The sequence below is a fragment of the Juglans microcarpa x Juglans regia genome, chromosome 2S (assembly GCF_004785595.1).
Source record: "Juglans microcarpa x Juglans regia isolate MS1-56 chromosome 2S, Jm3101_v1.0, whole genome shotgun sequence".
In the NCBI taxonomy this organism is placed as follows: domain Eukaryota; kingdom Viridiplantae; phylum Streptophyta; class Magnoliopsida; order Fagales; family Juglandaceae; genus Juglans; species Juglans microcarpa x Juglans regia.
In genome coordinates, this window is record NC_054597.1 from 12744240 (window position 1) to 12816328 (window position 72089).

General features: G+C 34.6%; 4 protein-coding genes, 1 long non-coding RNA gene and 1 pseudogene across 20 annotated transcripts; 2 read left to right on the top strand and 4 right to left on the bottom strand.

Annotated features, from left to right (window-relative positions):
* Positions 1-2266: 2266 nt before the first annotated feature.
* LOC121253283 (SPX and EXS domain-containing protein 1-like) lies at positions 2267-23264 on the bottom strand. Of its 13 annotated transcripts, none has more exons than XM_041153295.1 (14): positions 23050-23264; positions 18483-18552; positions 18309-18385; positions 17753-17791; positions 17559-17651; positions 17339-17455; positions 16404-16499; positions 15250-15363; positions 10593-10646; positions 10120-10167; positions 9260-9410; positions 8881-9046; positions 3135-3204; positions 2267-2789 (listed from the first exon to the last, which is right to left on the bottom strand). In XM_041153295.1, the coding sequence occupies exons 1-14, from the start codon at positions 23080-23082 to the stop codon at positions 2532-2534; spliced, it is 1386 nt and encodes a 461-aa protein (XP_041009229.1). In that variant the 5' UTR covers positions 23083-23264; the 3' UTR covers positions 2267-2531. The 13 variants fall into 13 exon arrangements, with proteins under 13 accessions (XP_041009229.1, XP_041009224.1, XP_041009233.1 ...); XM_041153290.1 differs by having other exon boundaries at positions 18258-18385; XM_041153299.1 differs by having other exon boundaries at positions 18493-18628; positions 23050-23263.
* LOC121253284 lies at positions 13979-26276 on the top strand. The gene is made up of 3 exons (XR_005938390.1): positions 13979-13993; positions 26103-26115; positions 26149-26276. It is a non-coding gene; the product is annotated as an uncharacterized LOC121253284 (long non-coding RNA).
* A 1722-nt stretch (positions 26277-27998) lies between these two features.
* On the bottom strand, positions 27999-29629 carry LOC121253369 (annotated as a pseudogene).
* A 172-nt stretch (positions 29630-29801) lies between these two features.
* LOC121253370 (protein FAR1-RELATED SEQUENCE 6-like) lies at positions 29802-33019 on the bottom strand. The gene is made up of 5 exons (XM_041153393.1): positions 32918-33019; positions 32668-32827; positions 30489-32590; positions 30281-30406; positions 29802-29819 (listed from the first exon to the last, which is right to left on the bottom strand). Exons 1-5 carry the CDS (start codon positions 33017-33019, stop codon positions 29802-29804), a joined length of 2508 nt encoding a protein of 835 aa, XP_041009327.1.
* Positions 33020-41239: 8220 nt separating this feature from the next.
* On the top strand, positions 41240-47749 carry LOC121252902 (putative zinc finger protein CONSTANS-LIKE 11). Of its 4 annotated transcripts, none has more exons than XM_041152736.1 (7): positions 41241-41518; positions 41591-42431; positions 42914-43135; positions 45427-45752; positions 46470-46552; positions 47217-47318; positions 47511-47749. In XM_041152736.1, the coding sequence occupies exons 2-7, from the start codon at positions 41841-41843 to the stop codon at positions 47597-47599; spliced, it is 1413 nt and encodes a 470-aa protein (XP_041008670.1). In that variant the 5' UTR covers positions 41241-41518; positions 41591-41840; the 3' UTR covers positions 47600-47749. The 4 variants fall into 4 exon arrangements, 3 of the variants coding, with proteins under 3 accessions (XP_041008671.1, XP_041008670.1, XP_041008673.1); XR_005938299.1 differs by adding an exon at positions 47026-47066 and having other exon boundaries at positions 41247-42431; positions 47215-47318; positions 47511-47540; XM_041152737.1 differs by having other exon boundaries at positions 41240-42431; positions 47518-47749.
* Positions 47750-48708: 959 nt separating this feature from the next.
* LOC121253371 (B-box domain protein 30-like) lies at positions 48709-49095 on the bottom strand. The gene has a single exon (XM_041153394.1). It carries the CDS (start codon positions 49093-49095, stop codon positions 48709-48711), a length of 387 nt encoding a protein of 128 aa, XP_041009328.1.
* Positions 49096-72089: the final 22994 nt, after the last annotated feature.

Below are 72089 nucleotides of genomic sequence, written 5' to 3' on the forward strand. Positions count from 1 at the left end.
CCCCACACTCCTATACCCACACACCACACACATCATACACACTCCCACATCCACCCATACACACCCATAGTTCCACACCCATCCAGGCACATGGTCTCAAACCCAATCCCTTTCACATACAAACAACACATACCACACCCACGAGTTACACCCATACACACCCACACACACTGACACACACACACACGCATACCCACATCTCTACACTCACATTCAAACTTATATTTCTTTGAAAGAGTTAATGCTAGTTATAAACTGGTGTAGATGACACACCATCCATGCTGATGACATATCATGATTTAATTTTAAGAGAATTTAATTATGAACTTCTCTTACAAACAAATTATGTCATATTAATGGTGTTGACAACTTGTATATTTAGTTTTTCTCTATGAAATTATTATCTCATTTATAATTTTCCTCTTTAAAATGAAAATTATATTTACAAGTTTTATTTTTTACACAACTAATAGATTGCTTATATGAAATGAAACTAGTTAAAAAAATATAAATAAATAACTTCAAGGAAAATCTGCTAACAACTTGTGACTATACTATAGGGAAGTGAAGTGATTCATTGGTACGAGGCACGAACACTCTCACAGTTATGAGCACATGAAAAAGAGTAAACAATCCTAAAGCACTTTACTTTCAATCATTGGCTTTGTAATATTGGCAGTTAGTTCCTTTGTGCATACTATCTTGGTATCGCTGGAAAGTCTTATGCTCATTTCAGAGTATTTTCTTATATTAACCATGTTAAAAGATAATTGGTGTTTTGACTTTTTAAAAGTTGTAGTGAGTCCCACAACAAGTGATATGTCAACACATCGACTTTTATTTAACAAAACTCCTTTAAAATTAAAAAAATTCTATTTGTAAGCCGTGGTGTAAAACACACCCTCCATGCCGTTGACATGGCAAAACTTGATTTGCCAAAGAAATATAAAATTCAAATCTCTTACAAATTAAATCATGTCATGTCAATGGTCTAAAGAGTATTTTTTACACCAGCTTATAAGTACTCTTAAAATTACCATCTCATTTCTTCCTCCCACCGGTAGAGTGCACCATAATTAGTAGAAACCATGGTGAAACTCAAAATGGCCACCTTGTAAGTGCTCAGCAAAAGTTGGAGAGAGAGAGAGAGAGAGAGAGAGAGAGAGAGAGAGAGAGAGATTTCTTGTGCGTAGTCAATGCACCAAGGAATTTTGGCCCTTTCAAATACATCAGTTTTTTTTTCATCTTTATCATCACCAGAGTCCACATCTTTCAACCTCTCAAATAGACAAAAACTTTGGTATTTTTTGCTTTTTTTTTTTTTTATTAGAAACTTAAATCCACATAGCTTAGGAAAAGAATTTCTAAGCTATCAGATCGAATTAAGGAGAATAATTTTTCCAGACAAAGTCCTTTAATAGCGAAAATTCAAACTCTACCCAACCGTTTTGAAGACTACATCCATGTTGGACGAGAAGAAAATGAAGCAGCGCTCTGCTAGCCAGACATGCTTGGATGTTAGAAGATACAATGCAATGGTGGCATGAAATCCCACAAGTTATTATATCTATAGTGATATTGCTAGATTATAAGAGAATCAAGAAATAGAGAAATCCTAAAATTACTTGTATAATCACGCAATGCAAGACCATAGATATGTATATATATAAAGCATCCTCTTCTATAGTTTCATCCAGCTGCAGGCTGAGGCAGTCCATGAGCCCGTCATTTCAGCTGCCTGGCATTGGTTTGTATACCCCACCACCAAAACAGTTGATAACAGCTAGGCCATTGTTGTGGTTTCTCACAGAAGAGTGAGAGAATTTTGAGGCATGGGAAGAAATCGAAGACGGATTTTACTTTGACAGCAACAATTAACGAAATTTGCGGTGTAATGCATCTAGGCTGTCTAATCCCATTGAATGAAAGATAAGTGTTCTTCCTATCATGTTGAGATATTTATGTTACATTAAACGGGTTCAATTTCAGCGAAAACTGAACCCCAAGTCTTTCCCATCCGAGACATGCGAAATCGCAAACCATCTGGCACCATTGTCTGGGAGAAAGTGGCATTTTTGGTAATGCGCTAATAGCAGTGTTGGCTACTAGAGGTTTTATTGTTTGATGTGATTTAGAGCCATTTCACCTGCCTTGTTTTGGTAAATTGCAGTCGACAGTTACAAAATTTGATCAACAGTGATATTTAGGAACCATGTTGAGCTTAATCATAAATTATCATCTGAGAAAACTGCAAAAGGCGGCACTCTGGTATGAATGAGTGGAACTCTGATTAGGCACTTAAATTCAAATTTGCACCAACAAATCCAACTATCGAAGACATTGAATCAAAATGAATTAATAAATAGCCAATAATAAGTCTAATTATTAGACAGCCTATGAAAAGAGGGAAAAAATTTTATATCTTCCTATAAAATGGAATCCCCAATTGAATGCTAAAGCACCCTTGTCACTAAAATGTTTTACTATACCCAAGGATGATGGGGCTTGCAAGAGGTTGACTACCTGGTTCACTATACATTATGCTCAGTAGAAGAAAGTAATTTCTCCTCCTCATTTGTGATGTCATTCGTAGTGAGCTGAATATTTGACTTGGCGTTCATCTTAATCCACTCATTTTCCACACGGAAGAAGATCCACTGGAAGCGACGGAAAATCTCCAAAGCAGCGATAGTGAACACCGTTATGTAATTATGGCGAAGATGCGCAGACAGCTTGTATGTCCATGTGCAACGCAATACCAGATTGCTCCCTATCACCCAAAAATAAACCTGGAATCCAAACACACATACATATACACAATGATTTCAGACACTATAATTGTTAGAGCCTAGATCCATCACAAAACCAGTCAGACGAGGTCAAACAATGATTGGTGAAGGAACTTTTACATCAGCTTTATTATGTTTGAGAAGGATTCTAAAGCTGGGAGTGTAGACACATTCCCCACAATTTCCAGATTGGGTAATTTGGGTCACATTGGAATACCATTCCATGCCAGTTCACACTCTTTCATCGGGTAACAATCTTCTTCTAGTATCAGTTGAGCAGGTCATTTAAGGTCATAAAAACAATTTTGTAATTCAATTACTCCAACAAAATAGGAGTAGGCTTACCCATTTTCGTCCGTATAACATGTGTGAGAAGAAATGTGGTTTGCTGAACTTGAATATCCGAGTGAAGCCACTGGCAAAGAGAAAAAGACATTTACTGACCAATCAGAAAATAATGATCAACATGTAATAATTTCTAGAAACGTACGGTCACTTTCCTTAACATGGCCTGTAAGTACATTAAGTGCACAAACTCCAAACAAGATTATCAAACACAGTAGTAAAACTTTACTGAAAAATCATGGTCACTGAATAAGTAACCTAGATTTTCATAAGTAAAAATATATTGGGCAACTAATTTTGGTGTAACCCTAATATACAGGAAATACACAAAAGATACACCTAAGTAGTGAAAGAAAAAAGAGAGAAAATTTTGATAACTATAAATAGAAAATATTGTCCAATGATAGAGTATGAAACAAAAGCTCCCTGAGATCCTTAACCATCTTTTCACAATCAACAAAATTCCTACAATTCTTTCCCTCCACAAACACTGTGGTAAACGCATGGGATAATTTTTCATAATGACACTTTGAGGACAACCGAACTAGGCTTTCCAGCACGCCAAGAGGCAAGAGGTCCACTACGGTTTGAGGGCTAACCCTATCAATTCCAAACAAACTAATATCAAATACCATAAAGCTGTAGCAACCTCACAGTGAAGCAAATACATCTCATCACTCTTCTAATACCATACAACGCCAACCAACCACAATAACATGTCATTTTGTTATGTTGTTCATTGTAAGGATCTTTCCCAAACCATCCAAGCAAACAAAAAAAGACACTGATCCCCAAAGCATTCGCGCAAACAAAAAAGAACCTAGCCATTTTTTAATTTGACTCCAGAACTTCTTGTATCAATATAATTACAATTTAGCTCCAACAACCAGATAATAACATTTGGGGCAAATAAATTTGAAACCACATTTTGATATGAGGACATGGTTGTATTTAGTGTAACTTGTGAGGGTATAATTGTCAATTGTATGTAGTATATATATATATATATATATATATATATATATATTGATAAGTTGTATGCAGTATATATATTGTTGAACATCAATGAATAACAGCAAGTATTCTCTCTATGTTCAACTACATGGTATCAGAGAGTTGAGCAGTCAGTTGGTGGTAGTTGTGCGACGGCATTAGTGGTGGTTAGTGTCAAATTGGTCTGAATGCCCTTTCCATAGGGTTTCCTTTCATTATATAGAAGAGATTTACATAATTAATGTCAGATTTCCAGCACCTAAATGCTATACAAGGTAAGTATTTCCAACTTATTTACAGCCTAATTATCTATTATATACAATCTAGATATCAATGAAAACATCCCTAAAATATTACAAATCAAATCCCTAAATTATCTCCATAACATCCCCCCTCAAATTGATATTGGTAGATCAAGAAGTATCAATTTGTCAACCAAGAACTGATGCCAGTGCCGAAAAAGAGCTTTAGTGAATATGTCTGCAGTTTGATGTTCGGTAGAAATGTGAGGAAGAGTAACCACATGTCTGTCAAATGATTCACGTATGGAATGACAATTGACTTCGATATGTTTCGTACGCTCATGGAAGACAGGATTAGCGGTGATCTGAATAGCACTAGTATTATCAGCATGAAGAGGAGTGGAATGAAGCTGAGGAAAACCAAGTTCACCCAATAACCCACGAAGCCATATGATCTCAGAGCAGGCGGAAGACATAACTCAATACTCAAACTCAATGGAGGACTTGGAAACTCTGTCTTACTTCTTACTCTTCTAAGAAATGAGTGCATTGCCTAAAAACATGCACCAGCCAGTAACAGAGCGACAAGTATCCGCACATCCGGCCCAATCAGTGTCACTATACCCCACCAACTGTAAGGAAGATTCCTTAAGAAAGAACAACCCGCGTGTAGAGGTGTCCTTCAGATATCGGATAATGCGGCGGACAGCGGCCAAGTAAAGGTGTCAAGGGGCCTGCATAAATACCTGTTGCACAACAAAAGAAATGTAAGGACGAGTAATCGTCAAGTAATTCAAACTCCCAACGAGTTGCCGATATAAGGATGGATTTGAAAGAAGCTCGTCTTCCTCCTGACAAAGGTTAAGATTTACCTCCAAGGGAGAAAGAACATAATTACCCGATTGAAGACCAGCCAATGAAATCACTTCCTACATGTATTTGTGCCGGTATAACAATGTACCAGTCAGAGTAATCTGCACCTCAAGGCCAAGAAAGTACTGCAGGGGACTGAGATCTTTCATGTGAAAAGAGGTCTTGAGATGCTATTGTAATTGCTTAATTAACTCAGTATCAGAGCCAGTAATCACAATGTCGTCAACATATACTATAAGCAATACAATTCCTGCAGAAGTCTTGTGAAGAAACAAAGAGGAATCAAACTGATTCTGAGTAAACTGAAAAGCAAGCAGAGTAGAGCGAAATTCATCAAAGATGCACGTGGAGCCTGTTTTAGTCCATACAAGGATCGGCGTAGCTGACAAACCTCTGAGGAAGGTGTAGCAAACGTGCCGGGAGGTGGAGACATATAGATTTCTTCCTTCAAATCCCCATGTAGAAAAAGCATTCTTCACGTCCATCCGTCGGAGAGACCACCCCTGCGACGCAGCAAATGCCAAAATAGTCCGTACAGTAGTCATTTTGACAACAGGTGCAAATGTCTCTTCATAATCAATACCATACTCCTGCCGGTTCCCAAGAGCCACGAGACGGGCCTTATATCTGTCCACCAATGAACCATCAAACCGAAACTTGACTGAGTACACCTATTTGCAACTAATAGGTTTGACATCAGAGAGACAAGTCACAAGATCCCAAGTGTGATTGTCTTGAAGAGCTTGGATTTCTTCTTGCATGGCCTACTGCCAACATGCTTGGGTGGCTGCCTAAGTATAAGAGTGAGGAACAGAAACAGTGTCAAGAGTGGCAGTAAGCAAGGTATGAGAAAAACCATACATATCTGGTGGATGTGTAACCCAGGTGGAGCGCCGAGTTATAGGAACCGCAGAATCAGATGACGGATCAGTGTCTAAAAGAGGCGTTGAAGGAGGATGTCTATGATACACTACACCTGGTTTAAATCGCTCAATAGAAGAAGGCACATTATCAAAAGCGGGTAGAAGAGTAATAGGAGGATCAGAAATAACCTGAGACTGAAAGAAATATTGATTTAAGAAAATCACATTCCGGGAGATCCGGAATTTGTTTGCTTGAGCATCATAACAAACAATTCCTTTCTAAGTAGGGCTATATCCCATAAAAGCACACGTGACAGATTGGGCAGCAAGCTTGTGACGATCAATAGGTGGCAGATGAACAAAACAAACACACCCAAAAGTATGAAAGGATTTATACTCAGGAGATACGTCAAATAATCAAAAATCGAGAGAATCATAATTTAGAGTGGCAGTAGGCAAACGATTGATCAAATAAAAAATGAAATGGATGCTCTTCACCATAATGGGATATGGGAACTTGTTACCCTACCACCTGGTAAACAGCATGTTGGCTGTAAATGAGTATATACAATCAAATTCCATCCAGATGGTTCTATGGAACGTCTGAAAGCCCACTTGGTTGCTAAGGGTTACACTCAAACTTATGGCATTGATTACGATGATAATTTTTCCCCGGTTGCCAAAATTTCTACTGTTCGAGTATTGATCTCTCTTGCTACCAATTTGGATTGGCCCTTATTTTAGTTGGATGTTAAAAATGCATTCCTACATGGCAACTTAAATGAGGAAGTTTATATGAAGCAACCACCTGGGTTTGTTGCTCGGGGGGAGTATCGAGGTACAGTATATGGTTTGAAACAATCTCTTCGAGCATGTTTTGGGAGGTTTTCTGGTGCTGTTTTGGCATTTGGTCTTCATAGATGCCAAACAGACCATTCGGTATTTCACCTACATAGCAATGCAGGCCATATTTTGTTGATTGTATACGTGGATAACATTGTAATTACTGGGAGTGACTCAGCTGGAATTGCTAGGCAGAAACAATTTTTACATGATCAGTTTCAGACAAAAGACTTGGGCAAGCTTAGATATTTTCTTGGAATTGAAGCCGGTAGATCTAAAAAAGGTATTAACCTATCTCATAAAAAATATATACTTGACCTAGAAGAAACTAGCATGTTGGGTGCACAACCTATTGACACTCGTCACACTCCTATGGATCCAAATCGTAAATTCTTGAAAGAGGAAGTGGAGTTATTTGGAGATCTAGGTAGGTATCAAAGATTTGTTAGGAAATTGAACTATCTTACTATCACTAGACCTGACATCTCTTATGCAGTGAGTGTAGTGAGTCAATTTCTACAAACACCCAAAGTCTCACATTGGGATGCTATAATCCATATTCTTCGTTATCTTAAACGAACTCCTGCCATTGGATTGTTGTATAGACCAAATGGCCATCTTAGAGTTAAAGCATTTTCAGATGCTGATTGGGCCGAGACTCTTTCAGTAGAAGATCTACTATTAGATATTGTACCTTTGTGGGAGGTAAATTGGTTACATGGAAGATTAAGGGCTGGTTTTGTTACAAAAAACCAAACTATCTCATCTCATCTCATATAATTATTACAACTTTCCCAAATACACAAAATATAATAAAAATTCAATTTTTTCAAATCTCAAAACAAAAATAATATTAAAAAATAATATTCTAACAATATTTTATTCAACTTTCCACAAAACATCTCATCTAAACTGCATAACCAATCGAGGCCTAAGAAACAAACAGTAGTAGCTCGATCTAGTGCAAAAGCTAAATACAGGGCAATGGCTAACACTACTAGTGAGCTGACACGGTTGCAACACTTCCTTCAAGAGATTGGATTTCAAGCTCCTATCTCTCTTCAGTTATTTTGTGATAATCAAGCTGCAGTGCATATTGTCTTTAATCATGTGTTCCATGAGAGGACTAAACACATTAAAATTGATTGTCACTTCATTCGAGATAAGATAATAAGTGGTGACATTTGTACACCCTTTGTGAAGTCTGCTGATCAACTTGCAGATATATTTACTAAGTCGTGTTATAGTCAATTAAAGCTTATTTGTTCAAGTTGGGTTTATATGATATATATGCCCCAGATTGAGGGGGAGTGTTAGAGGACATGGTTGTAATTAGTGTAACTTGTGAAAGTATAATTGTCAACTATATGTAGTATATATATTGTTGAACATCAATGAATAACAGCAATTATTCTCTCTATGTTCAACTACAACATGTTATAGAGTGGCACAAAACCCCTGAGGGTTGCTCAAGTGGTAAGGCCCTTGCTCTTGGGGATATACTCCTACCAAGTTTAAGGTTCAAATCCTTGACTGCAAACAACTTCTAAGGGCCACATCCCATCAGTGAAAAGCCGATGGTCTACCTAATTCGTGTAACGTGAATCTGTTACACAGGTCTGAGATTTAACTGGGTAAAAGACATGTTGTGTTTGCACAGTATCTGGGGTTCCTCGTCATCAAAAAAATGAAGCGGCACAATATGACTATCAAAGTTTATTTAGCCTTTCTAGAATAACAAAGTGAGAAACATGCCCACTTGTGCACATAAAATCCAAAGGTGTTAGATTTTACATAAATGATTCTACAAGAAAACAGTAGGAAAAGGATTTATGATTTCCATGTAATTATAGTTACTTCAAAAAAAAAGTTAGTTAAAGGGATAAGTTTGATTATAACATTATATTGTGAAGTTATTAACAGTTGACATACCTCAAGTCCCAGTCCCGGGTCACATCCCAATAGAATGAGTATAAAGAGTTCAAAACACCAGAGAGAAGCCAGAGAGGCCGATAAAAATTTGTCCACCTATCAGGGAAGACATGATATTTAAGGGCTGAAAGAAAAATCACTGGTACTGCAGTCGAATATTTTAACGCTGAAACCACAAGAAAATAAAGTCACTACAAAATTGAGACAATGAAAGCATAACAGATCAATCTAAACAATTTTTTTTATTAGTAATAAAAAATTTTATTGATGAAAACAATAGGCACAGCCCATATACACAGGATGCACACAAGAGAGACAACGGATGATAAACAACATATGGATAAGATACTGCATATGTAACATTACCATGAGATCTTACCATTCAGAAGGGTTGTCTTCTCCCGGGTATCCTTGTATTGTCGAAGACATTGAAAGAAACGAAAAAGGTAAGGCAAGACAAGAACTAAAGGAATTGCGATGGAGTGACTGCCGCAAACAGAATCGGCTTCGAACCATGCAATAGTGGCAACCTGCTTGATTAAATAGATAAAATAAAATCTCTTAACATGATAGATATGAAGCATCAAATTCATATCAAACACTTCCAATAAAAAGACAAGTGAAAATTTTCACAAGCCTAATTTAAAATAATAGGAAAATCTACAGGCTCCATTAGGAATTTAAGCAGTAAGAAAGGCTGATGACTAAGGGTCATAGAAATACTGTCAGAGGATTTTCAACATCACACAGTCTTCTCACTTGCTTTCACATGTCACCAACCTCTATCAATTTTCACAACAATATACTATCAGCAGTAATTGGACTGAATTCTCACAGGTTATTAATTGAGTTTCAAAATTATCTGAATGCATCTTTCAACTCAACAGTAATTTCAAGGAAAATTGATAAAAAGAAAATTTTAGTCGTTTTGTTGATCTACTTTCTCTCCTAGAAGACCACATCTCCCACTCGATTCCATCAATTAGAAATTTGTTGCAGTTTTTAGTAATGTGAAGAAGGATTCATTTGGTTACACATACAATATATAATGAGAAAATCTGACATGGAACAGTTAAAGTGAAAGAACCAAATATAGAAAGAAAGAAAAACTTGGCTTTCAATCAGGGCCAAAAAGATAAGATGGAACCTGATGAAATTTTCTTTTAAAACAGAAAAACAAGCCGAGTAGAGTTATTCTGCGAATATGCATAAACCCAAGCTAAACAACAGAACACTGACCTGTCGATGGAGCATTCTACATACTGAACGCTCCAGATCTGAAAAAACCTGCACAAAAGCGACAAGTATATGCACTGACAAAGGTATTGTTGCAAGTATATATCCAAAAATAGATATTAAAACCATTTCCCGACTCTAGAACCACAAGAGAAGGCTAAACGTGGGTTGTGATTGTAGTTATGCTTATCCCATACTTTCTCCACAAAAAAATAAATAACTAAATAAATTGAGAAAAATATGCATGCCTGTCTATGTACGTGTCTATGCACGTGTATCGTAATTAAATTTTTTTTAAGTAAAATATAGTTATTACATATATAAAAAATCTATTTTTTATTATTATTATAGAAGAAACAACCATATAACAACCATATAATAATGTTTGATACAATAATTAGATACCCAAATGTTAAACAACTGATAAAAATGGGAATTGACATAGACAACAGTTAAATTAGAATGATGATACATACTTTCGCCATGGAGGTCAAGATATCGGCCAAGAAAAAATCAGAAAATGATATTGCCTGTATTCATTAAAAAAAAAAAAATCTCATTTTAGAACAGCATACAAAAGCCTAAACAAAGAAGAAAGCATTTACCCCACCAAAATAGGGCAGAATATACCATCCACTCCTAGGTATAACGAACAAGGCCTTACAGCATAATCACTATATCTCTTCTTTTTATTTATCTCTCCTCTATAGAAAGCGAGGTTGATATATGGTGGATATTCTTAGGGATAGAGTGGTACCACACTGCTGTGTACAATTAATTGGAAAAAACTCTGTTAACAAATTTGCTTTTGATTTTTCAAATGCCTGTATGAATACTGTTTCAATGATGTATTTCTCCCAGAAATAGCTCCTTAGCTTCGCTTGTTTGTTGCTGCAGATGTCACATTCTGGCATTCACCTATTACACAGATTGTGCAATTTCATAATACGTCTTTTAAAAGATTATGCAGTACGATTTGATCAAATAAGCCCACAGTAAATAAATAGTCAGCCGATTGTGAGCCCTCAGGTAATGATTTTTCAACTCTTTTACCCGCAAAGACGAATACCCCATCAATTCAATGCTAGGCATAACGAGTATCAGGACCTAAAAAAAGTTCTCTTTTTGTCCTATCTTATGAACTTGGGTGTAATTTTTCAACTCTTTTACCCGCAAAGACGAATACCCCATCAATTCAATGCTAGGCATAACGAGAATCAGGACCTAAAAAAAGTTCTCTTTTTGTCCTATCTTATGAACTTGGGTGTAATGAGATATTGGACAGGAAGTGGTGGACCCCTATACGCCATTGAAAGTTGGTTAGTGTGACTCCTAAAACCCTTGCCCTCCCATTGAAAGTTGATACCATCTTTGTTGTGTGTAACAATGACCACAAACCAAAGTATCCGTGCAGGCATCATTACAGTTGTGGGAACAAAGTCCTGCCAGAATTTTTCATCTCAATCGATAGGTGATTAATGATTATGCTGTTTACAGTGAATTCACTCGTTTCAAGTTTTTATAAAGTATCATGCATTGAAAAATGCTAAATAATTATAGTTCTATTCACTGGAACGCAGTTTAATTACAGTAAATTTTGTTTATCATCCCATAAAAGTAAAATGCCCCAACTCTCCATAGCTTTATGGGTAATGATTGGTTAAGTTAGGATTTTTATTAATGGAAATTATCCAAGTAGGGACTTTCCTGTTCTAAAAAGTTATATGTACATATCAAGAACAAGGTTTTGATACGAGCACTTTTGTTGTGCTTTGAGGCCGTGACGGGACGCAAGGTAAACTTGGGCAAGTCTGAGATGGTGGCAGTGGGTGAGGTGCCTCATATCAATCTACTAGCAAATATGTTGGGGTGTGAAGTGTCTTCTTTGCCTATGAAATATATGGGCCTTCCTTTAGGGGCCACTTTCAAAGCTAGAGGTATCTGGGAAGGGGTTATTGAGAGAGTGGAGAAACGGTTGGTTGGGTGGAAACGGCTGTATCTATCGAAGGGAAGGCAACTTACACTGATCGCTAGCACTTTATCTAACCTCCCAACCTATTTCCTATCTCTCTTCCCGTTGCCTGCGGGGGTGGCGCATCGGATCGAGAAGTTATTCCGGGCTTTCTTGTGGGGTGGTCTGGGGGAGGAAACTAAATTCCATCTTGTTAATTGGAATAAATTTTGCTCTCCAGTTTCGAGTGGAGGATTGGGTGTGCCAATCTGAGGACCTTCAATAAAGCGCTACTAGGGAAATGGTTATGGAGGTATCACGTGAAAGGAGAGGCTCTGTAGAAGGAAGGAAGTAAATTCTAGACATGGTGGTGCTTGGGGGGGTTGGTGCACTAATAAAGTGAGGAGGGGGGGTATGGTGTGGGTTTGTGGAGATATATAAGGGGAGGATGGCAATGCTTTGAAAACAATATTAGATTTGTGGTTGGACAGGGTACTTGCATCAGGTTTTGGCATGATGTCTAGTGTGGTGAGCGTTCTCTGGAGAGGGCCTTCCCAACTCTCTATAACATTGCGGCTAATAGGGAGGCTTTGGTGGCGGATCTGCTTGTGTTTGCCCAAGGCTCTTATCAGTGGAATATTTTATTCACTCGGGATAACCATGATTGGGAATTGTCTACCGTTTCAGAATTTTTTAGTTTGATATACTCATCAGGAAGACTAACAGCACAGGGTGATAGGTTACAATGGAGGTGCAGGGGCAGCAAGAAGTTCGCAGTCAAGACATTATAAAATTCTGGCATCACAAGGTAATGTACATTTCCCATGGAAAAGCATATGGAGGTCTCACGTACCTTCCAAAGTGGCTTTTTTTTGTGTGGATTGCGGCACTTGGAAAAATTCTAACCATGGATAATTTAAGGAAGAGGGGCCTCATTGTGATGGATTGGTGTTGTTTGTGCAAAAAACATGGAGAATCAGTGGACCATCTATTATTGCATTGTGAGGTGAATAGAGAGCTGTGGAACGGGATATTTAGTAGAGTGGATGTTGCATGGGTTATGCCAGCAAAGGTGGCTGACCTGCTTGCTTGTTGGAAGGGTCTACAAGGTTGTTCCCAGGTAGCAACAGCTTGGAAGATGATCCCGTTGTGCATTATGTGGTGTACTTGGATGGAAAGGAATGCACGGTGCTTTGAAGACAGGGAGCTCACAATGGTGGAGCTTCAGAATTTTTTCATACACACTTTACTCCTATGGTTTTCAGCCATTGTTTTTAATGGAAATAGTGACATGAGTTCTTGTCTCTAATTTAGCGTTTTGAGAATGTATTTAGGTGTCTTCTATTGTATACTCCCTGTGTACATGGGCTATACCTATTCCCATTCATATTAATGAAACTTACTTTTTACTGATCAAAAAAAAGAACAAGGTTTTGAAACCAAAAAATGGTCTAGAGAGATGTTAGACATTGAGAATTACAGTAAATTACAGGATGGATTCAAAGGTTAAAAAATTATCACTATAACTTAGTTTTTGGGGTACATGTGATCAAGTTCAGATTTTATGGTGCTCAGACTTCAATCTTCATGAAAGGAGTCCTCAAGCCTCCATTGTGATAAGAAATAGGATATTTCAGAAGAAAAAAAATTAAATTTCTTGGAGAACTAAAAGGTCAAACATTGATTTCCTATCCAAACTAGGATTAGGATTTCAAAAAGTCAACTGAAAGAAAAAACACTTGGTTGAGGATCAATCAACAGGATTTTTAAGTGAAACTTGAAACCGTTTGACAAGTGTTGAAGAAAGGGACATTTAGAATAAAAAAAAAAATCTTATATTTCAATTAGTGGAATCCAAGTTCTATTAGGTAAGAAACTAGAAAAAAACTGAAACTTCAAGGCACTTATCCCAAAAATAAAAAACTTGTCAAAAAATTGACACTTCAAGGCATGGCTAGTAAATAGGGGCCAACTAGAGCATGGATTTTTCTCAATTTCAAGTAGGTTTTACTCTTATATAAAGGGATTTAAACCCCTTAAAAAGGCACATAACAGCTTCCACATAAAACCCTACACATTTAGAGGAATTTGGTTAAGAATTTTACAACCATTAAAGATCGGTTGGCGAAATTCTACCGAAAGTTCCAGATTGCAAAATTTTAACGTGTGACGGATACTTGGATATATGATAGCCCTTACTCCATGAGCAATTCAGATTTCTTGTAAATCTAATAATAATAAAAGGGTGAAAACCAAATAGGTGAATCTGGTCATTAAACGTAGTGCAGTATAAGGTTGTTATTTCTCAAAAGTAAACATTTGTTACCTTTACGTTAAATGAAAGAAAGCATCATGATGGATGAATACATGTTATTCTTTATCAATGTTTTCCTTTGGCCATATGATGAGGATGCGGTGGTACCAAAGCAAATGGGTGGATATCCAACCCACACTAAAGGGCATTAAGAAAGTGTGGTCCACCAGAAGATGCAGTTCCCCTTGTCAGCCAGAAATAGTGGAATCGGTGCACAAACTAAGCACATAAGGGCTAATGTGTGTGGGCCACTATAAGTTTAAAGCTAAGTGTTTCTGACGGTATGCCTATGATGTTAAATGTGTTGTAAAGATGTTTTCATAGAAATTTAACTTGATAACATTCAATTCATTTTTGTTTTTATATTTTAAAATGCCAGATAACAATGAGGACAGGTTTGCAAGCCAGAGTCATTAGAGGAGATGTTGACCTAGTGAAGATTTGAATTTTGTTTGGACTTGTATATCATAATATGATTTTTCCTTAGTTATGCCAGATTGTTATATTTTTCATTTTTTAGGCTTAATAAAGTGCATGGTAGTATTTAAAGTTTATAGTGTTTCTAGAACTCTTATTACCCAGTGCTATGGAAAGTGTGAAGTACTATTCCTTTTTTTATATATATAAGTGTGAAGTACTATTCCTAACCTAATCAAGAATGGGGTATTATAGAAAGGCAACAGTACATGCCTTTTTTCAAGTCACTAACCTTCTTAAAAGGAAGAAGCAAGTAAAAAAGTGCAAGCAAGATTTGTGAAAACCTAGAAAACATGCATGGAGCTTTTGTACTTATTGGCCTTTGTCATCAGCAAGAAGAAAAAAACATGCAAGTTTTCTAGAAAGAAGAAGATAAAAAAAACACACTTGCCTGTAGTGGAAGAAGTATTCGCCAAAGAGTCCTTAACAAGTAATAGCGTGATGACATATAAAAAATATCAAATGGGAATACTAAAATCATTGCAACAGCACAATATAGGAGCACCTGCAGAAGAGTCCCATTTGTAGTTAATCAGTTGAAATGGTTTCAACATGCCAGTAAAAGTATGGCAAAACACAGATCAATTATATGTCAATGGGATATCTGATGATGAGCAATTTAGTATCTTATGGTAAGATTAAAATAGACTTGATATACACAATTCAGGAGCATTAAACTGAAATACATAGAGGACAAATGTTAAACAAATATATCATTTATGCTTGACAGATTATATGGTTATAGTATTTTACTTATCAAAAAAATTTATGCTTGACAGATCAAGTCATCTGAATAAGCAGACGTTTTCTGTTGTAGACATTCATGTTCAAGAATCTGGCCAACTCCCCATCTAGAATAATATTAAAACTAGTCTGAAATCCAGTAAATGCATCAAACTCAATTTAAATATCAAAGCACAAATAAGAGTTTTCTACATAAATATCCTCACTATCCGTATACAATCACACCAAGGTTCTAAATAAAGAATTCTAGGAAAAATGTATCTCGAAAAAATGTCCTTAAATTCTTTCATGACATGGAACCTCATCAAGGCAGGACCCTTTGGACCCACCCTGGGAATTAAACTCTGGATACCTGACTCCACCCACCAGAACTATGTATCAGGTAATCTAGTGGAACTTCTAAAGCAGAATCAAACCTAGAATGTTTGAATGAACAGCTCATTCCAAGTTCACCCTTTTTGAGCACAAGGCTATGACCTGACAGGTATAAATGCACTTACAGTCGACCAAAGAATAGAAACGTGAATAAACAACTAACAAAACTACAATAGAAATTAAATAGCTAATGTTGTCACTTCATTATAAGGATTAAAATGATCCAAGTTTTAGACCTTTTCAGGTAAGCAGGAATCTAGCTATCGCATGCCAGATTTTGTGTGTGAAGACACATCACAAACAGTTCATAAAGTATAAACAAAAATTTTCAAGTAGCTTTTTACAGTGAAAAAGAAATTACTGGAATCAAATAATTAGATAAAAGAATTTTTCAATAAATGCATGAGTGGGATGCATCTATTACACTGGTTGTGAAGCAGCCAATGATACTTCTCCATTGGAATAAAGATAAAGATATGCTGTCATGCTAGTTGGGACGATGATAGTCATCCATGTGGCACACTGCACATAAAAAATTGATGGTCAGACTTACTATGGAGACATATCCACAATAGTATGTACATGAAGAAACATTGTTTTCTTTTATAAGTATAAAGTAATAAATTAATAATTTGAAATAGGTAGAAGAATGTTCTAACAATTTACAGGATTCAACATTAAATATCTTGCATATAAATGTGTAAACCCACACGACAATATGATGACTAACAAAAAATATCATCTCCAGACAAAGGGCAGGATCCCTCAGCTACTCAGACAAAGATTTTTCTTTCTTTACAAATTAATTATATCTAAAGTCTTAGTCATAATTGGACCCCAGTTACATGAGAATTTTTAATACTTCTTACTGTTACTACAGCCTTGACAAAAGTGAATAAATATGATAAGGAAACAAGTAGCTAATTCTTTGCCAACTAAACGACATATTTTGTAAAAATGAGACAAATTTAAGTCAAGTCTATCTCCAACTTCCATTGATGATGTAATGGAAAACTAGAACATAGGTTAAACACTACACCTTAATTTGGACATCTTCAACAGAAAAGATAGTTTCAAACACAAACTACATTTATAAAATCCAAGAATCAATTTAGATGAGGAAGAGAGTTTAGCTCAGGACACATTTTGCATGGTAATATAGTTAAACCCCCCCCCCCCCCCCCCCCCCCCCCCCCCCCCCCCCCCCCCCCCCCCCCCCCCCCAAAAAAAAAAAAAAAAGAAAAAAAACGAAATTGTGGTAAGCTGCTATTGCATGGCATAATAACACAAAGACAAAAACATCAGTCGACATTATTAGAAGTGAAATAACAGAGTCAACATCTTGAAATGTGATATAGCACCTTCCAAATTTCTCTGTGAGTTAAATGGTTTTGATCGAGATCAAAAAATTTTGCATAATTGACACTGGCTTGGGAAAAAAACCATAAATTAATTCCCCAAAGCCAAACTGTCATAGTCTGCAATACCGAAGAAAATGTGTCACTTTACTGATAAAAAATGCAAAAAAATATAAAAATATTGAGAAGATAGTCTATTGTCAATAAGAAAACAATAACTAACCATAAGAAGTAGAGGATTATAATACAAAAATGCCTCGTATAGAAATAAATCACGCAAGTCCACACTCATTCTCATAACAGAATCCCATCCAATCTGCAAGATTCACATATAGAAAACGAGAAAATCCTGACAACCTCAAATCCAATGTAATGCTACTGCTCCTATCAGTACTAAAAATACAAAATGGAACTAACCTTGCAACAACTGAAACCCCAGACAAAGAATAGCAGTACCTGAACATAGTCTAAATTACGAACTTGGTAACAAAGATGAAAAGAACCGGGGAAAAAACAAGAGCATAATAAAGCATACCTTTGACTTAAATGAAAAGAAAACTCATCAGAAGGAACCATGATATCTATTTCTAAATTCCTATATATTGAATATCTAAACTCAAAGTTAAACTAAAAATAATAATTTTTTTTTTATTGGCACCGGTTGTCCGAGTACAAAGTCCCGACTAATCCCGGGAGTGCACAGGCCCTCAGTAATGAGTTTCCCGCAAGTGCACCTTAGGTAATTCAAGGGGAAGTTCCCTAAGTCCGATGGCCCCTAGAAATTGTTTGCACCCAGAGGATTCAAACCTTAGACTTGGAGGGAGCATACCACCAAGACCAAGGCCTTTACCACTTGAGCCAACCCCTAGGGGTTAAAAAATAATAATTATAAAATATTTATATCATATCAAACTAGTAAAACCTTGAATCTCCATAGTAAAATTGGTGACGGCATGATTACAGCAGTGCCCACTGGAGTATTCACACCCTTCATATCATTTGCATCTATTGAATTCAAGAAACCTTCCTCAACACCATTTTCCAGCTCACCTGTACGTGAAAGACATTCAATGTTTTAGATCTAATGGAAACAAAAATCACAAAGAAAAAGGGAACTTTAAATGCTCAAGACTTATATGATTGTAACTTGATTGTACCAAGATCAGAGAAAACAGGTCTGCTTCCAGACTTCCGTAAGTGCGGACTATTGGAAGGGGCTATCACAAGACCTCCAAACATAGATGAAGATAAGCAGATAGAAATGCATTCCACAACTTAACCTAGACTAAGAACCTGCAATATGTGAAATTACATGAAAAATCAAAATTCATAAAACCACATCCATGGTAGAACTTTTTTTTTATGATCGGTAAATATGAATTTTATTAAAGAAAGGCGAAGCCAAGTACACGGGACACATACAAGAGCAACACCTAGGCATGGGTGTCTAAAGATACAAGGAAATCATGTACGTTCATGCCTTTAAAGTCTATTACAATCGACCAATGGAATAAAGTTTGAAGAAAAAAAAAGTTCTAAGCTCGTCCATTGTCCGTTCACGATCCTCAAAGCTGCAACCATTCCTCTCCATCCAGATGCACCACCACATGGTATGTAACACTTCCTTCCCGTAGGGTAAGAGTATCACGTGTTTTTCATAAAATAAACCCAACAAGAGATCTCATATTTAATAAATGAAATTAGAATTTATTTTGTAGAAAAAATGACTAATAAAATGTCTTCCAAAAATATTAAATGAATAAACTGAATAAAATTTATGTCATAAAAGCAATTTTATTCTAGATAGTTTGAAACTAAATTAACCGCTCCTTCTAATCATGTCATGTCTGCTCGTGTTCATCATCCTCACCTGGGGTGATTTAAAAACATGAAATAAACTAAAATAAGTCGAAAACTCAACAAGAAATCCATCACAACGTAAACATAATAAACATAAGATTTTCATAAAAGTTTTCATGCTGAGAGCTTAAAATCATGATTGTTCATACTAATTCTTATGTTATGCATGATTGATTTATCTGAATTAACTGACTGATCTGACTTAATTGACTGATCTGACTGGCTAACACACTTAACCCTGTGTGTGAGGTTGTGCACCGGCACCACGTCCCTCGGCCGCAAGGGGAGCCGCTAATAGTATTTTGGCATACTATGGTGGATCACGCTTGAGTCCGTGGCTTGTACATCCACCCTGAAATTGAACTGCATTGGTACCATACATCTGAATGGCCATCTGATTAACTGAGCTGATCTTATCTTGCACTTGAACTTAAGATAGCTTACGTGTCTTATACACATGAGATGCATGACATAATACATACATAATTATAATTTCTGAATTTGAACATGATGCGGAATGACATGATCGTATGCTATGCTGGATGACATGTTTGCATATAACATGAGTGGTGCATAAATAATGGTTGTCAATGAATTGGCTTGAATACTTGTATATAAGCTGAACTGTGATGATCCTAATTTGTAATCAAATTACTTACCTCGTTGTGCTTCTTCTTGAATCTCATTTCGTAACTCGTCACCTATACGCAGTATTAACTATCACTAAATCTATCTAGGAACTACATGTATTAATATCCTACTTAATTAAATTCATAATCTAGAAGATAGTCAAACAAATCTTTGTTTAACACCATAATCAATAAATCTTGATATTTTAAATTACTTAAATACTAATAACATATTAGAATTTAGTAGAATACTTGAGCTATTTTAAATAAGTCATAAAAATCCCAATTCTTAAAATAGGTTTCCTTTCTTAACATAATTATTCAATCTTATAAGAAATCTCATAAATATCATTTAAAAATTCTTAACATATTTCTTAATTTTTCTACTTAAAATATAACATAATAATTTTATTAAAATCCGACTAAATAGACAAAGAAGGATATTAACTAAAATAATAGGCTCAATAATATACTTTAAAATACATTTCAAATTCCTTAAACATTTCCTTATAAAAATGAGCCTTTGACTAATATATTTATTTAAGTAAAAACTCGCATTTAAAATATTAAGCCCAATAAAATTACTAAAACAGTTGTTGAAATAATATAAGATCAAGCCCAATTTAAAATACAAATCCATTTAAAGATCACTAGAAATCTATAAAAGTTGCAATCTGGCCCATAATAATATTACTACATGAGTCCATCTAAATAAGCCCAGCATACTTAGGGCCCAAGGGCCCGTTGTGAATCAAGGTTCTTTAGGAAGCCAAAACACATGGGACAAAACATGGCCGTGCGCGAGAGAAACAGAGGGCAATGGGAGAGGCGTGCAAGGCAAGGGACTCACCAAGAGGAGGAGGAGCACGTGGCTGAGACAACGGTGGCTCTGGGTGGCTGGGAGTACCGGCGACGAGACTGGGTTCCTCTGGGCGGTGGTGCGACGCTGAGAGAGGGGGAAAGGGAGGGAGCTAGCGGCAGGGCTTACCAAGAGGGAGGCACTCGACAGGGATGGGCTAGATGGCACTGAGCTGGTCGGCGATTTCTGTGCCCGTGGAGAGGTTGTCCGTCGAGGTGGCTACTGGTTGCTGGGAGGGAGGCTGCGATGGTGCTGGTCGTGGCTGGGCAAGAACACAGGGGCAGTTTTACGAGGTTTTTTTTTGGTTTTGTGAGACTATGTATGATGTTTTTCCTCCAAGTATTTTTGTGTGTTTAAAACAGAGGGTTCGTGAGGTTCTTATAGGTGATAGGGCAGATATATGGTAGGATTTTCTTATATGAGTTGGTCTCCCATTAGGATTTGGATCTATCAATTAAGGGATAAGGACGAGGCTTACAAGATAGGAAGAAATAAGACTTAATATTAGAACCAAACTCTAGTGGCTATTGCAAAATCGGGTCATACATAAAATACCAATACCAATATAATAATAATCCTATTAAAATTAATAACTGTAAAATCTAATAAAATTAGAAATAATAATAATAATAATAGGATATTTATAGTTATATGAAAAATACATAAAACTTATCTTATGGCCTAATCTTAGGATCGGGTTGTTATATGGTAGAACTTTTAATAGACCATTTTCTTTAGAACACAAAAGGCCATCAATTAAGGCAGTCGTCCAAAGGGTAATTAATCACACTTAGATAATTTAAAAGGGATCGATAAGGTCATAATTCTTTTAGGGGTGATAACAGGGCATACATGTAAAATATAGTACATACCCCTAGGGGTTGGCTCAAGTGGTAAAGGCCTTGGGCTTGGGGGTATGCTCCCCCTAGGTCTAAGGTTCAAATTCCCTTGGGTGCAAACAATCTTTAGGGGTCATCGGACTAGGGATTTTTCCCTTGAATTACTCGAGGTGCACTTGCAGGAAACTCCTTGTCGAGCGCCTGTGCACCCCCGGGATTAGTCGGAACGCTGTTCTTGGACACCCGATGCCAATAAAAAAAAAAACATGAAAAATATAGCACATTTCTATTTATTTATCTATTTTAATAAGTAAATATGGCACACTTTTATCTAATAGTTCCTAACGCTTCCTGTTCGTATATTCGCATACAGTAAAATAAACCAGGGCCAGTTACCTAATGTTTCCAAAGGGCAGCAAGACTCCTAGCAGAAGATCTAACCACAACATGAAGAACATGAGATTGGAACCTACGATCCCAACAGAAATATTTCTTTTTATAAGTAAACAATTGTATTAATAAGAATAGGTATAGCCCAAGTACACAAGATGGTATACAAGAGGTAATACCTATTTAGGAAAACTGGTAGAAATTGACGATCCCAACAGCAATATTGAAGGCATAATTAAACAAAATTTCTTGATGAGAAACAATAACCTAATTCACATTAATTAGAGCATAAATTACTTGCAATCCCCAGCATAAAGTGTGTATAGTTGAGGAACTGGGACAACTTATATATGTTAGTTTTTATTTCAACAACACAATATGGATTCGATTGTTGACTACCCAAGCTGCTTCACAAGAGGAAAGCCACCATTTGCATTGCACAAATTGAGTCCAATTGCAACTGAGTACATTGGAAAAATAAAATCCACACAAGCAAGCCCAATTGTTCTTGATAAAGATCCATTCAACTCAAATGAGAGCCACAACATATAAAAGGCAGATATAACTGACGAGTTCCCGCACATCAACAAGCAAAATGCACAGCATCCACATAAGCGACTAACTCATGGGCTTCCTAATTCTTTCCAACATACTATGTACCTCTACTTGCACCAACCAACCCCGTCAACAATTACTGTATTGTACATCAAGAAACATGTTAAGTTGCTACAAACAAAGAAATGCCAAAAGATCACTTTCTCCTGGACGTTAAAAGTTAAAACTCTAGTACTGAAAACTCCGAGAATATGAAACAAAATTTATCATGGAAATTGCCAACGTATTTCATCACTATCCAAACAAAAATCAGACCAAAATATAGTACTGAAAATTCCGAGTATGTGAAACAAAATTTATCAGAAATGGAAATTTCCAACGTATTTCACCACTATCCAAACAAAAATCAGACCAAAATATCTTATCTAAACCCCAGAATTACTCATCAAACCCCACGTCCCCAAAACCAGGAAAATCCACACAAAATAAAAAGAAGAAGAAGAAGACAACCAGTATACAATAAGAACAGAGACGAGCAAAAACAGGGAGATCATAAACTGAGTCAGATCCGAAGAGACCTACAGAGGAAAATTGGTGAATGCGATTGAATTGCATGTTGGCGCAATGCTGAGCTCCCTCTTGTTCAGCTGGATCTCTCTGCCTGAGCGCATGCAATTTTTCCCCGGCTGAGTTTCGTGCAAGAGGAGTGCCGAGTGAGGGGGAATTTGAGTACCACGCTATCTAAAGAATTAGGCGCTATTGGCCAAGCAAATGGAACACGAATATTACAATAGTATGGGGATCGATTTGCAAACTAAAGAGTTTGTGTCGACTGTTGAGGCTGGGCTTGTTTTTTTTTTTTTTTTTTTTTTTTTGAAAGGAAAGATTTCATTCATAAGGATGATTACACCGAATCAATTACATCTTTCAGAACCATACTTTTGACCTCTGGAGGGCCATCATTTAACCAAAAACACTCAATAACATTAGATATAGCTAGTTGAGCTGCAGTATGAGCAACTTTGTTTGCTTGTCTATGAACGAAATTCAGTTGCCAGGATGGGTTGGACACCAAAAACTGCTGCAGGTCCTCAGTCAATTGTCTCATCCACGTATTGTCTTCTTTTTTGGAAATTACCGCATCAATAACCATTTTGGCATCTCCTTCAAAAATAACGTGGTGAAATCCTAGCTCGAAACATAAATCCATAGCCCTGTAAAGAGTTACTCCTTCGGCTTGAAAGACTGAGATAGTATTATTTCTCGAGGCTGTCAAAGAAGCTTGTAAGTTACCTGCATCGTCTCTAATTACTATCCCCATCCCCATTCTGCCATTGGTCTTGTTAAAAGCTACGTCAAAGTTGATTTTTACAAAAGGCTGGTCCGGAGGGTTCCAAATTACAGTAGACCCTTTCCTAATACTGTCTTCAGCTCTGATCTTGTTGACTGTATTGCACTCACGGAACGAAGAGAGCTCAGCCCGAGCCTTTGCTGAAACTGAACCTGGTTGGGAGAAAAGATTTTGGAATATGAATGCGTTCCTCCCGGCCCATAAATGATACATAAGGACTAAAGCCAGTTCGAGGTTCTCCTTTGTAAGTAAATTGACCAAATCTGACCATAAAATCTGAAAATCCGGGTAATGTCTCGAGGCTGGGCTTGTTTGGTTTCGCGAATCCCTCGTGAAAAAAGAGAGTAATTTTAACAACTATTGATTCATCGGACTTTGCTCATTGAAATTCATAATTCATGTCATGTGTTTTTAATTTTTTTTTCTTTTTTTTCTTTTGTTGAACTGAAACTTGTAAAATTATTCGTATCGTTGCGTAGAATGTCAAATCAATTAAACCTCAATTACAAATCTTTAAAGACAACAAAGATGAATAAAAATCATTCACCGGTTCAAAATTATACACACGTGTGTGTGTGGAGAGAGAGAGACTATGAGAATAGTGATACTACAGTTTAGGAACTCCTAGGAGGAAGTTAAGTTATATATAATAAGTGGGGATGGTCATGAACAGTAGTTTTGTCGCCTTCCATGTGTGATCCGTTTTCTTGTGTATTTTGTCTTTTCTATCCTTTTGTTTTGATGTTTTGTATCTGTTTAAGTGATGGTAGATTGGCCTTTAGGTACAGCTGTGTCAAAAGATGGGTAGCTTTAGGTTTTTTTTCCTCGAGTCTTTTTATTTCCTTTTCATCTTCTCTCTTTGCCTTTTATCTTCTCCTTCTCGTCTTCTTTGCATCTTCTCTCTCCGAAAGCAAAGTGTTTTCTCTTTTCATCCTTTCTCTTTGTCTTCTCTCTTCTCTTTGTGTTTTATATTTTCTAGATCGGAAACTCTATTATACATCCACTGTTTGCTGCACTCATTTACACACATGACGTGTCCGAGACCCCCCCTCCCCCCAAACGCACGTTTTCGTTTCATTTTGAATTTACCCCCAACATTCGTTCGTCTTCAACATTCGTTCCTCTCCCCCAACCCTACCGCGTCGTTTCCCCGAGCCCCCCAGACGCGAGATTGCCCTTTCGTCTTCAAGATTCACTCTCCCCCAACCCTACCGCGTTTCCTCCCTCCCTGTTTTGTCTCCCATCCCTTCTCTTTCCTTATTCTCCCCCCCACCCCGAGACTCCTCTGCCCTAAGGGAGGCCCTGTCCCGCGATTTTGAGTTCCTCCCCCGAAGGCCGAGCTCCTCGCAGGTTATATCTTCTTCTTCGTCTTCTCCTCCTCTAAGATTTACACTTATTCGCTAAGGTTCATGTATTACGTTTTTTTCCTATCTGATTCTAGGGTTTAGTCATACGATTATTTTTTTTTCTCTGTGTTTACAGCATTTTTTTTCCTCTAGGGTTTAGTTATATGAGCTGTAGGTTTACACGATTATTTTTTTTTCTCTGTGTTTACAGCATTTTTTTTCCTCTAGGGTTTAGTTATATGAGCTGTAGGTTTACTGGTCAAATATATGAACAAGCAGAGAAATCCTCAATAGCAGTAATGTGTCAAACTGGGCAAACAATATGAAACTTAAAGAAGAAACTGTCTCTTTAACCAATTATAAACACATTCCAGTCTGAGATTTATCTAGGCAAGCATATTAGCACAGGTTTTAAGAATTCGTGATGAAGCTTGAAAGAGATTATTAGAAAGGGTTTGTACAATAGTGGACTTCCATGTGTTAATGTCTTATATCAGGTTAAACAAATTTGAGAAACAATTTTTCCATCGGCTATCCATCTTAACAAACCTGAATATAGAACTGACCAGACAATAATGGTATTTCTTATTCATATCTTGAAAGAGATTGCACCTTTCTGACTTTTCTTCTTTTATCTCGATGTATAAGTGAAAGCATTATCACTATAAAATTGAATTTCTTAAATTCGGTCAATGGTCCTCCAAACTTTAGAAAACCCCCAACTGCTACAGATCAGCCATCTTACCAAAAAAGACCATAATTTATGTATGTATGATATATGTAAATTCCAGTTCATTTTTCCAGCCTCTCCCCCCCCCCCCCCTTTCCTTGGAGCCAAACTCGCTCATCCAATATAACTTACCCTTATTATTTTTTCCTCTTTAGTAAAAAAAATGTCAAGGCATAATCTACTTGACATTTTCCAGAGATGATCTGAGAATATGTGTGTGTGTATATATATATATATATATATATATTTGCAAGCATAGGGAAACAAACTAGCTGAGAGCTTTGCAAGGGTTCGAGAGTCATCAAAACAAGACAAGCTTCTTGAGTATCTTCAGCAAGAGAGATGTTTTTGCCTATTATATTAGCTCTCTGGTTCCGACTAGCTTTGGGGGAGACTATTGTCTTCCAATATGTCCAACTCTCATTAGAATAAAATGCATATTCTCTTCACTTACCTAGGTTGGGTTTGATTACTTTGAAATAGACCATGCATGTGGTTGTACTTTATTGACACTAGTTAATAGAAAATTAGACTATGGCTTTCTATTAGTGTAGTTAAACCCCCTTACCGAAGAAAAAAAATTATTGCACTCTCCAAGGTTTGAGTAGCAATGCCATCACAATAAGGCTATTGCAGTGAAAGTAACCTAGAAATGAGATATGAGTAAAACTCATCTTCTTAAATTTTGTCTCTTTAACCAAATCTATTAAGTGGCACATTTTAAATGCATGTCTATTTAGACTCACCTTTCTTTGCTTGTGTTGTGATTTTTCTTTTCCTGAAACTTTATTTTTTCTCCATGACTCAAAATTAATCTTCTCTACTTGTACTTGTATATAGAACCATACAAATAAATAATAATAAACGGCCAATCATGTTGCAATTAACTGGACTTTCCTAGCTGAAAACTGAACCCTGCAACTTGAATATCCAAATCTGTATTCTTTTTGGCATCTTTATCCATTTGGGAACACTAATGTGTACTTAGATATACATTTACCATGACTAACTACATCATTAATTATTTTAACTTTATAAATATTGTATCCTTGAATGGAAGTTTGTGGTTATTGTCATAAACATGATAATGAGCTGCTAGTGTTGGGTTACTTGAAATCAAGTTATGTTTAAATTTGATGATGGTCTTAGTTAATCAGACATTCACTAGGCAATATTACTATGTATTCAATTTTGTTCATATGAGACAGACTCTTGTGTTTGTAGTTGTCTTTCCTTTGACAGAATCACTATGGCATCTTCTCAATCATCATCTTTAGATAATGATTTTGTGATGGAGTCACCAACTTGTTGGTGTGGTTTGAAAACGCCACTAAAGACGTCCTACACTAAGAAAAATCCAGGAAGGAGATTTTTTGCCTGCCCCAAATATAATACGGTAAAGCAACTTAATATTTGTCATATTAAACTAATTGATTTGCTGTTGCGGGTTGTACTTTGTGTCATATTAATTTGGGAGTTCGTATTGTGTGCAGGAAGATGCGAGGTGTGAATTCTTCGTATGGGCGGATATTTTTCAGTTGTTAGTGGAGAACATGTTATTAAAACAGAACTCGCGGCGTAATACATGGGATGATGTATTATGCCGCGAGTATGCCGTTCGGAAAAGGGAAGAAAAAGTGAGAGAGATAGCGAAGAATCTAAAAAAGGAAAAGCGAAAGTTATTGTATTTGTACTGGATTATCACCTTTGTAATATTGTTTGCTTGGTTTGGATAAATGTAATGTAAAAAGCACGTTGTATAAATTATGTAATTTTTGATGTAGACACATTAGATTAAAAAGCATGTTGTATAAATTAGGACTTACTCTAATCTGTTAAAATAACAGTTTGAAGCTACTGCTGAGCTCGATTAAATGAGCTGAATCTATTCTCTTCAAGCCATTGCTGGCTTGTTTCCGAATCATCCGGTTTCTGAATCTATTTTGGTTGTTGATAGCAATAAACCCAGAATTTTAGATCATATGCCAAGAGGGGCAAGATATAAGTAAGATATATAATAAATCAAATCCTCGGATAAAATAATAGAACAAATTCAAATATGACATTAGGGTGGTAAGTACTGATCCAGCCTTTTTCTGCCTAAAACTAAGCTATAAACTACAAAATTATAAGCTATAAACTACTACAATTCATTCTCACGCCGGCGCCGTGTATTGGAGCTTGGATATTCATAGACTGACAAATGAACCAAGTACTTCTTAATCAAAGAGACTGAAGCACATTTCCTGCAACAAGTTCAAGGCAAAACAAATCAGATAATATGAAGAAATAGATCATAATATATATATATATATATATGTCAACATTTTTTTTTTCTCTTGTTGGAGTACATGAAAATATATAGGTGGCACATTACATTTATTAGCCCATCTAACCTAAATAAATATATAGTACTTAAGCTGACTGCTTAGGTGGTAAAGAGATGCATGCTATATAATGATATAATCAATCTTTTTGAACGCCCTATAGGCTATAATGCGTGCAGCATTAGTACTCAATTGAACAAGTAAAACTGTTATTACATTAACATGGGCAGGAAAGATCTAAGACAATGTAATTAAATTCAATGACGTAAATTAATTAAATTTAGCATGCCACTGGACACAACTACAATTTTAATATTAGAATACAAGCGGTGCAAAATTAGAGGAAAATGATCATAATGTACGTCAAGATCAAGAGCTTACTTCATCAGATTCCTCTTTCTCCTCCACCTTTTCCAGCTCTTTCTTTGGCTCCGCAGCAGCATGAGCAACAGCACCACCATCTGCACGGTGGCTGCAACTGCAAAACCATCATGAGCAGAAGACATAACGGCCAACTTCTCCCGCCCAGTAGCAATAAGTTCTGTAATGTCTGTAATGTCTTTGCCCTTGACCAGTGACAGAAGAAGCACTATCTTATCATCATCAGCTTCGGCTCCAACTGCAAACCCAGATAATTAACCATACAAAATTAAACATATGCTCCTTCAAGGTTTATAATCATAAAGCTGACAACTTGCATCAGATATTCAATGTTTCAAATAAATAATTTTATTCATATATAACAACACAAGCTATTGCCAACTCTACCAGCATTACAGAAGCCCCTGGAAAAGAAAAAATACACATTACTTTCAAATAGAAGCATAAGAACCAATTGTGTTGGAAAGAAATAGAACATTTAAAAACATGAAGAAATAGAACATTATTTATCTTGGAAAGAAACTTCATTTAAAAATCACCCCAACCAAACTATAAACTCATATGTGCAATGAAGAAATGAGATGAATAAGTCAAAGAAATGGAAGCTGATAGGAGTAATAGATTACTGAGTCATGTTCAAATGTACCAAATGTTCAAATGTACCAAATCTAAAATGGCAATCTATGATAAAAAATATAACTGCATGATATAAAAAGCAAGGAAGTTATTAAAACAAGCCATTGCTGCCTTCCACCAGCAAGAAAAGTGATTATTACGCAGCAAAAGTAGCCATTGCTGCCTTCCACAGAATCACAAATAAGACGGCTGACCCATTGTCCCATTGAAGTTAATGACAAGAACTTTTGACAATGAAGCAATGGAAAAACCACCATTCATACATGTTAACCTTGAAAGAGAGATCACTAACCAGTGCAAAACTTAGGTAATTTAAACTGATATTTTCCTCAGTTGCATCATCATCAACTGCCAAAATTTTGTAGTACTCCTCCAAAAGTTGTTGGCTCATGGTACCAAAACACCTTTGATCTCCAATCTCCAAGAGGTACAAAAAATTACTCGTTGCATCTCCACAAAAAACCTTACCATTGACATACACCCATGGATACCAAAACTGCACTAGGAGGATATAAAGCCACAAAACTACCACCCAACCCTCTAAAACACAAAAAAACAGCAACTCATTCCCGGCGGCAGATCTGAGAAATACAATCATACAATGTTAGAGGATATAAAGACAAATCAATGAGAAATACAAGTATCTAAAAAGAACACTTTAAAGAAAGATTGCGAGATTCAATCATGCAAAATAATACTAAACGGGGAAAAAAAATTGCGAGATAATTAGAATGAGCTACGGCCCCAGAGTCAAGTTACTCCCCGAACTCCCAAATTCCAGCTTCTCCTTAAAAAAAAAGAAATGAGATTTCATCATTTTCAAATAAAAAGATTGCGAGATAATCAAAATTGTCATGCTATTTTCCTCTTTAACTACAACATACCCTCTCCAAGAGCTTCAAAAAATGTGGCTTCTCATCACCATGAGATTACAAATGTGCATCGAGATGGTGACACATCTGAAATAAAACAATCGTAGGGTTACAAGTGTGCATCATGATGTAATACATGGTTCCTCAGTTATTTAAAAGACACAATTAACCTCTGCAGTTGATTGTGTAAAAATGCTGTTTTGTGTTCCAACATCAACCCCATCATCAAATTGGTGTTGTTCAGATCCCGATGTCTCACCCAATTGTGTTTCATCTACCAAGATTTTCCTGGAAGTCTGAGGTCCAATACATAAATAGACAGATATTAGATTCATAATATTAACTTAAAACAATACAAAATTAGACATGATGTCATACCGATTTCTTTCTCTTTGTTGCCAACTTTTCCACTGGTGGAACCTTCCTCTTACTTGGGGGTCTCCCTTTCCCTCGAACCACGTTGGGGCTTCGTATCTTCTTACCCTTATCCAAGACGACATTTGCTTTGGCCTTCGTTTGTTCATATGCCGACTCTAGTGTTGAACCTTCACATTTTGTCTCAAACTCATCAACAACACGCAAGAAAGCACTGATTTTTTCATTATCAGAGGATATTTTGGTGGCTAATTTTGAACATCTTTTAAGCACCCGCTCATAATTCCGTGCATCTGCTCTGTCCCGCTGGTCATCGTAACTGCTTCTGACTAATGTGTATGTCCTCTTTAAGTCCTTTCTCCAACGATCCAACACATATACATTTGGCAGCACATTAATCTTTTTCAACTGACAAACTCTAAGTGCATGCCTACATAGAATCCCCCTCGTCTGAAACAGTGCACACGTGCATTTGACCTCCACCTCCTCTTCGTTATAGTAAACACAGAAATCCAAGGTTTTGATGTGGTCATCAGTAGATATTTCATCCAACACTTGGTATTTTAAAATGCACCCTTCTGTGCTTACCAACGAACAATTACAACACATTAGGCCCAGTAATTCTCTTTGTACTTCTTTGAACTTTGCATTTGTATATAACCTTTGGAACTGCTTCTCAATATTAAAATGGGACACGCAGGGAATAGTTTGGTTGTTAGAATTGAAATCAGCCATTGTCTCTAACTCCACCTTCTTTCTAAGAGCATTATCAAATTGGTCGACGAATTCCTTCAACGTGGTACCGGAATGGACATACCCATCGAAAAATGCATTCATGCTTTCCGACCTTTGTGTTGTGCTCATTCCAGCCCAGAATACACTTTTCAAGTAAGCTGGAACCCAAAAAGACCTTTCCTCATATAAGGATTGAAGCCATTTATTGCCGTGGAGATCATACTTCGTAATTACTTGACCCCAGCTCTCCTCAAATTCACCGCTGGTATGTGAGTCATATAATGCAGTATGAAGGTCAGTCTTCAACCCCGCATTGAATTGCGCATGAGATCCTAACTTCTCTGGAAGTTTGCGCATTATATGCCATAAACAATATCTGTGACGAGTTTCAGGGAATACAATGGCAATAGCACTCTTCATTGCCCGATCTTGGTCGGTTATCATGGCTTTGGGCGCCCGACCATTCATACAATCCAACCACATTCGGAACAACCACACAAAAGTTTCAGTGTCCTCGTTTGAAAGCAATCCCGCTCCTAATAATATGGACTGACCATGATGATTAACACCAACGAATGGCGCAAAAGGCATCCCGTACCTATTTGTTAGGTACGTTGTATCAAATGTTACTACGTCTCCGAAATACTCATACGCCGCTCGACTCCGAGCATCAGCCCAAAATACATTTCGTAACCTTCCCTCATCATCCAAGTCCATGTTAGAAACGAACCCATCATTCCGATCTCTCATTCTTTGGAAATACTGATTAAGTGCTTCGCCACCACCTTTACCCAACCTTAAATGTCGAGCCTTGTCAATGAAATTCCGACAATCTTTCTCTTGAAACTGAAGATTCTCAAAACCCCCCGCATCAACGACAAGAGAATAAAAATTCTTGTTCATTCGTATACCGGCTCGATCATTTAGGTCGAGGATCCTTTGACTGTATTCATCTAGATGTTTGTGAGATCGCAAGAATCTTGTCTTCTTGGGGCTCACAGTTATGTGGTTGTGCACATTTTCAACAGTGGTGAAAACCCATTTATCATTCTTGCTCAATGTCGCATTTACTCTCGCTTTACAATCCGTTCTAGTTGTTGGTCGTGGCTTCGAGATATTATTGTTCGTAGGATTGTACTTTCCGCCACGGGCACAACCAACAGTCACGTACACAGGCCTCCCTTCATCATCTTTCCTAGTCCTTTGTGTCCGTACACCAAAACCCTCTTGCTTCGCATACTGCTTATAGTAGGCTGTAAGATCTTTCATACTGTCAAATTCCATCCCAGATCTTGGTGCTTCAACTCGTACTTCATCATCATCGACAACAGTGGTACCCTCTAAATATTCATTTATGTCGAAGACCATGTCTAAAAATGGAAACATATGGATTAGCATCAAAACAAAATTACAATGATTATAATCAAGGCAAATAAAACTGTACTACCATCGGCATCAAGACAACTTTCAGCAGTCATCCGTGATGTACTTCCAAGATTTTGTTCAAATGTGGTATCGGTTGGCACAATTGACGTCGGGGGCACTTCTTGCCTCAAGTCATCTGGATTACTCGGCGGAGGGTGGTAGGACATATAAGGTGGCATATGCTGCAACAGGCACGTTGTTAGGGAAAATTGGATGACTCTAAAAAATTTAACATGTTAACTTCTGAAATATAAAAATTCAAATAAATATACCTCAAATGAATCAGAAAATGGGCTATAATCTACTGGAGTACTCGGGGAATTGTAGGGCATATTTATATCAAAAGGATGCATTCTATCTTCATTTTCCCCCATCACAATAAGGCTAAGAATGTCTTCCGATAATTTCTATCCAGTCTTCCAAGATGGCAAAAGAAGAAAAATAAAGATTAAACCCTCATACGTAATGCAAAATCTGAAAATATAAGCACTTTCTACGTAAATGAAATACAAACGTACAATTATTGTTTGAACGGAAAAAATAGAAACAAATCACTCTCAGTGAGCAGAAACAGATATTTCCAATTCATGGAATCCATCGAATCATGTAGCAAGTATTTAGTTAGTCTATTTTCATGTCTTTCTACTTGTCAAGAACAAAAAAAATGAGTTAAAATATATTCTAATCTCAGTGCTCGGAATAGTTTCTAATAGTGTTTTCATGAAACTATTGCAAGACACTTATTGGACACATTTATTTTTTTTTTTTATTTTTATTTTTTTTATGAATATTGCAAAAACAATTACTTTGACAGCATCCTATCTATGCTATAGCCATATTTTGAGACTTCCTATTATTTAAGAAGTCAAAAGTTTGCTTTGTTCTCATACTGTTTAATCAAATTGGTCTTCACTACACATGAAGTTTAAAAGATTTTGTTCTTTTGTTGACATGAAACTGTTTTCTATTTTACCACATTTTCTTCTAATTAATTATACTCTTAAAAAAATATATGTTTCGGACGGAACAATTCATTGGAATGATTAACTATGATCACTAATAAACAACTTTTAAAGCAACCAAAATTAAATAAGCTCAAATATTAACTATGATCACTAATAAACAACTTCTGATCAAGCTTTCACACATCAGCATAAATATTAAATCTGAAAATTAAAATTTAGCATATTTGTTAATGACAACCTCAGTTGCATCTTGATAACATTAGGAGACAACACACAGGTTTTCCTCAATGTTTTCACATGTAAATACAGATTATAATAGCAAATATCATTTTCTGGAATTTTCTCCATGCCCTAAGCATACCCATCTCAGAAAACACAAAAATCATGATGTACATAGCATGTATGGACGGGAAAATGGTAGTATAATATTTACCTACAAAACCATTTGGCGAAACAGAGCACTCTTACCCGTCGTTGGTTTGGTCCGTTCGATCAGCTCGCGGGGAGCGGCGGCGCTGGGTAGACGTACGAGCGTCTCGAGGTGGCGCTGGGAAGAAGAAGTCGTCGCGAGGTGGCAAGCGGAAGCCGACGGACGCGGGTTCGTGGCGAGGAAGGGGGTTTCGCGGGATTCAAATATTCTTTGCTCCGTTCAAACGAGCTCACGGGACAGTGGAGGCACTGGGCACTCGGAGGACTGCCGCTCGATGGCACTGATGAGACAGACGGCGTCGCCGGGAGGTGATGGGTTGTGGAAGGAGATGCGGGTCGCGATGGAGCAGGGGTTTCGCGGCATGAGTTCAAATGGCAGAAACGAATGAAACGAATTTTCAAACCAGTCTTCAATCAAAACGCACGTTTTGATTTTTTTTTTTTAAAAAAAAAAAATGAAATCCACGTACTGAGTGCACTGGGGATGGTCATGAACAGTAGTTTTGTCGCCTTCCATGTGTGATCCGTTTTCTTGTGTATTTTGTCTTTTCTATCCTTTTGTTTTGATGTTTTGTATCTGTTTAAGTGATGGTAGATTGGCCTTTAGGTACAGCTGTGTCAAAAGATGGGTAGCTTTAGGTTTTTTTTCCTCGAGTCTTTTTATTTCCTTTTCATCTTCTCTCTTTGCCTTTTATCTTCTCCTTCTCGTCTTCTTTGCATCTTCTCTCTCCGAAAGCAAAGTGTTTTCTCTTTTCATCCTTTCTCTTTGTCTTCTCTCTTCTCTTTGTGTTTTATATTTTCTAGATATCTTTTCAGGTTTATTTTGTACAGCGTTGGCTTTCTTTTTCGTGGCATTGGTTTAGGAATTTTACATGGGTTTGTTGCATTTCTCTCTTCAAATTTGGAAATGTGTTGTTTGTCTTCATGTTTTACATTCTCTGGGTATCTCTTTAGGTTTGTTTTGTTCACCGTTGGATTTTTTTTATTATTTTTATGACATTGGTTTGGAGATTTTACATGGGTTTGTTGGCTTTCTCTCTTCGGATCTGGGTGTGCATGTTGTGGGTTTTTTGTATTTTTTGTGAAAAAATAAATTTTTTAGATGGGCTTATTGGCTTTCTCTCTTCAAATTTGTAAATACATCGCTCCTTTTTATACTTTAGGTTTGCATGTTGTGGTTTTTTTGTATTTTTTATGAAAAAATATACTTTTTTTCGTGGGTTTTAGCTTTTGGCGTTAGGTTTTATTTATGCCGTTAAATGTTCGTTTGTATATTCTTGATTTGTATGTTCTTTATTTTTTGTATTTTTTTGTAAAAAAATAGATTTTTTACATGGGATTGTTTGCATTCTCTCTTCATATTTGCAGATATGTTGTTGTTTTGTATGTTTTGGGTTTGCATGTTGTAGGCTTTTTTATTTTTTGTGAAAAAATATAATCGTTTCGTGGGTTTTAGTTTTTGACCTTTTTTTTTTTTTTTTTTATGTCGTTAACTATTTGTTTGTATATCCTGGGTTTGCATGTTCTTGATTTTTTGTATTTTTTATGTGAAAAAATAAATTTTTTACATGGGTTTGTTCACATCTCTTTTCAAATTTACATATATGTTGTTTGTTAGTATATTTTGGGTTTGCATGTTGTGAGATTTTTGTATTTTTATGAAAAAATCATAGGTTTTAACTTTTTCACGTTTGTTTTTTTTATGTCGTTAATTGTTTGTTCTATGTTCTGGGTTTGCATGTCACCATTTTTTATATGAAAAAATATATTTTTTACATGGGTTTGTTGGCTTTCTTTGTTTGGATTTGCAGATATGTTGTTCGTTCGTATGTTCTAGATTTGCATGTTGTGAATTTTTTATATTTTTTGTGAAAAAATGTATTTTCTTTATGAGTTTGAGCTTTTTGGCATTTGGTCTTTTTTTTTTCATGCCATTAAATTTAGCTTTAACATTATGTATGGATTTTTGTGTTCTCGATTTATGGTTTGCTTATCTGAATTTTTTCATAATTTTTTTTCCTTGTCATTTCGTTTTTTTTTATCAGCTGGGTTATAGCTTTTTTTAGTTGTGTGCTAGCTAAAAGCAAGTTTTGAAAGTGTGCTAGATGATTTTTTTTTATTCCATTTTTTGCTTTTGTTATTTACATACTTCTAAAAAAATTGAATTTTTTTTCTTTTTTTTTTTTTATCAACTCGATTTTTGTTTTTTGGTGTTGGTTTTTTTTTTTTATGCCGTTAAATGTTTGTTTGCATGTTATGGATTTGCATGTTCTCATTTTTTATGTAAAAAAAAAAAAAAAATACTTAGATGGACTTGTTGGCTCTCTTTTGTTGTTCCTTGTATTTTTTGTGAAAAAATATATTTTTTTCATGAATTTTAGCTTTTTGGCATTGATTCTTTTTTCATGCCGTTAAATGTTTGTTTGTGTATTTTGGGTTTGCATATTGTATTTTTTATATTTTTTTCTAAAAGATAAATTTTTTTCACAGGCTTCTTGGCTTTCTTTGTTCGGATTTGTAGATATATTGTTCATTTGTATATTCTAAGTTTGCATATTGTGGATTTTTTTATATTTTTTGTTAAAAAAAAGTATTTTTTTTCATGGGTTTGCATGTTCGTTGGGTTTTTTTTCATGACATTAAATATGGTTTTAACATTTTGCATGAATTTTTTGTATTCTATGGTTTATTGATCTAGGTTTTTCCGTAGTTTTTTTCCCTTTGTCATTTTGTTTTATTTTCAACTAGGTTATAGCTTTTTTTGGGCTGTGTGATTTATAGATTTTGAGAAAATATAATTTTTTTATAATGCAATGTTCTATTTTTTTTTTGCTCAGGAGAGAAAGAAAAAAAAAATATTTAAATAAATCAAGGCTTATCGTTAAGATGAAGTTTGTCCTAGGGGGCGCCGTCCCTGTCCATCCCTCCCCCTCATCCCGCCCGCCCACGTGGGGACGGGGGCGGGTTGACCCCAATGGGGCCCCGCTCTGCATCCCTCCCATTTTTAATATAAAAAATTATAATTTTTAATATTTATATAAAAAATTTATATAAATATATTATATATAGATATATACAATTTGTTAAAAATTCGAATTTAACTTCAAATTAATGGATTGCCTTGGCCTCATAAGCCAATTATTATATAAGAAGCCAAGACAATATAATAGTCATACTTAAGTAATGTGGGATTTAACAGACAATTCAAAATACAACTTTAATGAATTTATATTTTTTAAATATATAATTTAAATTATATTATAATTTGGATCTAAAAAAATTTTAGATAAAAAAAATCTTTAGACATTAGGTTGAGCAGGAGGCAAGGTAGGGTGCAGTTTCAACCCTATCCCCCGATAGCGGGGTGGGATATGAAACCCTCCCACCCGCATGGTCGGGGGGGGGGGGGGGGCCACCTTGCACCTTGCGGGTAGCATCCCTAGTTTGTCCATCTCTAACTTAATTTCATGCTTACAACAAGAAATATCTAATTGCATTTGGTGCTAGTTAGAGGCAAGTTTTGAAAGGGAGCTGGATTTTTTTTTTTAATTCTGTTTTTTGCTTTTATTATTTACATATTTCTGAAAAATTGAATTTTTTTAGTTTATTTTTTTATCAACTCGGTTTTAGCTTGTTTTGGTTGTGTGATTTATGGATTTGTGACAAGATACAATTTTTGTTTATAATCCAATGTTGTTTTCTTTTTCCATTCATTTTGTAACTGTATATTTAACAGTTTGCTGAAAAAAAATATATTTAACAGTTTCAAATTTGCTGAAAAAAGTATATTTAACTGTTTCAAATTTATAGTTTAAACTGTGTTGTATATAAATTTATTGAATTTCTGATTTTATATTATTGTTTCATACTCTTATGGCGTAAGAGTTTTTGCATTTCGACTTTTTCATTTTAGGTTGGTATTTCTAAACTTTCTTTCATTTCAAGTTGGTATTTCTAAACTTTCTCAGTGTGTATAAATATGTAGTTGCGTATATCATTTTATATTTGTGTTTTTTTTATAGATATTTGATTTTTTTTTTTTTTTTGTTGTTTTTACTTATGATTTTGTAATGACTTCGGGTTATTCATCTAATAAATTGTAATTTTTTTTAGTTTGATTTTTGCAGCAGATTTGGGCTATTTGGTTTGAGGTTTGTATTTGTGGACTATGATGAATCTTTAATGCTTTGGCTTATAATTTTATACTTTGATTATGTAAATTTATTGTTAGAGTTGTAATATATGTAAATTTCTTAAGTTTTTAATTTTTAATTTTATACAATGTTAAATTATCCTTGTTTTTTTCGTTTTTACAACAGTTTAGCATTGTTTGCTTTGATGTTTGAGCTGTTTGGTTTGAGGTTTGTATGAATTTGAAGTTAGATGAAGTGCTGCTTTTTTTTTTTTTTTTCTCATCTTGTGATTGTTGTGTCATATATTGTAAGAATGAAAAAAAAAAAAAAAAACAATGAATATTCTGTTTGCTGTACTGAACTTTAAATAAATGAAAGTTATTATTACAGCTTTTCTCCATCATCTGATGAAAAGCCTCTTCATTGATTTTCCATCTCTTATGTTTTTAAATTTTCAAATATGTGAATATTGGATTGAATTATTTTAGTTTAGCATTGACCTACAGTTTGTTTAAAATTTAAATCATATTTAAAGTGATGTTAGCGTCAACAATTGATGTAGAAAATTACTGTGCAAAATGGTAATTTGCAAGGATGCTTATATTTGAGGAACACTTCTATTCAACGGTGAATTTAACAAGTTAAAAAATGTCTTGCTTTAAATTCCAAGGTTTTAGATGGTTTGTTATTAAATGGTGAATATTTTGTTTTTAATGTGTTAAAATTACGAGTAATTCTATTCATCATCCCAACTCTCATTACCTTATGATGTGACATTAGGTGATTAGAAATTATTTATTATATTTTATTTGTAAATTTATCATCTAATACCATATTATGAGATGATGAAAGTTAGGATGATGAATAAATTTTTTTCTAAAATTACATACTGACAGTTATAAGTATTGTATAAAGCTAATACACCATAGGGAGGATAAAGTCAAAACAAAAGCTAAAGCAAAAAAATTCTTTAGCATTAAAAACCAAGTAAAAAAATTACTGACAAAAAGAGCAATATTCATAGATGGTTTAAATTTTAAGACATTCAAAGCTAAATTAAAAAAATTACTATGTAATTAAATAGTAGTTTTGACAGTATGTTTAGATTTTACAACATTATTTACCACTTTTTGTGACAACAAAAAAAAATTGTCAAAACAAACATGAAAATCACTCTGTCGATATCTCAGTTTGTATTTAGTAAAAAACCAAAATTGCTTTTATGTTTAAATAAAAATATGTTTGAGAAAAACGAAATTGGTTACTTTTATTGATGCAAGTAATTCTGATTTTCAATTTCATTTGATTATTTAGATAAATTCTTTTTCATAAAAAGTTAAGGGTTTTAGAATGTTATTGCATTATTCCTATGAAAATAAATTATTTTTTGTAATAGTAGACTTAAAAACATCTAACGTTCTTCCATTTTCCAAAAATAAAGCATATAAATTAAAACATTTTTGTATAAAATAAGGCAAAATTCGTGATGAAAATTGTTTTAATTTTTTTTAATGTTTCTTAAGCATCCTTATTAGAAGAAGATTTCATTTAAAATGATTTTCTAATTATTTTATTCAAAAAATTTTAATTTAAAATGAATGTGTTTTAGATTTGTTGTTACAATAAATATTTTTTTTCTTGGGAAATGTAATAAATATTTCAAACTATAAGTACATTTTTTTTTAATGAAAAAATGTTTGCCAATACATCAGAATTAAAAATAAAAACAAATGCAAACTTCTATCAAAAGTTAACAGGCAAGGGAAATTGTCTCCATTTTTTTACAAATTTTAACCATCCATAAGTTTTTTTATGTTATTTAATTCTTAGTAAATTCTTTTTCATACAATAAAAAAATAAATAAAAGTTCTATTATTTGAAAAATTTATTGCATTATTTGCAAATAAACAAAACTTATGGTAACGAAAAAACAAAATATATCGATGAAGTTTTTGTTGTTGTTAAAAAAAGAAGAGATAGATGAAGAATGTTTTGAAAAATTTCGTAAAAATTGTTTTAATATTTCGAACGTTCTTCTTTTATTTACATCCTTTTATCTATTTCTTTTTTTTTTTTTTTAAAAGAGAAACATTTTAGATATATTTTAATTTTTTGTAATGATATATGTATTGCTTTTTTTTTAAGAATGCAATGAATATTTTAAATTATAAAACTTTTTCTTTTTAGTGAAAAAGAAAAAGAAAATATATATATATATATCCAGGAAGTTTCTCTTGCTTCTAAAGAAAATGAAATAAATGAAAAAGATTTTAATAAAATATTAAATGATGAACATTGAACTTATTTTAATACTTTAGACGTTCTTATTTATTTATTTTATTTACATTTTTTTTATATATTTCTTTCTTTTTAGAAACAAAAGAAACATCCTAGATATATATTATTTTTTTGTAACAATATGTATTATTTTTTTGTAGAGAATACAATCAATATTTCAAGTCAATTACACAAATGAAAAGTCATTTAAAATACTACAAACTAACTTGCATTATTGAAGATTACCAAAACTAGAATAAGAAATGAAATACTCGATTTATAAAGAAATTTTATAAAATTAAAATTACATAATAATATGTTGTGATGTGATATGTGGGGTTGTAAAATAGATCTCACTTTTTACACTGAGTCATATTAATTTGTAAATTTATTTTTATAAAAATATTTTAACTAAATTATTAAATTTATTTATAAATTTAGCAATTCTAAAATGAAGTAACATATGTAATGATTTTGTAAATAGAAATGTTTAGTTTATATAGAAATCTTATACAAGAAAAGTCAACATGCTGATATGGTTTAATATAATCTATAGTAAATTTTTTTTTTATTATAAAGTATATCTAATATATTATATTAAATTATATCAATATTAAAATATTTTTAAATAATTTATGTATAGAGCACTCATATTTTCTAAATTACATGTATGCTCCTTTACCTTTACCTTATTCACATCTTTTGCATTTCTTCTCCGCAGTCCGACTAAAAAGGCTGGCCATAGCATGTCCTCGTAACGGAGTTACCACGTCACCATACTATCACTTTACCGTGTCCACATCTTGCCACGTGTCGAACGTCCAGAAAGCCTAGGAAAAACGTTTATAAATAGCCTACTGAGCTACCTCAGACAGTGTCTCAAAGAGCCCGACGTATCGGTATAGCGTCGAGATTAGTGTTTGTTTCTTCCACACCCTCTCTTATACTAAAATAATCGATATGGTTTTTGAACCTTCCCTTGCTCCCCATTAATGGATTCTATGTTTCTTGATCCTGGCTGATTATGCTTCACCAAATCTTTTTGTGGGATTTCGGAATTTTTTAAATGGTCAGTGCTTTTCACCCATACGAGTTTCACATTTTTCTTTCCCTTTAATGATCTCATTTTCGTGTATACTAGAAAATGCCATCGGAAATTTTGGAATACTGATGCAATGGTGGAATGGATTATCTGGTAATTTAAAAATGCAATTGAAATTAGTCATATAATGGTGGGAGCGATATTTTGATGGGTTTTTGTTAGTTTGTGATGATGGTTTGCTTTCTGGGATGTTGAAATAAGAAAGGCGCCGAATTCCTGCTATGAGCACTTATTCAGTTGGTTTAGTTAGAAGGAATACATACTTTCGATTGGGTTAGAGGAGGGAAGTATGGAGCCTCTATGCGAGTTTTGCGGGGTGGCGAGGGCATTGGTGTATTGCAAATCAGATTTGGCTTGCCTTTGCTTTCCCTGTGATGGGTGTGTACATTCAGCCAATTCCTTGTCCCGTAGGCACATGCGTTCCCTTTTATGTGAAAAGTGCTACTCCCAACCTGCAATTGTGCGATGCATGGATGATAAAATGTCTCTTTGTGAAGGCTGCGACTGGAATGGCAATGAGTGTTCAAGGTTGGGGCATCGGCGTCAGCCATTGAACTGTTACACAGGTTGTCCATCTTTGGCAGACTTGTCAAGGATTTGGCCTTCACTCCTTGATATGCCTCTTTCGAGTGCTTTTGATACTGCTTGGGAGTGTGTGAGTGCGCTACCTATTGATGAGAATTGCATCAGTGACTGTTTGGACCTAAGAGATAATGAGGGGCCATTTGGGTTGGTAGCAAGCAAGCCGAATGAACTAGAACCTTGCTCTAAGCTTGATCCTTGGATGGGGTTGTCATCTGTGATTCCACCAAATGCAAATTGCATGCCATTCTGCAGAGATCAGACTCCTTTCTTCCCTGAAGAATTGAGTTTGCCAAAGGTAGCTTTTTTCCTTCCTGGTTTTTGGTTTTGATCTTAGTGAAGTAATTATATGCTAAGAGTTTAATATATTGCATTTTTTACTAGTTTCTAAGTGTCTTTAATGTATTTAGAATATGGACAAAGGGTGCACCCCAAATGTGCACCCAAATATGCACACTAGTTGCAAATGATTTTTTTATTTTATTTTTTAAACATCCTTAATCATTAAGAAAAAAAATAATATATAAATTCACTTATAGTCACTTCCTTAGCCATTAAGAAAAAATAAAAAAAAATTAAAATATATGAGTGGGGGCATTTGGTGGACACATTTGGGAGTCACCCTAGCATTTTCCTTAAAATATACATGCTAACCTTTTTGACATACTCGTTGAGATTTAAAGAAGTTAGAAATACTTACCTATTCTCGTCGCTTCCTTGTCAAGTGACTTTACCTTTGGTAACTCTTAGTCATGCATTTATTTCCTTTATGTGCTTCAGGATGCTTCCAATTTCAAGGATCTTGGAATTCATGATTGTGATGATCTTTGTGAAGGTCTCAACAGTGTTGATGTTCCATTAACCTTAAAAAATGGTGAGATAGTTGGCTGTCCACAAGCTCTTGCCGGATACCAGTTCAAGGATGGAGGAATGGAATGCCTGTCAACGGAGAAAAACTTATCCGTCACTGAATCTAATGGTCCTATTGAGAGTGCTTTGGAGGTTACATCTGCACTTGAAGTTTATAGTCTTTTTCTTCTGAATCATCCCTTTTTTTTTTCTCTCTTTCTACTTTTCTTCTCATTAATTCGGTTGTCTAATCTTCAAAAAATTCATGGAGATATATCATTTGGATGTGCACCCATTATTATCTAAATCATTTTGTTTGCACGGAGCACATGACACATTTGCTTATAGGTATATGATGTACTGCTGACATAAGAAAAAAATAGCTTCTCTCTTCTTCAACTTGCATAGCACACGACAAAATAAAAAATCCAGGTGATTTAGCATTTCAAATCCATTTAAAAAACACCTTTCTTTGTAGTTTTTCTAATCATCTAGGGAGAAATTTCATTTTTCCCTCCTAAACTGCTGCTATTTTCTTTTTTAAATTGCACCTCAAACTACTAAAGCTAACAACTCGCGTGTCAAACTACTACATTTTTTCAATTTGCACCCCCGCATATTGAAACCATAGATTTTCGAGTAAATTTTCGAAAATGGCCTTATTGCAAATCGAAAAATTATGTAATTATCCTCAAGTTAGAATAAAAGAATAATGCAACTTGTAACATCATCAGTGAAACATCCATGTAACACCTTGTGGCAGGCCTATATTAGCCATAAGAAATTTCAAATTAAAAAATTAAATGGTAACCTCCAATACATGTCTCATAGGGGTGTAACCGGTCCGGTCTGGTCCGGTCCTGTTTTGAACAAAATCTAGGACCGAACTGGTATGAACCGTTTTGGTATTTTTCAAAACCGATTACGCACCGGTTACCCTCATAAACCGGTACTTCCGGTTTTACCGGTTTCCTGTCCAGTCCGGTCTGGTTTTCCGGTTTTTTAAAAATATAAGTTTCACAATTTGTCATTAAAAATTTGTTTATAAAAAAAAAAAAAAAAACTAATTTAAAAAAATCTGTTTTAAACTTTTATTAATATATTAGACTATATAATAGTATTAATATTAGACTATTGGTATAGTTATAAGTTATATATTAGTATTAGTTATAAACTATATATTTAATATTAGTATTAGTTATAAACTTTTAGTAAAAACTTGTAGTATTAATTATAAGTATAACTATAGTCATTAGTCTATATTAGACTATTAGTATTAGTTATAAACTTTTAGTGATTTAGTATTAACATTTTATGTAATAATTTATAAATTATAATAAGAAATTATTTCATAGATGAATATATATAATTATATATATTATATATAAAAATTTCACATAAAAATTTATAATTATACATAATATATAAAACTTATATATATTAATATATATATATATATAATATTTTGTATAAAACTTATATATACAATAATACAAATATTATTTTTTATCAACCGGTCCGGTCCAAAAAATCCTAAAACCGGAACCGGCCGGTTTTCACATTCTCGGTTCAAAACCAGTAAAACCGGTCCGGTCCCGGTTTGAATTTACACCCCTAATGTCTCATGCCTGTCACATCAATGGTGTTACATGAATGTTACCTTGGTGTTGTTATAAATATCATTATTCAAAAATACAATATTAGAAATAAATTAATATTACTGATAAATAATAAAAATAGTAAGAACTAAATAATAAATAAAAAGTATAATAATAAAAAGAAAGAAAAAATTTAAAAATAAACTATTATTTAGTAACAAAAATAAAAATAAGCAACTAATGTAATAAAAAAATAATAATAAAAAAGAAAAATAGGATGACCTGTGGTACTGTGTTGCCTTTTTTTTATTAATTTTTGTATTGTTTTAAAATTTTAGGAAGGGCATTATAGGAAATATGAGGTGAAAATTGAAAAATATGGTAGTTTGGAATTTAAATTGAAACCATTTTCAAGCCTCTTCGACACACCCAACATACCACTTCAATGGGTTCCAATAATGAATAAGTATTGGTGTTTTAACTTTTAACTACAATGGGTCCCATAACAAGTGATGTGTTGATACATCAAGCTTGAAAGTAGCAAAACTCAAATTGAAAGGCATTTGGTTGTTTGGGATGTAATATGAGAAAAGGATGGTAGTTTAGGGGAGTGCAAAATGAAATTTCCTCAATAATTGAATCGAAGAAATTCATTTCCAGGAATTTATAAAATTCAATTCCTTTGTTAATAAGCCTATTACATCAAAATAGCTTTTAAGCTTTGCCATCACATTAAACTATTCATTTTTCCGCTTTGACACAACAGGCATGATCTTTTGTTTGTGTTTACCTATGTTTTTAGGAATATTCTATATGTGACAGACTTGTCCTTGTGTACCTTATTAGGCATCTTCATCTGGCCAACAAGATTGTGTGGCCTTTAAAACTTCTCATGTTGGTGGGTCAAATAGCATGATGCAGGCCTTGAATGGTGGCACAGATTACTTACCTCTGAATCATACGTGTGCTGGGAACATCAATCTGGGGTTTCCTACAGGGCAAGTTCATTCGAGCATATCACTGTCATTATCCAACATCACCGGTGAAAGTAGTGCAGCTGATCATCAAGATTGTGGACTATCACCAGCATTTCTAACAGTTGAATCACCTTGGGCATCAAAAGCAAGGGATAAAGCTAAGATGAGATATAATGAAAAAAAGAAAAGTCGAACGTATGTGTCTCAGCTCTGAATTAATGTATATTTCATTCAATCTTGATATATGCATCATTTTGTTGATTTGATATCTAAATAATCTTGATTTATGCATACTTTTGTTTCCACATGTTCTTGGAAGTCATCTTTACTACTTTTTAACTTTCAAGTGCTCCAAATCTTTGGTCCAAAAAATCTAGATTATCTTGGTATTCATTTCAGTCTTGATCCTGATATATTTAGAAAAACAGAAGAGATAAATGTGGTTGCTGATACCCCTTTGTAGTTCAAAGTACAAACATTTCCTAGTAAGTGATATTGCTTCTTGATTTCAATTAAACTTAATCATTATCCTTAATCTTCTTCATAATGGGGTATTATTCTTCAAATAGAATGCAACTGCATTTGGCACATATATGTGATTCACATGGCAAAAATTTAACTTCAATTATGAAAGAAACTAAATATTTGTGTTTGGATATTTTATATATTTTTTCTGGAAAGCTCAAAGAGAATAATGATTTTAAAGCATATTTATGTAAAGAAGAAAATGCTTTAGCTTATCCTCATGTAACAGAATAAAGTCATTTATAAATGGTCTCATTTTACCATTTGGTTGAATTGACTGGTAGTTGTTTGTTTATTCACTGAGGCCTGCCTTCTACATACCTATTACTTCATAGAGATCTTATTAATTCTACTTAAATTCAACGTATTTGTTTTTTTTCTGGATAGATTTGGTAAACAAATAAGATATGCCTCACGTAAAGCCAGAGCTGATACTAGAAAGCGTGTGAAAGGAAGATTTGTGAAAGCAGGTGAGGCATATGATTATGACCCTCTTGTTATGAGGAACTTCTGAGCCAAATCATCTATAATTTCTATTCCTTGTCTGCCAATACAATGCCTGCTTGGAGTGAGGTAGTCTTGATGGCAAATTATATTGTTCCATCTCTGAGAATGATATGTAGGCACTTTTATCTGCTTAAGAGATGATTTATCCCATAATGATAATAGGTGCTCAACTCAGTACTGTACCTGTAAAGAAAAATCTGTCTTTTGAATTTAGAAAGAGGATAAATCTTACAGTTTTTTCCCTTACATAATATATATATATATATATATCATATCATATCTTCACTAGTTTTTATTATTCAAATTAATCACATGCTGTTCACGTTCTGTTTGCTCCAACATATGATATACTACAATCTTGTTCTTTCCAATTATCCTTTAGACTTTGTTTCTTTTCCTTACATCTTCTGGCCTGTTTGTTCTTTCTTGATTTTAGAGCAGGATAGTCCATGCTCGACCGAACCTTCATCTTCCTAAGGTCATTTCCCCCCTCTCTCTGCAGATCCTATGTTGAATCTAGTACTTTGTGTTCCTTTATGTGAAATCGCCTATTAAAAATAAAAACAAATAAATTTTAGAATACACCCATTTTTAGCATTATCTTCAACTTTCTCCTTTCATGGCCAGATTTCATGCGAATGAGGACACATCTTCAGCACTGGTTGCCCCTTAGAATAAATTTGAAAGTTGCATCTCTCGAATCTTCATTCTACCCCACCTATTTATACAGTAAGTTTTGCAAACAACCTCATACATAATGGTAGTTTGAACTTCAATTGCATTACAACTGGCTACTACATCATCAAGATGATGCATGGGTGCTTTCTTGATGCTTAATTTATCAATGGAACTCAAAATGTAAACAATCATTTACAACTTCACTGATCAGTCTCTTATTCTTTTGTTTATGTTCTGGCAAAGACAACAGATACTCAGTTGGAAGATACAAAATGACAAAGAATAATCATGTGAAACCTTTAGTTCACTACCTTTTGCGTAGCATAATGTAGACCCTCCTCTTGTTTTTGCTTAATTCGTTTCTGTTATCTTTGTTGCATTATATATTTAATCAGTTTAGAATCACACCGGTTACAAATCCTCTTTAAATATTTGCCCAAAGTTAAATACTCCAATACAGAGAGACATGTAATCTCACAACATTTAATGCTGTCCCTACGAGATTTCCAGTCAGTGTGAATCTCACGTGCATGGATATTTAAATATATATATATATATATATATATATATATTATCTTTTCAAATTGAACAATATCTTCATTAGAGTAACTTTTATTCAATCTTTCCGCACCCTATTCCATTAAGAATGCCACTCTCTTTTTACGGTTAGAAATGAGAAGACACCGAACGACATTATAATGTTGAGCAATTTGGATGTACTCTCCAACAGTATTGCTCACTCCAGATCTCACCCTTCTACTGAGTACCATTTTTGTCTCTAATTGCTACCAACCTCATTTATAGCATTTTGGATGTGCAGTGTCCACGGTTTTTTGTGTTGTCAAGGGTATGTTGGGATATCTCTTTTTACATCGAATGGTTCATCTCTGTGTCCTATTGCATTGAGAACAAAACAGATAAAATATGTGATGAGTTTATAAAAAATTATAATCAGAATAGATGGCTTGAGATCGGGGTTAGGAGTTCTTTGAATGAAAAACAATTTCAATCTCCCATCTGTTGTGAGGAAGCCATAAAATATGCTGGTTTTTTGTGTTAAACTGATTGTGGAGCAGGTGGACATTCGGATATGCTTCTTCATGTTCGTTCCTAGATTCTGCATTTTTAAAGATTTTCTAGAATTTGTAAAGTATGGTCTTGATATTTTCTTTCCCAAAATCATAATCATGGGTCATCGTTGTTTTATGAGTCACAAATTTGTATCAGTCTTTGAAATAGATGATAAATGATAATGGGTTACATATCCCTTCTGATTCAAAATACCATTAGCTTAGATTTGTACATATTTGTTGCAGATAATAAAAGGATTGATGAAATTCACTCCATACATCAAAGACACATATCCTCTATGCCATTAGAGAATACAAGGACAACATTAGAGTTAAATTCTGAACTGAGACAAAAATAAAAAAAGTGAAAATCAGAGCCACAGAACAGGCCTTTTAAGCTTCCCAGAACACTCTTTCTCAATACCCGAATTACAATGGCTTCTCTCCATCCAACTCCTTATTGATGGAAGCACCACCTCGACCGAAGCTCCAAGAAGATATCGTTGTGTAAGCTTTTGGCATGTGTTGCAGAGAAAGCACCTGATATGTCTGAGGGCTAAGAAGTTAGCCCCATGAACCCATTTGTCACAGTTTCTGCATAAAAAAGCATCATCTGCTTGGCAATACAGTGAAGCCCTCGCACCGCAGAGCTCGCAAGACATGATCGAACCGGTCGAGGCACCACGCAAAGCAGCCTCTCCGGGGATCGGCAGCCGGCAGAGACCACCAAACTTTCCTTCCTCTTGACCTTGGCACATTCTTAGAAACTCAATATGGCATGGCCTAGAAGTTGGAGGAAAACAGCCTTTTATAGGAACATAGACAAATGTTAAATATTATTTCACATGAAATTATTACGTTTTTTTTTCTTTCTTTGGCCAGATATATCACACATGGAGGCCATGAAGGCGACTTTATGTCCTACAATTCTACAATAATGACCCGAATGCCATTGCACATGAAACTTAGCCTTTTAGCCTCAAGGATTTTGCTCGTATTGGAACATTATCGACTAAGATCTGCTTGATTGTGCTAAAGGGTCCTTTTACCCATTGAGGAGAATGGAGAATTTTGTGAGGCCACTAAATTTCACCAAATGCCAAAAGTCGAAACATTATCAAAGCCCTTCAACTCCAAGCTTTGATGGCAATCCAGGAATTGTTATGAGCCATCTGTTGCAGGGTGGGTGGGTGGTTAGCAAGTCAATGTACGCTTTTTAGGTCTAGAGTTAAAACATAAAAAAGGCTTTTTATTTTTATTTATTTTTTAATATACTTTACCCTCTTATTTTATTCTCTTATTTTGACCACTTATTTATTTAATTTTTTTATTAAAGAAGTGATTATTAATGTATTGATATTTTTTTAAAAAAATATTTACAGATGTTAAAAAATAATAAAATAAAAAAATAAATTTTGTCTAAACAGCACGCCTAACTGCTGGATGGCAGCCTAACATTATTTTATTTTATTTTTTTATCTTATTGTTAATTCTTTTATCAGTTTGGAAAATAAAGAAGGTTGGAAAACTGATATGACTTGTTTTGCATACGTAAAAGCTTTGATGGCCTCTCTTTTGGACCCCATATTTCATGGAGTGCAGAGTGAGAGGGTGTTCTTGTCCACACATTGATCTTGCATTGTATAATCAGTCCAAATGCATGGTTGAAACAAGCTTCGACCTCTAAAATATCCCCTTCCGTGCCTTGTGAGTTTGTGATTGACAACTTTTGGAAACAGTGGTGGCGAAAATGTGCTTGGTGGTGATGGCTGGCTGGCTGGCTGGCTTTTCTTGGGGTTATCCCACAGGGAGTACGGGCTCAGTTCTGAAAGTTAAACCACACACGTATGTGTATGAGTTGTTGGATTGAGAATCTAGAAACTTCTCAATTTGATGACGTTTCGGCATATAGACAGGACTAGCTCAGTGAGTGGGGCCGGTGGGCTTCAAATCATATACGGATGTATAATACCAACGCCGCTTCGATTAAAAAAATTTAAAAGAAAAATGTTTTTGTCAGAAAAAAATTTCATAAAATTGAATTTAAAAAAAGATATAATTTATATATTAAATTATAAAATTATTTTTATTGTAAAAAAAATTTAATGTATTATATGAATATATATTTATATATGATTTAACACAATTTTTACACTTTTGAATAGGATTGGTTTTGTGGACTTATACTCGTTCAATAGTTACGAATTTATCTATCCCAATGTTTATTGTAGGCATGAACCCAATATAGACCGAACTTTCTCACGATGTCTGAACCCAACTCACACATTTATTTAATGCATAAGCAGTCAAACCTTGGAACATACTACAAACTTAAGTGGCAAAAGAGCTAACATCAAGGTGCCAAACCTTATTGCCGATGTGAGCTTTTGAGAAAAATTAGCTTGTTATCCCATGAGTAGTGAGCGATGGTCCTTCCACTTGACACAGTCAGAACAATAAAAATTAAAGTCTACACCATATGAGTATATACTTGAAAATGACTACTTAATGTTAGATCTGGAGTTTCTTATAATTAGTATAATCATCAAGAGCTTTTTTCTCTCAAGTAATATGAAATCTCATTCACGATACTTTTATATTCATTGCCAAAATGATTTGTGCATGTTGATTGTAAATGCAAGAATTTAGTTAGGACTAGGTGACTAAAATAATAAGGTTTATTTTATCATTATTTTTGTAATTGTGGATGAATGTAAAATATTTATTGACTTTATTTATAACAATATTAAGTTTAATTAGAAGTTTTAGAGTTTGTTTAGATAAGTCAGTTATGTGAAAATCGAGTTCATAAATAGGGGTGTAAATTTAAACCGGTAAACCGGACAACCGGACCAGACCTTTGAACCAGTCCAGTCCGGAACCGGTTCCTATATTTTGAAAACCGGCTGGAATCGGTCTAGTTTCGGTTCCGTAGTTTCCGAGACCTGACCGGACCGGACAGAACCGGACCGGTTGAAAAAAAAATATATAAAAATTAATTTTATATATTATACAAAATATTATATATATAAGTTTTATATATAATATATAATTATATATTAAATTTTTATATATAATATATATAATTATATATCATATATGAAATAATTTCATATTATAATTTATAAATTATAACATGAAATGTTAATCTTAAATATGAACATTTGTAATTTGTTTGATTATATGTTATTAATATAATTATATATACGATAATATTATTATAATTTATAAAATAAAAGTTTAATCTTAAAGATGAAAATTGAATTGATCATATGCTTTAAACATAAAAAATATATATTAAATTATTAATAACATTTTATTATAAGAGGTAACACTTTATTATATATTTTTACATTTTAAAAAAAACCAGAAAACCGGACCGGAAATCTGTAAAATTGGAGATATCGATTTAGGAGGGTAATCGGGACGTAATCGGTTTTGCAAAATGTAAAATCGGTACATACCGGTTCGATCCTAAATTTTATCTAAAACCGGACTGGACTGGACCAGTTACACCCCTATTCATAAGGATCTGCACTTATCCAGAATAGAAGATTGAACTAAAATTAGTAGCTGCATTGAAGAGTTATCACGAAATGTCAGCAACCCGTCAGGAGACGTTTTCACGATAGACTTGATCCATTAGTAGAGTCCTACCTCAATTGGAACTAGGATTGTTCACTGACCCGACCTGGACCGAAAAACCAAATTTCCGACCCGACTCGAACCTTTCTCATATCAATTACCCGTTAACCCATTGCCCATTAACCGATTACCCAAATTTTTGTTTTTGTTTTTGGGGAGATTTCTTCCAATAACCCAGTTTCAAATCCAGTTCCAAATCACAGATTCATATCACAATCAAACCCACACGATAATCATCTTAATATTGAAGTCGGATGGAATATTCCAAGAGAAAAACACAAAAGAAAAAATTGGATGGAAAAACTCAGAAGAAAAACATAGGAGAAAAACACAGAAAAAAAACATAGAAAAAAAACCAAGAAGAGAAAATCCAAAAAAAACACAGAAGAAAAAAAAAGACATTGAACATTGCTTTCGGATGTCCTTCGATTCTCCATAGAAAATAGTTTTACACAAAACTCCCAAAATACCTTTCAAATCTCTGAGTCGATGTTGCATAGCTCCAACAAATATATATTTGTTTAAATATTCCAAAATATTTGAGACTCATCATGAAAGTCAAATCTTAGCTTTCCACCTCGCCATAGAGGGGTCTTGGAGGTGCCACAATCGGCACTGGTGTTCTTGTGGCTTTCTTCGGATGAAACCCCATTTGGGTTTTTGGTATTCATGTCCTCAAACTCCGATCCTTGCAATAGAGCATGAAATCAATCCGATCAACGAGTTTAAAGATTAATATCACAGAATACAGCAAAAGAAAGACTTGATCACTCACCATATCGCTCAGATCCCCCATTTCTTTGCAATATGTTATAAAGATCTGAGCCAAACCCAACTGAGAGAAACCAAATAGCTAAACTGGGTACCGCTTATATGCTTAAATGAGAAAGTGGCTGACTACTAAACACCCAATGATAGTCAGAAGAAAAATTTCAAGCAAATTGATTTGTGCGCACCTTTACCGATATGATGCCACGATCTGCATATGAAGAAGAAGATGAAAATGAGATGGTTTGAGAGAGAGAGAGAGAGAGAGAGAGAGAGTAAAATCGAAAATGAATTGGAAATCAGAAATGGAAATAAGTTAAAATCGGGAAACGAGTATTACCCGTTTCCGATTTTAACTTTAAACGGGTTGGGTTTTCGAATTGGGCTAATTCGGAAAAACTGGTCGGGTCGGGTTTGCGGGTTTTTTGTTCAGCCCTAACTGGAACTCTTTCCATACTTTATATTTAAAGGGATTTGGTTTAATAACTCTTTAAGGATTTTTAGCCAGGAATTATTGAGAGGGTATTCCGTGTGCTTGAGAGAGAAAATTCATTTGAAAATTTTCATCTTATTTTTAATCTCTCATTGAGTGTGATCGTGCTCTAAGTTTGGATGATCATTGATTGGATTTAAGCCATTAGAGTTCTAGGAGAAAATGTAATATTTGAAGATCCCTAGAAGTTCTGGTTGCTACTGCGGTAGAAGACAAACAGGTCGTTTGTCTGGTCAAGTAAGAGAGTCAATTGACAAAAGTTTTGTAATTGAGAACTTATTTTTAATTTTATTTTCAAATAATAAAATTGTATTTTCTGAGTTTGCCTGCCCCGTAGGGTTTTACCTTTGAGGAGTTTTTTAAAGGGTTTCCATTTGTAACCAATCGTTGCGTTATGCAAATTTATTTATTTATTTCAAGTATTTGATTGTTTAAATAGTCACAAGATTGAGATCTAACCAAGTTGTTCAAGTGAATTGGTATACAATCTCGTGAATACATAGGGGTACATTGGAAATTTCAATTGACATCAGAGTGTGGTTCACTCATCTAAGTGTGATATGTGCCTTTATAGAATATGTAATCATTGGTTGTCCCGCCGCACTTCAATGGTGAAAATTATGCATATTGGAAAGTTTGCATGAGAGCCTTCCTCAAATCGTTGGATGAACGAGTATGGTACTTCGTTGAACGAGGATGGACTAAACCCGATGCAAATATTGATGCTTGGACAAGAGATGAGACTTGCAATTGTAATTGGAATAGCAAGGGACTGAATGCTATATTCATGGCTATATTTCCAGAAGAATTTAAGAGAATTTTCATGTGCGAGATTGCTAAAGAAGCATGAGACATCTTGGAGGTTACACATGAGGGAACATCAATTGTGAAAAACTCAAAATTACAATTGTTAATCTCAAAATTTGCAGAGATTAAAATGCTGGAAGATGAAAATTTTAATGATTTCTATGTTAAACTAAGTGACATTGTAAATTTCAGGTTTAATTTCGGTGAAAAAGTAAAAAACTCAAGAGTTGTGAGGAAGATTTTGAGATCGCTACCTGAAAGATTTCGGCCTAAAGTGATTTCTATTGAGGAAAGTAAAGATTTGGATGCAATAAGAGTTAAAAAGCTGGTTGGTTCTTTAAAATCGTATGAATCCTCACTTCCTCAAGCAAGGAAATGTAAGTCTATTGCTTTAAAAACTATAAAAGAAAATCGTGAGGATTATTCTGATGAAGAAAATCGTGAGGATTTTTCTGATAAAGAAAATCTGAACGATGAGGACATAGCTCTCATTGCAAGAAAGTTCAGGAAATTTATGTTTAATAAAAAGACTAGTGGTAAACAAAAACGAGGAAAATAATTTTCTGCTAAGAAAAATGAGTCTAAAAATTGGAATAAAGAAAAAGTTCAGAAAAAGGACAAAGTGAAGTGTCATAAATGTTCTGCTATGGTCATATAACAATTGAGTGTCCAAATTTCAAGAAAAGTAAAAGAAAAGCATTGAATGTCACACTTAGTGACAATTTAGATTTTGAAAGTTCAAATTCATCATCGGATGATAAAAATCTTTTATTGTCTTTTTTACTGTTGTGAATAATTTTCCTAAGATTATACTAACAAAATTTGAAAGTGAAAGTGATAATAATGATTCAGATGTAGCACTTGTTGATGCTGACTAAGAACTGAGTGTACAAGAAGCATACAATGATTTGTGTGAAGAAATTGTCAAAATAAAGAAACTCAACAAGAAGCTGTACAATAAACTTTTTGCTTTGGAGAATGAGAAAAATAACCTCTCTAAGGTATTAAAAACTTCTGATGTTGAAGTATCACAATTAAAAGATCAAAATGCTGCACTAGAAAAAGAATTGAAAAATTTCCAGGAGTGCAAACAAAAGACTGCAACACATAAATTAGAAGAAATGTTGAGTTTTCAGAAGTTGAGTAGTGATAAAACTGGCCTAGGATATACGACTTCCAAAAGGAAAGAAAAACAAGTCTCATCATCTGCTGCCACTACATCTAAAGATATTTTTTTTGTTAAAGGAAATCAATGTATAAATGTTCAAAATCATGTTGTATCTAAGTCAGTTCATTCAAAAAATCTGTATGGAACATTTGCCACAAAAATGATGAAGAAATGTAAGTATGAAGGTAAATTTATTCCTACTTGCCATAATTGTATAGTTGCTGGTCATATAAGACCACATTGTTTTAACTTGTACCAAGTGCAGAAAATTGAAGGTGAAAGAAATTCAAAATGGAAATGAAAGAGTCTAGATAATCAAGTTGATGATATGAGTCAATGAATCAACTTCATAATCTCAAGTTTGGTGAACTAGCAAATTTATGCTTTCAAAATAAAGAAAATATCATTCAAAGCGGTTCAAATGAAAAGAACAAGTCAAAACTCAAGGCAAAGTGGGTGATTAAGGAAGATGCTATGTGTCTTGTTGCTCACACAACACTTAGATCAATGGAAGATTGTCTTTGGTACTTGGACAACGCTTATTCGAGACATATGTCTGGAGATAAAACATTATTCAAAAAGGTTAAACCAACCAATGGAGGCACCGTGACCTTTGGAGATGGTAGCAAGGCCGTTGTAAAAGGGAAATGGAGTATTGAAATACCTAAATTACGTATTCTGAATAATGTTTTATTTGTTAGTGGTCTTAAAACTAATCTACTCAGCATTAGTCAGTTTTATGATGATAATCTCTCTGTGCAGTTTTCAAAAGATGAATGCAATGTTTATAATCAAGCCGGAGAATGGATCTTAAAAGGCACAAGAACCTCGGTCTAATTTTAAGTTGAATTTAACATATAAACACCCAACTCTCAAATTAGTAAACTCCTCTCAACTCAAAATCTCCTTACACGTGAGACTCATAACATTTTTCAACTCAACACATCTTTATAGGTGGGACCCACAACCTTTTTCAATTTCCCATTAATAGTATTTAACTCATCTTAGCATTAAAACACATCTAAAATTATTTTAAATGGGCCCCACATAACTCACTCTAACTACTCAATTCACAACTATTCATAAAGAATTTAGCTCAACTCAGCTCAACTCAACATCCAAACGCAGACTTAGAGATCCATGCGCCTTTCTAAATGATGGCCACAAAGGTTGGGGTGGAAGATTGGCTCGAGGGGAGTGACATCATGGGTTGTGCATGGCCTTTGGGAATGTTTGGTCATGGATAGATCTAGACCTCCAATTAGTCCGGCTCCTTTTCCATCAATATAGCTTATACCATCTTCACAAATTAACCGATCGACCATTCTAGCCCTCTTTTTAAATCTTAATGCAAGCTTCTTTGGAGAACCAACATGCTCAATCATTTGATACTCTTGTTATGGAAAGAAGGTAGTATATATGGAACTTGCTCCTCTCTTGTGGAAAAAATATTGTTTCGACTATAATCTGAAATTAATTGGGAGAAATATCTTGAATGCTTGCACAAAAGAGATGAACACTAATGACCCAACTTTACCAAAACTCACGTTGCATCTTTGATGTGAAGATAAAACTCAAAGATGCTATCAAATTGTGGCAAGCACTATAAGTGTTTTCTATATCTATTATGTAACAAAAAACTAGGCGTTTCAAGCTGTTGGACTTCATCATAATTAACAAACATTTTAAAATTTGAAATTATTATGCAAGTTAATGTCAACAATAAGAGGGTTCTATAATGGCCATTGGCCCATTATGAAGGATTTCAAATCATATAGTCACAATAAGCCTGGGATAGACTTATAACTAATCTGGTCAATGTACTCAATGAGAATGAACATACAAGAATTGACCATAAAGATCACTCTATCTCGAAGTTCTCAGGGTGTTTTGAGTTGTTCTAAAAAGTGTGCTAGTTTTTGGAACAACGAGATTGAGGGCATCATTGTATCCTATGAAAATTTTTGTCTAAACTCTATAACATGTTGAAAGGGGACAAAATTCATTCTAAATAAATCATTGTTACAATTGAGCCTTGAATCCAATTTGATATTCTTATATATTCTACCTTTGAGATTTCCTATTTTTGACCTTATTTTTTCAACAATAGATTGAAAGATTTCTCATATTTCAATGATGCTAGGTGGTATGCCCTCCTATTAGGTGACATCCCCATGACACATTTATCTTTTTATGCCCTTTGATTTCTTCGTTGTGCTTTGTATTCTTTGATACCTCAAGAGGACATTGTTTCATGGTTTACATTTCTCTTCCAAGTCACCCTTTCAGTTAATTGCTTATATAGATGATGATTGGGCAAGTAATCTCATAGATTGATGTTCTATTACTAGTTATTATTTCTTACTAGGTGCACATCTCTTATTTCTTGATGTAGTAAGAAACAAACTGTAGTCGTGCGTACTAGCATTAAGGCAAAATATTATGCTATTGGTGACACCACATCTGAGCTCTTTGGGTTGTGATGGCTACTACAAGATATGGGTGTATCTATCTCTACTGCCACTCATGTTTAATGTGACAATAGGAGCGTTATTCAAATAGCTCGCATTGATTTTTTCATGAACATACAAAATATATTGAGATTGATTGTCATTTTGTCCATCATCGTCTTCTTCAGGGCTCGTTGCAACTTTTTTTAGTTACTTCCCTTGATCAACTTGCAGATATTACCAAGTCGCATCTTTCAGGGAGGTTTCTTGATCTTGTTAACAAATTTGAGTTGATTTTGCATACTCCACCTTGAGATTAGGGGGGTTGTTATAATAGTAGCTAGTGTATTGGTATTAGAATCTCACGTTGCTTGAAAATGTCTCTTGTCACTACAAGAGATTGGGTTTTTTGAGACAAAAGATTTTGTCTAAAAAATCTCAAATTTCGTCCCAAATTGTATTTGGAGACAAAAAAATTTCCTCTCCATTTTGTCTCGAAAAGATCGTCTCAAAAAGTTTTTGGAGACCAAAATCAAATTTCGTCTCAAAAAGTTATTTTTAAAGACGAAATTGGGCGAAACTAGTCGAAACCATTCAAACGGAATTTTTTTTAGACGAACCGATTTTGTCTTAATACATTGCTGGAATGAAATATTTCTCCGTTCGAACCGATATGTCCATTCGAATAATATAAAATATTCATTCGAACTAATGGGTCAGATCATAGTTAGTAGGACTTTCTTTTCCTGCAAAATGAAAATCTATATTAAAACTTAAATCAGAAAAGTGTATTATATATTAATATTTACCGGGGACGAGAATAACTTACCATGTTCTTAGACAAATGATGAAAAGATCGAGAACCCGCATGATGGTGTATCGTTAATTTTGATCTATTTGCTTGGTTCACAATACTCCGTTACTAAAAAAAAAATATGTTTATATGTTTAATACATCTATCATATACTATTAAAAAAAGATAGCAACAAAATTACCTGATAAGCAGGATTTTCAAACATATCACAAATATTCTCCCATTCGTTGGGTGACATTGCTAGGAATGGATTTTGGAGCCTCTGTTGTAGTACTGAACTTCTTATAGTGTACATGACATCGACCTTTGTACCTTTGGAATGCATTCGACATTAGTTCCTCAACCGTTAATCGATCCTCTCGTCGGCCAAAAGTAAGTTCAAACTCATCATTTCAAAAATTATAAACAATTAGTATAAATACAAAATAACTTTAAATTAACATGTTATATACTTAATTGCTTGGGATGTAGCTTATTACCAAGCAACGATTTTTGATGTGGTTTTTCACATCTTGAAAAACTTTAGACTAGGAGGATGTAGCTATCGGTGCATACATGCGAGTCAGCGTACCAACATAAGAAGCAAGCCATGCTGCCGAATCTCCGGAGCCACCGGTGTGATAATCAGGAATATCAACTTTAATTTTACCCACCTTCTTTACTTTCTCTATGCAGACACCACTCGTAATACCTCGACCTTGGCGTTCAACAACTATATATACAGTAATTAAAGCATATATTTTAATTAAATTATTTTATTTTATATATATTACTTAAATTGAGCATAAAATGTGATATTTAATTTGATAAAATACCTTATTCTGAATCTGGTAATGTTGGCCCACTATTGATGGCAGGTGAACCACATGGAGAGTCGGTAATGGATGGGATGATGCACGTGTTGCTTTGCATTTGAGAGACATATCTGTTTGAAATTGTAACAAATTATTATTCGACCAATGTTACGGATATTTATAAGAATAATATTTACAAAAATATCTATTTGAAATTCATTTACTATTAGTATTGCTGGACTAGTCACCCTCATCCTCACTAGACACTTCAGTTGATTCATCTTCTTCTGACACTTCACCCTCAATTACTTCGGGTTGAACATCTTCTCTACGTAATGAGATCATGTCATATTGGCTTAAATCAACAAATAAATTGATGTCTGATTCATTTTATTGATATGCTTCTTCATTTGCTGGACTACAACTTCTTCATGTGATTCGTTTGCCTTTGGAATGTAATCATATACATTTCTTGGTGCAAACTTCTTCACTATCATGCGTGGTCGGCGCATATCTAGCAGCGGCTACGGTGGCTATACTGTGAGCAGCGGCTGCACCAATCTGATTAGGACACACCTGCCGCATCCGCATTGCCAGCACCGAATGTAGATTCGGATGTTAGTTCGGATGATGATCTACCTGATGATGGTCTGACAGACGATCAGGTCCATCAGCTTGTGCGAGACCCTTTAGCTCCTCCATATAATAGGAGCAAGGTGATCCAACAAGCCGATTGTATAGCATTTTTCAGAATGCTTAATTTGATTGTTGGGTATAATATCGATCTGAAAAAATACAAGACTAATTTTGGGATCGATTGAGCCAGATTTTTGTTGCGGATAGCACGGGGGGACCCAATTGATCTGCCATTGTATTTATTCTTCCGCATTCGATCGGAGTCATGCTATTCTAGTGGAGGTAGTCTACCATTTGCACTGCTCATATCTAACCTCCTACTCCGATTGAGGGTTACAGTGTCTGCGATTGAGCGAAGGTCGTCATAAATGAGACCCCTTAACAAAATCACATTTAGCAAGAGCAAGGGGCAGAAGATTGCACTAGAACAACCCAGTGGTACGCCGACCGATCCAGCTTCTAGTAGTACTGCTGCTGTTGAGAGACAACCTACTGGGCTACTTTGGATTAGGTATGAGCTCTATTGTGGAGTTTGTTGAGCCCATCATGGAGAAACTTAGAGATCTCAATAGATGCATTAAAATGTTACAAGAGGATTTTGATCTACTTAACAAGTAGATCGTTTTAGTTATTATTTTACTTTTTTATGTTGTATAGAACGTTATACATTTGGGATGTTAATGTATGATTTTTATTTCTCGTGTTTGCTACCTTGTTTATTTTTTCATTTTACATACCGTTCATGATAATATAAAAAATGACACTATTTTTAAAGTTATATTTATATAAATTTAACATAAAACAAATCACTATAAAATTTTGAAATTAATTACATAAAATTAATTTATAAATATTTTAACTCACCGTAAATAATATTATATAATATATACACATTTTTTTATATTTTGAAAATGATAACAAATTAATGGAAAAAATATATACACAAATTAATGATGATAAACAACTAAAATATAATTTCCAACCAAATTAATCGTTCGAATAAATAAATATGGTGTTTGAATAAGTTCGAACGATATTTCACGCATTCGAACGGTCCACCAACCTTGCGCTACATTTTCCCACCAAATCTCCTCTATTCGAATAAGTAAATATAAGTTCGAACGGTTATGAACTTTCTCTAGAAAAAATAAATTAATTTCCTGCAAAGATTATTATTCGAACAGATTATATAATGTTCGAACATATATTAATTTCATGTTTGAATCTATTTTATCCCGTTCGAACGTCTGTGCATTTTTTAGACTATTTTATTCGTCTCAAAATATCCGTTCGAACAAATTTAAAAACTCAGCCAGTTTTTTTGTCTCCAAAAAGTACTTTTAAGGATGAAATTTAATTCTTCCCTAACAAATTTTGTCCCTAAAAGTTAAATTTCTTGTAGTGTGTATAGCTTTTGGCCTCCTATATATAAGCCACCTTATATAACATATTCATTGTATGATTAATGAAGTATATCGATTCCAATATGCCTAAATTGCTGATGTATTATAACCTCTTTAATACTCTTTAATAAAGTTTTAAAATTAATAAATAGTGGTTTAACAAAAAAAAAATAACTTGGTGATCACTTTCTTTTGGTTTTAATATTACTGTCTAAGTTGGCTCGGCCTAACCGATATTTAATTGTGTTAATTCAAAAAAATACCCTTCTGTAATAGTTATTTCATTCTCACCCCTTATGTTTTATCATATTTACAACTTATTTCAGTAAAGAACATCAAACTAACATGGTTTTAAAAAACCGAATGAATCAGCATTGCGGTCAATAATTTAATCTAGGGCGGGCATACGATGTTTTTTAGCATAATCTTATTCATGAAGATGCATTTAATTATTTTGTTAGAAAGCTCGTCCACATCTTATATCTAGACTCTACAATTTTTTAAGAAAAATTTATGTTTTAAATCTTTTAATCATAATTTTTTTAATTTTTTATGTGATATAATTTATTGATAGTGAATAATTTTCAGGTATGAATCGTATGATGATAAAAAAAAATTTATATTTATTTGAATAAGTTTTACAATACACATTTTTCTGCTTTATTATTTTTACACGTGTATATAGGAAAGTAGTTAACTTACTATTATTGTATTTTGACTAATGAGGGTTTGGAAACAGCTTTGTATATAAAGCTCATGTAATTACACTTAATGAATACAACATAATATTTTTCTATTTTGGAAATTAGTTCTCTTAACATGGTATCAGAAGAAATTAGGGTTTCTTTCTAGTTTCCTCTTTTGTGCAACTTTCCTCTTTTGCGCAACTTTCCTTTTTCGATCATGGCTGAAGATAATAGTGAAAATTTCACTAGTTCTTCTATTAATGTTGAATCTCATCCACGAAGTTCCTATTTCCTCACCAATGCTAATCATCCTGGCATTCTTTTGGTGAGTGAGAAACTGAGCAACAGTAATTACCATTCATGGTCTCGCTCAATGTTTCTATCCTTGAAGGCATGAAATAAGCTCGGCTTCATCGATGGATCTCTTCTTGTTCCAGCCAAGACTGCTATTCTATTTCCTTCTTGGAGCAAATGCGACACCATTGTGTTGTCTTGGCTTCTTAATTCTTTGTCTTCGAAAATTGCTCAGAGTGTAATCTATGTTGATTTCTCTCATGCAATGTGGCTCGAGTTGAAGGAACGTTTCTCTCAAGGTAACGGACCTCGGATCTTTGAGTTGCAAACTGCTATTTCTTCATTACGTCAAGAACATAGTGATGTTAGCACATATTTCACAGATTTAAAGGTACTATGGATGAACTTTTGAATTATCAACCATTACCTATTTGTCATTGTCATGGTTGCACATGCAATTCCTCAAAGATTTTTGCTCAATGTCATCATCAAACCTATGTTATGACATTTTTGATGGGACTCAATGATGTTTTTGACAATGTGAGAGGTCAAATTTTGATGATGAAACCTTTGCCTTCCATTAATAAGGCATTTTCTCTTGTTGTACAAGAAGAGAGGCAGGGACTTGTTAGTCATCACACTCTTCATTTTGCCTCTGTTGACTCTGTTGCTTTGGCTGCTAGATCTGAGAATTCCTTTAAGAACTTTAAAGGAAATGCACGTAGCAGACTTCTTTATAGTCATTGTGGTCTTGCTGGACACATTATTAACAAATGCTTTAAATTGCATGGTTATCTTCCTAACTATAAGTTTAAGGATAAATCCAAAGCTGGATCTGTCTCAGCTAATTCAATTCAATAGTCCTCTATGGTTGCTGATACTTCGTCCAACAATTTTCCTTTCACTGTGGATCAATATCAACAATTGCTAGCTTTACTCCAACCATCTCCTTCTGCTGTCACTCCATCAGTCAATATGGCATTGGTTTCTAATTTTTTAGGTAACCTTACTTCTTTTTGTCTTGCTGCACCTTCCATTGGTTCCTCCTCTTGGATAATTGACAGTGGAGCTTCAGACCACATGGTCCATTCTCCAAGCCTATACACCAGCCTATCTACTGCTGTGTCCAATTCAGATCAGCTGCCAAATGGTACTTATGCCAATGTTACACACATTGGTGACATTATTTTGAGTCCCACCCTTACCTTAACCAATGTTCTATGTGTCCTCACTTTTTCATTCAATCTCATTTTTGTTAGCAAGATCACCCAATCCTTAAATTGTTGTTTAATTGTTAAAGCTGACAAATGTTTCTTGCTGGACTTAGTCACTTGGAAGATGATTGGGATGGGTGAATTGCATGATGGCCTTTACAAGTTGACTATTTCAAAGTTTTCTGCTTTACACAGTGGTTCTCTTATCCCTACTTGTGTTTCTGTCCAATCTAATGTAGCCTTGTGGCATTTTAGATTAGGACATTCATGTTTTTCCAGATTACAGCTTTTGAATAAGCACATTCCTCATTTGTCTTCTAAGTTTGATTCATGTACCACTTGTCCTATTGCTAAACAAAAACGTTTGCCTTTTCCAATTAGAAATAACAAATGTACTACTTCTTTTGATTTAGTGCATTGTGATATATGGGGTCCAATGTCAATTCTCACAAAAGAAGGATTTAGGTATTTTCTTTCCACAGTAGATGATTTTTCTAGAGCTATTTGGATTTACCTAATGAAATCTAAATTTGAAACTGGTTTCTTTTTGCAGTCTTTCTTTGTTCATATAGAAACTCAGTTTTCTACTAAAATCAAAGTCCTCAGGTCTGATAATGGACCTGAATTTGCTCTAAAATCCTTCTTTGCTTCTAAAGGGGTCCTTCATCAATTGAGTTGTGTTGCTACTCCACAACAAAATTCTGTTGTGGAGCGTAAACACCAACATATTCTCAATGTGGCAAGATCCCTCCTCTTTCATGCTAAAATTCTTGTCTGTTATTGGGGAGACAGTGTGCTTACTACTGTCTATCTCATTAATAGAACACCAAGTCCCATTCTTTCCAATAAAAGTCATTTTGAACTTTTATATCATAAAGTTCCTTCTTACTCACATCTTAGAGTGTTTGGATGCTTGTGTTTTGGCTCCACACTTTCTCACAATCGATCAAAGTTCTCTCCAAGAGCTATAAAATCTGTTTTTCTAGGCTATCCCTTTGGTGCTAAGGGTTATAAATTGTTGAACCTAGAGACTCAGATTTGCTACGTGTCTAGGGATGTAGTATTTCAAGATTGTTCTATTCCACTTTCTGCTCCAAATTTTGATATTCACCTTCCACCTTCCATTTCAGTTTCAGAAACTAATTCTGTTATTCCAATCCCTTCCCCACCCTCACCTTCCCCACCTACTCAATTTGATCCTCCCTGAAGATCAACTCGAGATAGACATCCTCCTTCCTATCTTCAGTCCTACCATTGTCAGCAGGCTACTTTGCAATATTCTCCTTCCTCTCATCAACAAGCTGCTGGGTCCTCTCCTCAGACTACTTTTCATCCCCTCAATAAGTTCTTGACTTATGACAGATTATCTCATTCTCATAAGCACTTTGTTCTTGTCACTTCCACTCCATTTGAACCTAAGACTTTTTCTCAAGCTATCTCTTATCCTGAGTGGAGAATTGCCATGCAATCTGAAATATCAGCATTAGAAGAGAATAATACTTGGGACTTAGTTTCTTTACCTGCTGGAAAACACCCTATTGGTTGTAAATGGGTGTATAAACTGAAACTTAACTTAGATGGCAGTGTTGAGAGATGTAAGGCTCGATTGGTAGCTAAGGGTTACACTCAATTGGAGGGTTTTGATTACCATGAGACCTTCAGTCTAGTGGCTAAGCTTATCACAGTTAGGCTTTTTCTGTCCATTGCCGCTGTCAAGAAATGGAACATTATTCAAATGGATGTGAATAATGTTTTCTTGAATGGTGACCTCCATGAGGAGGTTTATATGTCTTTGCCACCTGGTTTTGACAGCAAGGGGGAGTCTAATATGGTTTATAAGCTTAAAAAGTCATTATATGGCTTAAAACAAACCTCAAGACAATGGTTTGCCAAGTTTTCTTCAACTTTGATAGCTGCTGGTTTTACTCAATCAAAATCAGACTATTCTCTTTTCTCTAAGATTGAAGGCAACTTAGTCATCATGCTTTTAGTCTATGTTGATGATATTTTAATAGCTAGCAATGATGTTGCATCTATGAATTCTTTAAAAGGATGTCTGAATGATCATTTCAAGTTGAAAGACTTAGGCTCTTTAAAGTATTTTTTGGGTCTAGAGGCTACTAGATCTTCTAAAGGAATTCATTTGTGCCAGATGAAGTATTCTTTAGAAATTATTGAGGATTTTGGCCTGCTTGGTTGTAAACCAACAAATTCTCCAATGGAACAAAATTTGGTTCTTAATTCCAGTGATGGTGATGAATTGGAAGACCCTTCTCAATACAGAAGATTAATTGGCAGATTGATCTATTTGACTATTACAAGGCCAGATATTACTTTTTCTATGCAAAAGTTAAGTCAATTCATGCATAAGCCTTGAAAGCCACATATGGCAGCAGCTCACAGAGTAGTCCAATATATCAAAAAACAATTGGTTTGGGTCTATTTTTCTCTGCTTCTTCCATTGATTTTCAACTTAAGATATATACAGACTCTGATTGGGCAGCATGCCCTGACACTAAGAGGTCTGTTACTGGTTATACTGTGTTCTTGGGGGATAATTTTGTCAGCTGGAAATCAAAGAAGCAGCACACAATTTCCAGATCTTCAGCAGAATCAGAATATAGGGCAATGGCAGCAGCTGTGTGTGAAGTGATTTGGTTAAAAAATTTGTTGACAGATTTTGGTATCAAGCACTCTCAAGCTGCTCTCATGTATTGTGATAGTCAAGCTGCAATTCACATCTCATCTAATCCAGTTTGTCATGAACGAACCAAATATATTGAATTGGACTGCCACCTTGTGAGGGAGAAGCTACAAGATGGGATTATCAAGCTGTTTCATGTAAGGTCTGCTAACCAAATAGTAGATATTCTAACTAAAGCTCTTGGATTGTATCAATTTAATAATGTCATTGGCAAGATGAGACTAGTAAATATATATAGTCCATCTTGAGGGGGAGTAATACGTTTTACAATACACATTTTTCTGCTTTATTATTTTTACACGTGTATATAGGAAAGTAGTTAACTTACTATTATTGTATTTTGACTAATGAGGGCTTTGTATATAAAGCTCATGTAATTACACGTAATGAATACAACATAATATTTTTCTATTCTGGAAATTAGTTCTCTTAACAAAAACCATTCTTTAGCTATTTCTAAAATCGCCCACTACTCAAATTAAATATATAATCTGTTTTTAGAAAGAGAACTTGTAGTGTAGAAACATGCATTTGTTGAACTTTTTTTAATTCAGATTGGCTAATTGAATGTGGGCAGTGGGCGAAGTTGTTTAGAATTTAAAAACAAAATACATTATAGATGTAGTTTCATTTCATATTCCTTCAATTTATAAAGAATGTTTTTTTTTTAATTTTTTTTTATTGAACTCGATAATTGATCATTTTAAAATTTTTAATTCAGATAAAATAAGAAATTGCATTGCACTTTTTTGTTCATTTGTTTTTCATGAAGTAAAAGATTAATTGAAGAAACATGGGATGCAAATGTTTAAAGGTTTAAAAAACGAAGACACTTGAATTTTTAAAAAATGGAAGACTTTTGAGTTTTATAAACTAAATATATATGAACACGAAAACACACTCTGTGTGTGTATATATATTTAGCAACCAAATTTTGGCTATTTTTGAACTCATAAATGCAAGTTTTTAAGTCTCCAAAGATATATTTTTGGATTCTTTATGTCTTTATCAGAATTTTTATATATTGGAGAAACTTGGAAAAAAAAAGATATGCAAATGTTTAAATGTTTTAAAAAAAGAAGACACTTTAATTTTTAAAAAGAGTAATGTTAAATACAGTCTTAGAGTGTACAAGTCTCACGCACTTATTTGAAAAAAAGTGAAATCTACCAATAAAAAAATAATTTTTCATATAGGTCATAGATTTATCTATTTAAAAAAAAAATATGCCGGTATTGCAGACTTCAAATATTATTTCTTTTTCTAAAAAGGAAAGACTTTTGAATTTTATAAACTAAATATATATATGAATAAACACGGGCATATATGTGTGTGTGTGTCTATATATATATATATATATATATATTCATACTTTAGCAACCAAATCTTGGCTTTTTTTTTTTAACTCATATATTAAGTTTTTAAATTTTTAGAGGTATAGTTTTAGATTCTTTATGTATTTATGCGCATTTTTATATGTGAGAAAATCTACTCCAAAGCCGATCTAACTCCAACTCCACACACCAACTGATGTGGTAGACCCGGTTTAAGTAAACGGTCGAGTAACATCCCGAAATCTCCCCCTACGCAATCTCCCCCACGCAATTTCCTCCCTTTGTGCCCTAACTCTCCCCTCTTTGATTTGTGCCCTAACTCCACGCACCTTCGCCCCTCCATCTGTGAACCCCCTCCCCTCCATTTGTGAAACTCATTTGCGAAAAACCCGTCTCCCCCATAACACACCTCCATCTACGCAATCTCCCCCTCCATCTGCAAATCCATCTCGACGGCTTAGACGCAGAGAACTCTAAACACATAACCCCCTCCATCTTCTCCTTCGTATTTCTTTGAGAAGCGCATAAACCCTTCCAAAAATCTCTCTCCCATCTTCGAGTGCTGCGTTGTTGTGCCCGTTGGTGTGCGTCTTCTAGCTCCACGACGGTAAGCTAATCCCTCTTTAATTATGTGCGAATTTTCTCTACATTGAAAAATAGGAGTTGCACTATTCATGAGTCTTGCCTATGCGAGTAGTAATTTGATTTTAGTAATTTGATTCTATACCCAATGATGCCAACTATTGGAAGAAAATCTTTATAGTGGGCATGATCTTCTAATTGTATGCAAATGTATTGAATCTGTTTGAATCAGTTAACTCTCTGTTTGAATGAATCCATTAACTCTTAGCCAAAAAAATGAATTTTATCCTCTACAGAGACAGAGATTATGGTTTGAACTCTCTGTGTGAATCTGTTAACTCTCTGTTTTGAATTTGTTTCCTTGTTTTGAATCTGTTTTAATTCTTTTTATGGAGTTTTTCACACATTAGTTTTGCATGCTAAAGTAATACTTAGTTTTGATAAATAGTAATCACTTCAACAAAATTAAAAGAGGGCAAAGCCAAAGCACATGGGGTGTATGGTCCATCAATAAACTATAGAAAAGAAAGTTGGGTGGAATCGGATGAAAGAAAATGAAAGTCAGATTCAAACTTAGGTCCTAAAGTCGAATCTTTGGATAAAAATGATTTGCTTAATATTTTCACGCTCTTAATATATTCATTATGAGCTCTCCCTTATAAAAAAAAAGTTCTATGTTACCTATAAGAAAGATCTATTATGAGCTCTCTCTCCTCTCCCCCCCTCCTCTCTCAAAACATATGTTATCTACAAGAGCTGCTCTCACATGCGTACCTATGGAGGACCAGAGCCATAGGCATGAATGCATGCATATCGGAGAGATTCTTTGATCGTTACTTCTGCTTGTGGTATTTTTATTATGGGTGGAGCCTAGTATTTTTATCCGGTATTTTAAAGGTTTGAGACATCATAAATGATTGAGGCATCATGTGTTTGATTACCATTATTCAGTGGTTATTGAAGTGTTGGGTGTTGGGTTATTGAAGTGTTGGGTTATTGACGTATTGAAGTGTTGGGTTATTGAAGTGTTGGGTGTTAGGTTATTGAAGTGTTGGGTTATTAAAGTATTGAAGTGTTGGGTCATTGAAGTATTGAAGTGTTGGGTTATTGAAGTGTTAGGTGTTGGGTTATTGAAGTGTTGATTTTGCCATTATTTAGTGGTTGTTCAAATGCATCATGTGTATGGAATCTATTTTCGATAATCATTGCTCAATGTTTCATTTAGATCACCAATGGCCTCGAGTCAATCATCATGTGTTGTTGAGGGTTGAAAACCCCATTAAAGACTTCCCATACTAACAAAAATCCTAGAAGGAAATTTTACGCCTACTCGAAGTATAACACGGTAAAACATATTTTTGTTATCATAATTTTGTATTACTTTTTAACTTGTCATATTTAACATTTGTCGAATTGAAAATTCCTATGCAGGGAGAAGCAATGTGTCAATTCTTTATATGGGTAGATATACTTTAATTGGTAGAGAAAAAAATATGCACAAGAGAAAAGCAGCTCGAAAAAGGAAGAACGATTTACTGTTGCGTGAGTATGAAGTTCAGAAAACAAAAAATAAACTTGTTGAGAGAGAGAATGTCCTTTACAAGCAAGAGAAGAAAATTGGAAAGCAGCTCGTAGATAATAAATGTGCATGGATATTATTATGTATTTATTGGGTATTACCAATTGTAATAATTTTTGGTTGCCTTGGACTATAAATGTATTTTGAAGAAGTAAATGGTAGAAGGATGGTACGGATTAATGTATATTAATTGTACTATTTATATTTTTTTTAAAATAAAAGTCAGGGTCTCATGTCCAGTAGAGGCCCCTACCCGGAGTATTATTAAAGATTCCTCACTTATGGCGGAGAAACACCGTGGAAACAAATACTCAACCACCTAAGCTTACAAAAAAAAAAAAAAAAAAACACACAATAATTTCCAAACCAAGGTGGTACCCAAACCCCTGAACCAAAAAATAGAGTCGACCTCTCCAAACAAAAATCCGTGAACAACCAACCTCATTTCTCTCTAATAAAAGGAATTCCCAAACCATCCATACGCAACAATCCTCTCAACCGAGGTTGTAATATTTCCGCACCAATAAAATCCATAGTGACTCCATGCGACCCTTCTTTCGCTAAAAAATCTGCTGCCATATTTACTTCTCGGAAAATATGCTTAAACCTTACATTAAGCTCACGAACAAGTTCTTTAATCTCCTCCCAAAAATCCCAAAGAAACCAAAGTCGACAAATTCTAGAAGCAAGCCAATTTATGGTAACCATTGAATCCGATTCTACTAAGACATCCCACAAACTTAAACGTTTACATAAGTAAAGCTCGACACTCTGTGATAGTATTAGATGCAACACCGTATGAGTGCGCAAAACCTACTATAACTCTACCATTGAAATCTCGGATGACCTTTCCACCCCCTGCCTCTCCCGGATTGTTACAAGCACTATTGTCTACGTTAAGCTTCATCCTACCTGTCGACAGCAAGCTCCATTTAATAAATGAAGCTCTTCTTTTATGAATAGGGATAATCGGGATATTTAAGCTCTCCATCACCAACCTCTCATTCTTGCTCATATGTTGAAATTTTTTCCGATTACAAGAAGAATCTTTAAGTAAAAACTTCACAGTTCTGATAACATCTTCTATTTTAAATAACACACCTTCCATTTTAGCCTCACAACAAGACTTCCATAAAGCCAAGGAAATAATAATGGGAAAAGCTCCACGTATCCACCCAGCTTGAGATTGAGCCGTCGCTCGCTGCCACTAATAAGACACCATACCCACTCAGTTCCGGATTTGCGGCAATCTTATCTGACAAAGATAAGCAAAAAACTTCCATACCTTTTGAGCATTTGTCCCCTCACATAAAGTATGGTGCATAGTTTCCACTTGAGGCATGCTACAACAGTGGCATTTATAGACCAACGGGATGCCGAGATGTTGAATAGAATCATCAGTTGGCACAGCTCCTAGCTTCGCCTTCCAACAGAAGAAAGACATTTTCTTGGGTATGTCCACTTGCCAAAGCCACTTTCTCCATTCACAAACTTGACCACGCTGCGTAGAAATATCCCAGGCAGATTTAGTGGAGAAATCTCCATCCACAGAATGCTTCCCATACCAACACATCCCTCCCCTGCCGAAGCCTCACACCTGATTTAGAAATAAGCTGCACTACCTCAGGCATTACCAGGTTCTGAATTTCTTCAAGTTCGTCCCCTATCATCAATTACTTCAGCTACCGTCAGATTACAACTTCCTACCATCGGACAAAGACTTCTCAAAGGACCACACCCCATCCAATTATCCATCCAAAAATTTAACTGACCATTCCTAACCAACCATTGAGAGTTCAACATTACGTTTGGAAATAACGCTGCAATTCCCTTCTAGAGCCAGGAACCTTTGTTCACTTGCATTATGTTATAAATATGATCCCGCCCAAGGTATTTTTTTCAGAAAAATTCCGCCCACATAGATTTCCCCTTTAATAATTTCCAACCAAATTTCATAAGTAAAGAATCTTGCACCTCCATCAAATCTTTAATGCCAAGGCCTCCCTCCTCCACTGGCTTACAGACACTCATCCATCATATCTACTTGCGCTTTCTAATCTCCATCAAAGAGCCCCAAAGGAAATCAGAAAAGATTTTTTTAAGAGTTGCAAACACAGCTTTCGGCACCTTCAAAACAGATAACATGTGGATTGGCATGATGTTTTACACATGTTTAATAAGAATGATCTTCCCCCCAAAGGATAAAATCTTACTTTTCCAACCTACTAACTTTTTCTGAATTTTTGCCAATAAAAAATCAAATAATCTAATCTTCAACCACCCCACGTAAAGTGGAATTCCCATATATAGACAAGGCCATGATCCCTTTTCAAAACCGGAAATAAGCTTGAGGCTATTTTTCCTATCCGTAGAAATGGTAG

Excerpts from the sequence above, each read along its gene's own strand:
- LOC121252902 (XM_041152736.1), top strand. The coding sequence starts at position 41,841 with ATGGAGCCTCTATGCGAGTTTTGCGGGGTGGCGAGGGCATTGGTGTAT. Across the intron at positions 45,753-46,469 it reads GAAAAAAAGAAAAGTCGAAC|ATTTGGTAAACAAATAAGAT; the intron begins GTATGTGTCTCA and ends TTTTCTGGATAG. Across the intron at positions 46,553-47,216 it reads AGGAAGATTTGTGAAAGCAG|ATTTCATGCGAATGAGGACA; the intron begins GTGAGGCATATG and ends TTTCATGGCCAG.
- LOC121253283 (XM_041153290.1), bottom strand. The coding sequence starts at position 23,082 with ATGCAATTCAATCGCATTCACCAATTTTCCTCT. Across the intron at positions 9,411-10,119 it reads GTAGAATGCTCCATCGACAG|GTTGCCACTATTGCATGGTT; the intron begins GTCAGTGTTCTG and ends TTAATCAAGCAG. Across the intron at positions 3,205-8,880 it reads ACCCGGGACTGGGACTTGAG|TGGCTTCACTCGGATATTCA; the intron begins GTATGTCAACTG and ends TCTCTTTGCCAG.
- LOC121253371 (XM_041153394.1), bottom strand. The coding sequence starts at position 49,095 with ATGTGCCAAGGTCAAGAGGAAGGAAAGTTTGGTGGTCTCTGCCGGCTG.
- LOC121253370 (XM_041153393.1), bottom strand. The coding sequence starts at position 33,019 with ATGGGGGAAAATGAAGATAGAATGCATCCTTTTGATATAAATATGCCC. Across the intron at positions 32,828-32,917 it reads CATTTTCTGATTCATTTGAG|CATATGCCACCTTATATGTC; the intron begins GTATATTTATTT and ends TGCCTGTTGCAG. Across the intron at positions 32,591-32,667 it reads AAGTTGTCTTGATGCCGATG|ACATGGTCTTCGACATAAAT; the intron begins GTAGTACAGTTT and ends TTCCATTTTTAG.